Here is a 71,838-nt window from a genome sequence, read left to right on the forward strand (position 1 = left end):
CTGGTTTTCATCCAGCAACAGATCTTGACTTTACCAAGAAAATAAAACAAAAGAAAAGAATATTTTATCCCCGTATTGAACCTGTAGCAGTTGCTATAGAAATAACATTTCTCAAAATGCTAAATTTATAGTAACAGCTACCTTTGCTCTGGAGACATCATCTTTTATTTTTTCAATTTCTCTCACACCCTGTTAAAAGAAGCTCTGAGTCAGTGCTCCCATCACCAAAATAATAAAAGTTAATTTTGAAAACAGAACAAAAAAGGGATTGACCTATTTTCCCATGGTTTTTTGCACCTCCCACTGTTTAAGCATTTCCATGCCACATTAGTGATGATGTGTGCACTCTGATATTCAGTGAGAGATGCTATAGGACACACACTCTGCTGTACAGGGGCTGGATGCAGGCTGTAGGTGATAAACTGCTGACAATCCCTCTGAGTTGGCAGATACGAGAATCTGACTCTGTCTTGTCCAGCATCTTTGTAATTCACCTGGATCAGACTTTTTGCATATCATTTGATGCAGTCTCTTCCTTAATGTTTTCTGTTTGGTTTTTGTTGTTGTTGTTGGGGTTTTTTCTTCTTTTTTATTGTTTGGGTTTGTTTCTCTTTTCTGAAGTCCCAGTCCAGAACATACTTTATGACTTTCTAGGATATTAAAGGATTTAGGTGAAATAGCTTGGTTACCTTTAACTCATAGCTGAACAGCCAAAACGTCCCTGTGTCAGCTTAGGCTAGCAATTTGTTAGTAACACAGCCATTGTGGTGCAGCAATAAAGGAAAAACCTTTATGAAAAACACATGCACAATGTGTTTTGCTCTTTCCTCTTATCAGAGCTAGAGCATCACTTACCAGATGCTGCCTTGGATCAGCCCCGTCAGGGACCCTGCAGGTACAGAGGAGTTGGTGGCCTTGGGCAGGGTCAAGCTGCCATCTAGCAGGGCTTGGGGACCAGCAGGAGCTCCTGTCTGAGGCAGAAGGAGAGCCCTGGCAACTGGCAGCAGTGGCCTTTGGGTGCAGCAGCTGCCCCTGCCTCCTCTGAACTCAGAGCCGTGCTTCGCTTTCCTTCCCTGCAGCCTTGTTCTGGGCAAGCTGATTTTTTGTTGCTGTGGTCCTGCTAGTCCCAAGCACTCATACTCTCACTCATGTTCTCTCTCTCTCTGCTGTATGGAGGTGGGACCAAATGAATAGTTTGGTTTTTTCCCACCTTAGAAAGTAGAGAACTAGACTTGATGATGACACTGATGAAACTGGTAGTTACTATGGGAATTGGCACATGACTAAACTATGGCCCACTGCTTCCTTCTCTACTGGCATTTAATCAAGAGTGGAGACTTGTCACTAGATTTATCAGAATGATTTCAGTGGCGTCATTCTGTGTGAATGGAAACAGGACATGGAATATATTAACTTAATAACTCAAATTCATACTTTGTCATTTTCAGTGGTTCTGCAGTTAGATGTGTTAAACACCAAAAAAAACCCCAAAACCAAAAAACTACAGGCTAGGAAGGTGTCTCTGTCAGCCTATAACCTTGTGAGTCAGGTCTGGCCACACTGACGTTAATAAAGTGAAGCTTATCTGTAGCTACATCAGAACAGAATAATGATCTGCAGGGATGCAGATTGTGGCTGATAGTTAGAGTAGATGATCTTAATGCTATTTTCCAACCTTAATGATTCTAAGATTATGAAAAGAAACAGATTAAATGATGTCTGGAATTCCACCAGCTGGTTCACCACAGTTCACTGAAAATCCCTCAACTTAGGAAGCTGGGCTATATATTTGCTGGGCTTTTGGCAGACAGATTCTGTTTTAAGAGAACTATTGATAGACAAATTCACTCCTGCTGCTATTAAGCTGACAGCAGTATTCTTTGGCACTGACATTTCATACCCTGTGGATCCTAATTAAATTACCATCACAGCCCTTTTAATTATCCATATTCTTGTTATATTGATTTGAAGTGAGATAGGAACTATGGTGACTCACTGAGACCATATTCTAATGTCTGTAGGCATTGCCTGTGAGGAAAATGGAATTTGAATACATGCCATTCTACTTGCCATTAAATAGACATGTGAATGTCATAAACTCATTTGTGTAAGGAATGTCATTGCTTTGGGAAGAATTCCTGTGGATTTGCATTGGAACAGTTGGCCAGACCTGCTCTTGTGCCTTGCTGAGATGCCATGGGACTGTGGCTTTTCAGTGACGATGCTGCCCAGGCTGCCTGGCTGTCACCCTCAGCTCCTCGCTCACTGCCCCTTGCAGAGCTGCTGGCTCTCACTGCTCCCTGACACAGAGGTTAAATTTGACTCAGTTTTGTTGCTTACCTTCAGTTTTCATTATTCTTTAAATTAATTCTTAAATTCTTTAAATTAAAAGCTGAAATAGAATTAACTTTCCAACCTTTATGGTGTGTGAAAGATTTAAAAATGAACCACTGAGTTCTTTTTTCCATGAAGTTACAGTGAAGTTTGGTTCTGCTTTTATTTCAATGCTGCTGTGAAATTCCACATTCTATTGCAAAATGCATAGGTCAGCACTGGAAAAAATTCATGGTGAAGTAACTTGCACTGCTGCTTGCATAATTCTTCCTTCATAATATATAAGAAGGAACTACAGAAAAAAAAATCAGAAACACAAAGCCACATCAAAACAAAATCCAGTAAATGAAAACAAAAAAGAGAAGGGAATGTAATTTTCTAGAGAGGATTGCAACAGCCAGAATAGTGACTACCCAGAGGATCACAGGATAATTGGGGTTTGAAGGGACCTCAGGAAATCTCAAGTCCAACCTTCTGCTAAAGGGATGGTCAGCTACAAGGCCAGATGTTGCTCAAGCTTTGTTGAGTTGGGTTTTAAAAACCGCTGAGGATGGAGCACACAGAACATCTTGGTGCAACCTGATCCGCTGCTTGTCAGTTCTTCATAGCTCAGAACTTCTTCCGTAAGTCAGCCCTGACCCTTCTTGCTTCAAGTTATACACATGATTTCTTGTCCCTCCTTGTCCCAGTTTCAGCTCAGGTAGAGTTAATTTCCTTTCAGTAGCTGTTATGTTGCTGTGTTTTGAATTCAGAGTGAGAATGGTGTTGATAACACACTGATGTGTTTTGGTTTTGTTAAGGCATGTTTATCCTAAGTAAAGGACTTTTTTCTTGTCTCATGCTCTGCCAGTGAGGATGTTTGCAAAAGAAACGGGAGGGGACATATCTGGGACAGGTGACCTGAACTGGCCAATGTGATATTCCACACAATAGAATGTCATGCCCAGTATATAATCTGGGGGAAGTTACCCAGAAGGGTGGCTGATCTGGGTTTAGGAAGTGGGCATTGGTCAGTGGGTGGTGAGCAAGTGTGTTGTGCGTCACGTGGTTTTTTCCCTTATTATTATCATTATCATTATTATTATAATTTACCATTATTACTACATTTTAAATTTATTTTTGATTATAAACCTGTTCTTATTTCAACCTACAAGTTTTACTTTGATTCTCCTCTCCATTTCACCTGTCTGTGCAGGGACAGAAGGAGGTTGAGCAAGTGGCTGCATGGTGCTTAATTTCCAGCCAGGCTTAAACCACACCACTCCTGCTATGAGCTCTTGTGAACAGCTTGGCTCCATCTTCTCAATATTCTCTTTGCAGGATTGCAAAGCTGCCATTAGGTCCCCCAAAGTCTTCTCTTCTCGAGGCTGAACAAGCCCAGCTTCCACAGCCTGGCAAGTTCCCATTTCAGAAAGTGAAATTAACAGAAAGTACAGACACACACAGCAACTCATGAAAACAGTTAAAACGTTCTTTGCAATGGAGAAATTTTTAATTTACACACAGAGGGATATTCTCATAAGAAATCTTATTACTTGTGACCACTTTATGCACATCCTCCATACATAATGTCAGACCTAAAAAGGTGCTGAAAAGTGCTTGTCAAAATCTTTCCACAACACAAATTTGCTGGAGGGAGATTTTTTTTTTTTTTTTTTTTTTTTTTTTTTTTTTTTTTTTTTTTGATGGAAAGAAAAATTCTTTCCCCATGCAATTAAAAAACCACCATAACCAAATATTTTTCTTGGGAATTGAGCAAAAGTAAAAAAGGTTGTGAGAGGAGAAAAAAGAGACTTTCCATGTTTTAACTCTTTTCAGAGGGCCAGGTGTCTGGGTGGGACAGGGAACTAGGGAGCCAGGCAGCTGTTTCTGGGGCCTGCATATGAACAGGTCCCTGGATTAACAGCTGCACTTCTGATCTGTGCTAACATCAACTCTCAAAATGTGGGTACTTTTGCTTCTATTCTTACTGTTTTTTGGTGCATTCATGTTCAAACACCTGGTTTGTCAGTATTTCTGCCTGGCTTGTTGTTTAATTTTTTAAAACTGGCAGATTGAGAGCCCTGGAACCTCTAGAGGAGGCCTCCATGTGCAGTTAAGTAAATGGATGCAAACCTTGCTCTGTTGAGTCTGAAAATGGAACCACACTCCAGATTTCAGTCATATAAGCAACTCTAAAGGCTGGCCCTTTATGCTGTGGAGATGTGAAACCTCACCTTTCTATCCCTCTCTTCCACCCCTGCATGTATAATGAAAAGTTTCATCCAAGTTAAAACACTGGTGGCTGGAATTTTCTTCTCTATAGGCACTTGAAGTAATGAATCTTCAACTGTCTGAAACCCACTACTGGTACTGTAATGAAAATGCATGACATGCAGTTATACATTAGAACATACATTTTTCAAAGAAAACAAAAGCTTAAGGGCAGGTAAGTACCTGTACACAAAAAGTAAACAATTTTAAGAAGTGGCTGATCTCAGGTGTATGCTGAAGAAGAATTTGAGCCTTTAATGAAACACAGGAACCATCATAGCAGCATAAATTACACCACAAAATTATAGAGAAATTTACCACACTCCCTCTGTCTGCTCCTTTGCCAATCAGGACAAAGAGGACTTCAGCCTTCTTCCAGCTAAGTATATTGCAGCAGGCTGGCTAGCAAGCTGCAACAGGAGACAGTTCTGTGGGGGATCCTCAGTAATTCCGTCAGCATGTCACAGCCATCCTTCTTGACTATGTGTTTCGTTGTTGTCATTGATTTATATACCATACCTGATTGAAAGATATGTGTTGATGCTCCATTGATTACATTGACCCTATATGGCTCCAGCTACTGGTTTCACTTAGATTGGTATGTCTGACTTTTGGGGCATTTCCTAGGTACAGACTGGAGAAGAATTTTTCTTTCTTTTTCTTTTAGGTTATCCAATTTTCCTTTGCATGTGCTCATTCAGGAATTTTTGACAGTCTGTGTTACACTGGAAGTTCTGTAGGTGATCAGTGCAGTGCTTTTTGTAGCAGAACTACATAGAGCATGTTCTTTCACTTGGTCTTCCTCACGTTTTCGCAGGCACAAGCAATACCTGAGCAAATTCACTATCTCTGTTCGTGCAGTTTCACTCACAAAGCAGTACAGAATGGGATCCGCAATGCAATTCAAACTTGTTAAGGCCTGTGTGATTCTGTAAACCTTATACATCAACAACAAAAGGTGTGGGTCAGACATGGAAGGTTCTTTGATGCTGCGAATAAGCAATAAAACATGATAAGGAGTGAAGCAAACAATGAAACTAACTGTGATGTTCAAAATAAGTTTCCTCACTTTTTTCTTTTCTTCATCTACTGTGGCTTGGTTATACCTCACTACTTGGTAAATTCTGTGGTAGCAAAATATGATGATTATTAAAGGGACCAAATACCCTGAGCATATCCGGAATAAATTTATGTTTGCCTGCCACCTTTCCAGGGGGTAATTATCATAGCATAACGTATGATTAGTGAAATTGCAAGGATCATTGAATACTTCTTTTTTCACCAATATGACTGAATTAAAGATGCTTTCCAGAAGCCAAACAATTATGCTGACAATCAATGAAAATCTTCTTGTGCGCAAGTACTGGAACTTCAAGGGGTGAACTAATGCCAGGTACCTGTCAATAGAGATGCAAGCAAGGAATGCGGTGCTGGTGTAGAAATTCATATACATAAGGAAGGCAAAAATCTGACAAAGCAAGGCAGAGAGCCTCCAGTCATCTCCATGCCAGGCATAATCAATCCACAGAGGCAGGATCAAAGAGTACAAAAGGTCAGCCAGGGACAGGCTAAAGATGTAGACTGCTAACTCATTCTTTTTCCTCACCTGAATGCAAGATGCATAGAGGGATATGCAGTTGATGGGAATACTGATCATCATCACAATGCTGTACACAAAGGGAAACAAATATTTATCCAGGGTGTGATCATCATGGCACTCAGTGTTGTTGTTCATTGTCCCCCCCAGTAGTATCCTTGAGATAATTCCAGCCTGGGTGCAATAAAATCCCCTGTGTAGTCTGATGGGTTGTCATCTGTTAGTTCTTCAGGACGTGGTTGACAAGATTCCAGCCTTCTGTTACCAAAAAGGAAAAATGTCAGCTATAACATTTCTGTTTGTTTGTATGGGATTCTTGGTGTGTGTCTTTTTTTTTTTTAGAAGAAAGAAACTGTAGGACATCAGAGGATGTAAACACTCCTGGAGTTAGGAATGCATAGGAAGAGGAACCCAAAATCTAACGTGGTCAAGGCCAGTTAGATGGAAGCTTTACAGCAGAAGCAGGATGAATAGAATAGTTAAGACACTTCTTCTGGCGGGGGGGGGGGGGGTGTCCTGCAATCCTGGGTCTCTCTTGTGGGAAGTTAAAGGAGATCAGAAAGTGGACCACAAATAAAATAATAGATGTGCACTTTATATTATTCTGGTTAGCATGGTTTTGGGAATATGAATATGGTAGATTTCTTATCACAAATAACCTCCTCCCCTCTAAGGCAATGGAGAGACAAGGATAGAAATACAGGGATTCAGGTACTGCTGGATGTTGGGATCTCCTCAGAAGAGGAAAATCTGTGTCTGGTATGTTTCACTATTGCAAATCACTCTTGGCTTCTTTGCATCCTCACATATCCCTGCTTCTTCTCTCCTCCTTTGTATGTGATCCCACAAGAACTTGCCATCAACCGAGCTGTCCCAGCAACAATTACTGCATGTACCGGAAACCCTCATGTGAAACCTGGCAGTCTATTGGGTTCCTGCACGCACATGACAATCTGCTGGGTGTCCCTTTGAATGTATGAGGTGGAGACTCTGAGTACAATTTTTCATTTACACTTCTTCCCTCTAAAAATTGTGGCTGCGATGCATGAGCTTATAAAGTCATTAGCAATTAAACTTTTCTTAGTCACTTCCAGGACTGTGGTTATCAACAGCTTCAACATGAAAATATCAGTAAAATGGCAGCCCTGACTTAAGCAGTGAGACTGGAGGAGTTGCATGCGTGAGCCTTAGAAGCACATAGAAGAGCTGACCTTCCAGTAAGAAAGGGTGTACAACTGTAGTTGTGAGACAGATGGTACTCACTGACTGTATCACCGCTCTGACACTCAGCAGCTCCCTTCTCTAAAGACCCAATTGTTACATTCAGGAAATACGAGAATGGAAAATACTGGTTGCAGTCCAGTTATACTGCCAAATATACTAACTGCTTGAAAGACTTCTGAGATAACTTGTCTGTGCTTTGAGCCTGGACTGCCAGCAGAGCAGGTAAAGAGGCTGAAGAACGCGTAGGCTGCATGATAGCACCTCTATAACTGTCCCCACATGGGAAAGAACTTCAATGGAATACAACTCCTGTGCAGAAACTTTTCCATGTGGTAAGAAAAATTTAGCCTTTTATGGGTTTGATGTGTTTCTGGGTTTATCAGAAAACCCAAACAGGATTATTGTCTGTGTTGAGAGGTTATTATATGGATCTCTTGTCCATAAAAATGCCCCTTTCATGATTATTCATAAAAAAAGGGAACAATGACAAAACTAGCCAGAAAGCAAATATTCAATTTTACCTGCCACTGCTTTATTTGATCAAGTTTCCTACCTTATCAGCTAGAGCTAAACTCATTCACAAGCTTGAAAGTAATGGAAAATTCTTGAGGACTTGGTGGTTTGGTCCATTGAGGAACTTCACCAACATGATGACTAATTTTAAAAAAATGCAGCGTCTATATTTAACACAAACATAAGATGTCTGCATTTCAGCTTGGTTTCGTAAAACCACACAGTAAATAGGGCATGGTAAGCTTACCAGTATAGATAAGTATCACAAAATAAATATCTAGCTCTAGAAATTAGATCCCAGGGTTTTGTGACCCACTTCTCACCAAAAAGAAATCAAATGTGTGCAGACAGACCAGATGAATCAAAGATAAAATACCTACCTCTTCTCCTAATCACACTTCAGCATCTCTTTATGACAGGTCTCTTCCTGTCTACAAGCGAAATATGCCCTTTCAGAAGCATGTATTAAATGCAGCAAGTGTATGAGGCAGTGTTTGCTAGTCTCATGACGGAGAAACTGGAATTCCTTCTCCCTCCCCCATAAACGCTTTCTCTTTTGTTCGTTAATTTGTATTACAGACTCACCATCCTTATAAGCTCCCAGCTTCTCTCGTGTTACTCACAACAGCTTCTTTTGTATCCACTCACAGACCAACATGTCAATTTCCTCATGACGCCTGTTTTTCTTCAGCTTTCTTATTTTAGCTCATTGTTTCTAAGAGTTTTGCGGTGTTGATCTCACTGATCATAAAAACACTTGTCCTTATATTGCTGTTGTCTGAATAAACCACGTTCTTTGGGGCAAGACTTTGCCCTTCTGCCATCTGCCTTAAGGAACTAATATCTGAAGGTATAATTGGCTAATGGCAAGCTGGGACACTAAACATGAAATTCAAAGACGTGAGCTGAGACCACATGAAATTTGTCACCTCAGAACATTTGTTCTGCCCTTCATATTCACAGGTCACTGTACCCCATTTCTTCTTAACCAGTATGTTCATTAGTTCCTATGAACACAGCCCTGGAGGCTGTGTAGCACTCCCCAGGTAATCCATGTCCGAACTTTGATGACACATGGATGGTACTTACATGAGGACATGCTTTCAGTGATGGTAATAATGAGAAGTGTGTCTTTCTGGCACGTATTGATGACCTATACTAAAGTGTGTCAAAGAGCCAGCAAAGGAAGCTTACCACAATGCATGCTGCAGTTTCTTGCACAGAAATATAAAAGCAGAAAGCACTACTTTGCCCTGCTTACAACACATTTCACTCAGATTGTGCAGGGCCTTAATTCAGAGCAGGTAGTCCATATCACACCTTCTTGCTGAGTTTTCTGATAATTAGGACTTTGTAATGCAGGATGATTTTTCTTACCTGAGTGCATGATCTGAAGCACTCCCAGGTTTTCTCTCCAATACTGAGCACACTTGCTGGTTTTGCCTAGGAGGATGGTATTGCCTTACAGCTATCCTAAAAACAATATTTGATCATTTTCCCCAATGATTGTTATTTTTTTTTAACTATCAAGGAATTTCAGTTTAATGATACAGTCTAATGGTTTGACTTTCATGGTCCAAACCTACTGTGACTAATTCCATATACTTGTAATTTATTTTGTAGAATTGTTTTGGTATCAGATGTTTCAAATAAAAAAATTAAAATTATTAACATTAATTTTTTCTTTTAGACACATTATTCAATTATTATCATAGTTCCTGCCTCTGTCATTTTGCTACAGAAAACCCACTGTACAAGAATTCTGAAGAGTCAGTAAGACATAAAATTTAGACAAATGAACTAGCAAATGTTATGCTTCAAGTAGTTTATGCAAACAAACCTGTAAAAGAACCTTGTGGGAGTTTCTAGGGAAAAGTAGTCAATATATACTTTATTTGTATCAATGCATTTCTACAGCATCTTCTTCAGGTTCAAAGAGAGCTTCATGTGGTCTTTCCATCTATGACATTTTGAAATTCACGAAGTGTAAAGTTAAAACTTTCATAAGCATAAATAAAAAAGGATATTCCATACTCTTATCTGTAAACAACTTTGTAAGGTGAGAAAGGAACAATGCTGTGTGAGCTAGTGCAGTAGCTGCTGTACTGGTGGTACTGTATATCAATCGTAAGATGGAAAGACAGATGGTTTTCCTTTTTGTCTTCAAGGAATTTCAACAAAGTAGATTGCTTTGTGTTCTCAAAATAAGTTCCATTGCCAAGATGATTCCTTCGAGTACAAGGGACATTCCATAGCCAATTCTTTTTATCTAATGAGCAGATCTCAAAACTTAATTCTGAAAAACTTCACAGTTTAGGAGAGTTGAAATACACCTTTCAGAAACGTGGCCTTTTTTGCTTAAAATTAACAGCATTTTTCCTCATGCAACATTAAAGTTTACCCACAGGTCTCCATGAGCAGAGACTCAAACAGGTCTAAAAGAGCTCAGCCTTTTTAACTTGGAGATATAATTTATGGACTGCTTCATTGAGCATAAACATTGAGTTAATATGAGCAAATACAAAAAAAACTCCAACATGTTTTTTAGGATGTAGGCCATGCAGGCAAGTATTACTTTGCTATATCATTATGTGCATCATATTTTCCTCTATGCATACAGAAAGATGTACAAAATATTTTCATATACATGATACCTGGCATTCCAAGAAGCTACTTTTACCAGAGCTTATTTTTCTGCTAAGTTTTAAGCATTCTGCATATTCATATAAATAGCACTGGGTATCTTGTTAGTGTTGGAAAATACTGAAGAACACTAATAGAAGAGTTACTGGAACCTTTGGGGAGGCCTGAGGCACTTTTTGCAGTGACGGGACAGCTCAGAATGTTGAAAATTCACCCCCAAATACAGTTCTTCTCCATCTTTCCCCCTTTCATAATCAACAGTATTTTGATTGTGGCAATGCCATTAGAGCAAACAATGAATCAAGCTTTCTTTGCCAATCCTAGGTATGTCTTTCCTAATTCGATCTTTTGATGTCTTTTGCCTTAGTCTCACGTTTTGGTTGTGCTGGGACTGAAATAATCCTTCTCCCAAAGCAATCTTTTCCAGCCCCTTTTGTGTCCCTTCTTTCTATTGTCTGATGTCAGCATCCCATTAGGGACAGCTAGGTTGAAACCTGTCCCAGAATGTAGCTGTGTCCCTGGCTCCTTGGATCCTGAGCACTTACCTTGGCAGCCACGTGTCCCCGTGCAGCGGTTCCTGTTATGCCATTTGCAGTGTAACCCGTGTCTGCTTCTAAGAAAAGTGTCTGCTTCTACTTGATCAGATACAGAAACAGGAAGCTGCTCTTAGATAAACAGGCAGCAGTTCACACATCTCTTGGTTTTGCTTCCTTTTTTTTTTTCTTCTTTCCCCAATTCCTTGTTTATCTGAGCTTGTCCATGAGAAAAAAGATAATATAATTACAAAGATAATGAACAAAGGATGGAAGCAACCTCGGTAGGTATAGGAATACTTTTAGAGACTTTATAGAAGTTTAATTTAAAATATTGCCTAATTATATGAGCGTAGTATATTTACACCCCTTATCTAGGAGACATTACATTCTGCAGAGAAACCACCCAGAGAAATAAAATGCTGTTTTATTTGTGTTTAACTGTATAAGTTCAAAACATGTATGTTTTTTGTTGACTGAAGGACCTCACTTGCTTTTCCCTACAAGTTTATCACAGAATCAAAAAGAATCCACCTAAGAAGAGCACAAAAATGTATCACGACTTTAGTAGTTTGTAGAAAAACAATTAAGTATTTTCAGAATTTATGAGAAGTTTGTGAATAGTTCTAGTTAACAAAGGATAACAGTATGTTATGCACTGTGACAGGTTACATATTAATGTATTTTTATATAAACTGAATCTGAGGTTGGATGTTGTTTTCATAGGAGTGATTCTTTTAACAGACAATTCTTTCAATTAGACAGGTGAGCACAGTTCTCCTCTCCCCCCGTGATCAAAATAATTTATTGCGTGTATTTTCTTCTAAATTGTTTGAAACAATATAATTCTGCTTTAAGAAAGTGGGTACAATTTCACTTGAAACGCCCATTTGTTGGGTAACACCAAAACTGTCCATTTTGACGATTCAGATGCTGAGGAGAAATGAAACAAAAAAAATTCAAATGTTCTAAAATAGGGTCATACTGACTTTCTTGAGAATACCAGGCAGCTCTGTAATATTTAACCACTGGATGCACAGATTTGGTTCCTTTTTTTTCAGTCAGAGCATGACTTTTTCATCCACAGTTTTTTACTGATCTGACTGTTACATGAAGCCTAAATTATCAACTACTTGTGGCCATTCTCAAACTGTTATAAGAGCCCCTTCCAGTTTGGTAAATGGAAGACCACTTGCTTACACAAATCTCTAAAATAAATTTCAGTCACACTCTCATTTTTATTGAGACAAAATTCATTAGACAAAGACTTGTTTCATCACTTTCCACATGCCTATTCCTAACAAGAATACCAAATAAGAACAGTGTCACGTTTGCTGGTTCTGCTGCTATTTTGTTGAGCATTCCTACAATTTGCTGAAGAAAAAACGGTTATCATTATTAGAAACAGAGAAACATTATTGAAACATTTCTACAGTTCTTTGCTGTGACAATACAAGGACTGAAGATCAACGGCAGCAAGAGAGGAGACAATGCCTCTCATGCATTCTTGAAGAAAAGCTGTATGTAAAAATAAATTCTTAACTGTGCCCACATGCAACAATTTAATTTCTCATGTAAGCAGCACAATTTTCCACAGGTTTTTTGAGATCTGGACATACACAGTATCTCAGATCAGTCATCTTGGAACAGGTGTTCTTAGTGTTCGCTGTGATTAATCAACTATCCATAAAAAAATTAAAAAAAAAAGACCTCAAATAGAAAAGTATTAACAGTGGAAAACAATCTTATCTAGAAAAGAAGCAGAGTAAGTCCTTAGTAAGTTTATTGGCTAAATTCGGGCATACAAAGGGGTCATGAATAAAAGTGTAAAGAAAAAAAGGTTCAACACAAGGTCAAGATTCTTATTGCAGAATAAAAGTTCACAGAGTCACAGTAAAATATCCTTTTCCTTCCACCAAAACAGATTGTGAGAATGTTTTTCTGTACCAACTGAAAAGGGTGGGCACTCAGCACATCACAGGATTGCAAATATGGGTTTTGAAAACTGACAATTTTAGGATCTTATCAGTGAATAAGAGACTGAATTTCACAGCTGAAGCCTTTTACATGGAATAAATTGATGCATTAATCAATGAAACTATAAAAATGAATAAATTAATAATTCATGATTGTTTTGCAAACCTTCCAGGTGTGCAAAACCGTACAGTCTGCTGGAATGAATGTGAAATAGGACCAGGAGCATAATTCTACCTCTGGCACTGACTCACTGTAGCCCTGAGGAAGTCACTCTGTCCTTCTGCATGTCATAATGGTATCATATAGCTCATTTGGGTGTGAGCAGGTTCATTAGTTAATGCTTGATATTGCTGTAAAGTGCAAAATGTTTTGTGAGTGCTTGGTATTGCTATTTAAAAAGAAATAAACAGGAAACGTCAGTCAGGTAATGTCATCACTGAGACATTAGATCAATGACAAGAGTGCCGAGGCTCGAATAACAGCATTCTTCATGTTTAGAAACGTGCAAAACCTGAGCTTTTTCACAGCTCTTACTCGACGCAGGACATCAGCCACTGCATCGCCTCATGCTTCATTCCACCTTTAGGCACATGAAGCATCTCCTCTATGAAATACTGAGGTCAATAAAAAAGACAGTTCCCCATTATGAATTTTTATAGGATAATCAAGCTGATCGCCGATCTCCAGGTTACTTTTCCTCCGAGCCGAATGCTTGCATGAGGCGGAGTCTGAGGGAATACCCCGGCAAACCTCACAGAAATTTTTGGCGTGCGGCTCAGCTGCTCACATTTTGATGCGGCTGCCCTACAGCGTACCCCTGAAGGCGTGAACAGGCTCGTTCCGCCAATCATAACTTAAACCCCACGTTCAGCATCCCTCTCTGGTGACCTGCTGACGCAGCTGCGGATCTAACTGGCGACCACTGGGATTCCCCGGGAAGGGAGCGGGGCTGCCAGCAACCTCTGCGGGGCAGGGCCTCTGCGGGCCTGGCGCGGGGCCCGGGGCCGCTCCCAGCCTCTGCCCCTGCGGCGATCAAAGGTCCTTCTCACGGGGCGCTGGAATGTGCTCCTTCAAAGCGCCGCTTTGTGCCGACTCGTCAGGGGATTTGGAGGCAGCCTGAGAGCGGCGCAAACCCAGGACACTGGCTGCGAGGTGCAGGGAGGGCCTGGGAATGACGCACTAGGAAACGCCGTTCCTCGCCCGGGACAAGTATCAGAGGCCCCAAAAAGGAGAGGCAGAGGCCCCGAAAAAGAGAGTCGGCTTGACTCAGCCCCTACGCGCGGCTGCTCACGCTACACTGAACGCCATTCCTGCCGCGCTCCCACACAAACCCCTCCTCGCCTCACAGCCATGCAGCTTTCCCACACCCAGGCTGGCCCCGCCATAGCTTCGGTCGCTGCGCAGTGCCCAACTCCGGCATGGCGGCACACGCCGCAGCGGCCTGCCTTGCCCTTTCTCAAAATGGCAACTGCTGCCTTCAGCCGGGCGGGGCTGCCCGTAAAGGCTGAGAGCCTTCCGGACCCCTCCTTTCCCTTGAGCAAGATGGCGGCGCCGGGCGCACCGCCCCGCCCCGGGGCGGGCAGGCGGCGCGCTCACGTGCCGCGCGTTGCCGGGCAGTGCGGAGGCGCGGCAGGGTCAGGGCGGCCGCAGGACGCGGCGGGAGCGGAGCTGGACCGGGATGGGCTGCGCGGCTCTGCTCTGGGGCACGATCCTGCTTGGCTGTAGCTGCGGCCCGGGGCCCCCCAGGGTCGGTGCCGCTCCGCTCTTGGCGGCCACCTACGTGCTGGACGATGCCGACGGGCTGGGCAGGGAGTTCGACGGGATCGGGGCTGTCAGCGGCGGCGGGGTGAGCGGCTCCTCCAGCGCTGCGATGCTGGTATCCTCCTCGGCGCGGCAAGGGACGCCTGGGCTGGGCGTCCCGTCAGTGGGAGCCTGTGGTAGCTTCGGCGGAGCCTGGGCCGGGGGTGTCGCGGAGCGGAGCCCTGAGGACTGACGGGGAGTGGGGACACCCACACGATGTGAGCGGGGCTCGGCGGGCGAGGCCTGGAGGCGCTGAGGGGAGCGGTGCGGCCAGTGGTTCGGCTGCGGGGGTGATGGAGCCGGGCTCCGCTTTGCGCCAGCCCTCCGGCCGCCTGTGCAGTGGCTTTTCGGGGTGCCATGTCCTGGGTGCCGGTGGAGGAGAGCTAAGCCAGGGTGGGTTTTTATGTAGAGGGTCTTAATAGTCCCTGCGTTTTGAAATGCTGGACGAGCCACAGCCGCTCGTTGTCTTTCCTGTGGTCCAGGCAGCAGAGCCGTGAGATTCCCGGAGCTTTTAACCACTCTTCGACCTGCTGAGATGCTTGCTTTGGCCTCCTTCCTCTGTGCCCGCGAGCTCCCCTTGCTTTTGGTGTATGGTGAGCCAAAGCAGGGAGAGTTGAGTGAGAAATAGTGCTGGGTCGGAGCTGCCTTTTGCTTGTCCTAAGGCCGTGTGATCTCTTTCTCTGTTCTCTGGACTCTGTTTGCAGTAAATTCCAGGTAACTGGAGTACAAGGCAGTTGCAACCTGTGAAACCAGAAATGCACAGCTGAAGGCTTAGAAACGAGTTTATGCAGAGGCTTAGCTGAGTTCCAGGTGCTATAATTATTTTTGTGAAAATTATTAGCTCTGTGAAAGGCCTAGCCTGAAAAGCTGGGATGTAGTTAAATCTTTGAAAGTTGTGTTTTCATATTGTCATGTTTTCTGTCCATTTTAGGCCACATCTAGACTCCTGGTGAACTACCAAGAACCTTATCGCTCCCAGATTTTAGATTACCTGTTCAAGGTAAGGTTGGTTTCACTGCTACAATAATGTTTAATTTCATGCAGAATTTCTTAGTGTGTAATGTTGGAACTCCTGTAGTATATTCAGTGCTACTTGAAAGTAGACAAAAATCTCATCTTCTAAAGCATCGACTTTAATGTTGATTGTTATCAGAACCTTAAATTTTAGGTGTTGTTTTTGACAACCAGGATTTTGTTCAGGGCTGTCCCTTCATATTGTTAAGAAAATTCCTTTCATGTTGTCACAATATATTTTGAAAATATGTTTTTGAAAATGTATTTAACCATGTATTTGATCATTCATGTGGGCTAAATGAGAAGTTGTTTCTGTGGCTAAAGTGGAGGGTTTAGCTGTTCATAGTGATTGAAGTAAGGGGGTCTAACATAGCATAAAAATGTGCAGACTGCACGTTTGTAACAGCATATCTATTCCAAGCTAGTTTCAAGTACAACTGCAGTGACTCTAGAAGGTGTAGGAATGTCATTGGTTTGTAAGCTGTGTTAGTTAGCAAGTGTAACCCGTGGAGTTACCCAACTTAATATATGGTAAGATTATTGCACTGGACATTAATAGCTTGTTTTGCTTTTGGCACTGTAAATTACTCTGCTGGAAGAGGATGTCATGTCACTTTCAAGTAATGTAATCCAGATGGCTGGAGGGGAATAATTTACCATGCAGTTTAAAGAATTAATTTTCAAGGTAGAGTAAGGCATAATGTGTGCCTGGGGAATCAAACCTGATGGTTTTTTTGAGACTACAGCTGTGTGTTACTAATATGAGTGTTCTGAATAGGCATGTGGTAAAAGAAAATCTAGCTGAGAGATCATGATTTTCAAAGAGTTTTTGATGTGTTCTTTTACCAAAACCTCTTAAACTGTCATATCTGGGAGTGGTATACCTTGCCTCATTCTCCTTATCTTTTAGTGTCAGTCAACTTTCATGATGGGAATGGGAGAACAAATGTGTTAGAAGTTTAAAAAATGTCAAAAAGAGAAATGGTAAATTGGACATATTTACTTCGCTGTTAAAAGCAAACAAAAATCCCAAACTTGTAAGCCAAAAGACATGTCATCTATGCAGCATTTTTTAAAAATCAAATTGTGTTCTTATGTCTTAAAACATTTTTTTAGATACCAATATTATGCTAGGGTAATTCCATGGGGGAGGGCAGCTTATTAGTGGTTATTAAAATAATGATTAATTGTAACTTCTGGCTTGAGTAACTCTTAAGCCACTAATGGCTGGAAGAAGTAGAATCACCTGTATGAACTTGAGTTTTATATTTGGCTCCACCAGTCATATGCCAGGGGAGGGGGATAGTGGACTAGACAATTGTTTTCCAGTGTGGTGGGTTCTTGCCTATCTGCCTGTAGTTAACAGATTATTTATGACCTCTTTCACATGAACAGGGTAACCCTTTACAACAAATAATAAATTATTTACAAAAATACCAGCTTAAATAATTTGATTTTAAAAGAAAACAAATTTGACTTCTAATAACATTAAAATACTGCTGTGTTCCTCATATATTCTGTGTTCTACTTTAATAGTGCTTTAGTATTTTTTGAGCATAACCTATTTAAAATCTGCACTGTTGTGGAGAAGGGTTGTCAATGGTGCAAGAGTCAATGAAACTGTTTAAAGATCAGTGTGCTATTTATCCTGCTGGATTTTCTTGAAAATGTATATAATCTCTCATTACATCTGTATGGGTGTTTAAAAAAGTAAGAATATTACATTTTCAGCATGCTCAGAATTGTCCACTTACCTCATTCTTCTTATTAACAGCAGGACTCTGTCTGTTTTTTGTCTCTTTTTTTTCCCCTAGCCAAATTTTGGTGCTTCTTTACATATTCTCAAGGTAGAGATTGGAGGTGATGCACAGTCAACAGGTATGGATTTTGCATGAACAGCATTTAATTTCTTGTTTCAGTGATGCTGTAAGTAACATGTGCTGCACAGGGAGCTGAGGCATGGAGACAGTTGTACCGAAATTGCAAAAAAGCATAATGGCTGCTAACTTGTACAAGAGAGATTTACACCAACATTCTGGAAGCAGCTCTCATATCATATGGTTAATAGGTTGCATTCTAGAGCAAATGAGTTCTTTTTTTTCCTCCTGTCGAAGGTTTCTGAATTGCAGAGCATTTCCCCCAACACCAGTTTTGCAATACTAGGTAGTTTATTTCTTAAAAGCACGAAATGCGAGAACATCTGATCAGAAGCAGTTACATTTCTTTGGTTTAATTAGCTGCAACATTTCACTGGAGTGCCATTGGCTGGCAGTGGGCAGTATTTTTTTTCTTCCTGGGAAGAGTTGCAAATGAAAATGTCTTGATGTAACTTGCCTAGCCTACCTACTACTACATTTACATACAGGAGCAACTATTTAGTAACTGTTTGTGACCAAAAGCTGAGAAGCAGAGACTACAGGTGGTATGGTAGTGTTTTTTTTTTTTTTTTTTTTTTTTTTTTGTATTATTCTCAGATCTGGCTACATCAGGAATAGACTTAAAACCAGTCACAGTTAATAAATAAAGAGCATAGAATCTGGTGTTTTGGCCTTATACATGTATATATGTGTATATGTTTGTATGTATATATGTTTGTGTATATATGCTTGTATGTATATGTATATTTGTATATATGCATTTTTATCTCGTGATGCCTGTGTTTTTTGTCATTAGATATTGTTTTTCATTCTTGGGTTTACTTCACAAAAGTTAACATGCTGAAAAGTATTACACTGGGTTTAAGAGCTTGGTAATGAATTGCTGGTTGGGGGGGAATGGAGTCATCTTTAGGCATGCACAGACCTCCTCCTCAGACACTCTTACTGCTGGCTAAGGGGAATGTCACATACTTGTGTGATGGCTTTCCAGGTTTTGAAAGGAGAGCAATAAGGTGCATGTATCTCAATGCACTAGACTGCAGCTCTTCTTCTGGCCTCAGTGGTGTGATCAGGAATTAATCTGAAATGTAATGTGAAGCCTAAATACGGAATCCTATTGTTCTATGTCCCTGACAAACTTACATATAGGCGTGTGTTAGTAAGGTAGAAAAATCAATCCTATTTTCTGTGATGAAATATGCTGTTTCAGCAGGCTTCATATAAAACAAAGTCTCATTAGAAGAGGTCTCCGCATATAATTTAACGTAAGTTGCGTAATTGTTGAAGTCATGTACGCAAGTTATTACTTGACTTTTGTGTGTAATGACTTCCTATGCAACACTGATTCTTTTGCACCTTTTTAGTTTGTTTACCTTTGCCTGAGGATATTCAATACATAGCATTCAATTCCAAAACCTTTTCTTGCAGTCACAGAACACCATGAAAGTTATAAAGTAGATATTTTACTGTAAAAAAAACAAACCAACCCAACCTCTTTCCTGTAATTGAAAAAAATCGTGGTGGTTCCTTTCTTTTCTCTCCCTGGACTTGCCTTGCACAAAAGAAACAAACTATAACCTTCTTTTGTTTGTTTTGTGGTTTAGAGATAACGTGCTTGTATAATTATTTTTTTTCCTCTTAATCTTAATGCTGTAACTTTCCTAGTGGTTGTTAAGATCAAGAGATGAGACAATAGTGAATATAGATTTAGTGTTATCATTATTAGGGATAAAAAATGCCTAATAGTTAACCACATCTGATGTTAAAAGCAGGCAAAGACCCTTCAAAATAAAAATATGAAAGTCATGCTAAATTAATATGCTAAGAACGAAGGGTGGCAAATCTGGCATTTACCTCTCACTATTGCTTTTGCTTTGAAATACATACCAAAGAACTTGTGAACCATGTTGGAGATATGTGCTTGCATACTATGGCAATGAACAATACAGCAAACCTTATGGTGTGTAACAGCTTATGACACACAAGATAATTGTGAGCTACCTGTCTCTTTCCTTCCTAGATGGTACTGAACCCTCCCATATGCACTATGAAAATGATGAGAACTACTTCCGGGGCTATGAATGGTGGCTGATGAAAGAAGCTAAAAAGAGGAACCCCAAAATTAAACTGATTGGTAAAGTGCTTTAAAGCTTTTAGATTTAAATGCCTTTTTATTTCCCTGAGTTTTTATTTCCTATCTGACCCTTAATTAACATTTTAAAGGGGAGCTGTTTTGATGTTGCAGTAGACAAAGTAGAATCTCCAATATTTGTTAAGCTTGTCTTGATGCTTACCATTTTTTACCTTGTTACAGTAGCACAACACCCTGATCTTGTGCTACTGTAACAAGAAGCACAGGATAAAAAATCTCTAATAATTTGCTTATATTAAGTAACTGTAGTGCTTTTAGTGTATCGCAACAATGAACGAATGATTTATCGTGAGAGATGAATTTCTGAATAATTGAGTAAAAAAATCAGGAGGGATAAAGTTACTGCAAATATAAATATGTAAATCTTATACACAGTTCTTTTGATTATATGTTCTTATTAAAAACCAGTCACCCACCCCTTCTCCACTATAGTGGTTCATGTCTTCTGATTTGTCCTACATTTGTAGTTGAGTTGTAAGAGGAGTTTCCTGTCTTCCTGTTTGGATTGTGAGTTGTGTGTGTGCTGTGGCAAAAAGAATGTGGAACCCTAGGTTGTATTTTTGTATTTTGGAAATACAAAATGTATTTCACATGAAACAAGGTAAGAAATCTGTTGGTTAAAAGGTGTCTAATTCCCCCATCTTCCAGGGGGCTTTACCATATCCAGCCACAAAGCAAGGCTTGGTGCAGGATTTGCCAGTCAGATTCTGTTAAGCCTATTATTTATGACTAATTACGATTATTAATAATATCTCTCTTCCCTCAGATCAAGCTCTCAACAAAGGAAGGAGGGTTTACTTTTAAATTAGCCTATGGTATCTTATACAAGATGGCTGGAAACATAGCAGCATCTGGTTAGATTAATTTTTCTCATTTACTGCAAGATTGAGTGAACAGCTGAGACTTGGAAATGCTTTTTCATGATCCTAGTCTTCCTTCTTCTGTTATAATCAGATCATCGTGTCTTCTGAAATTCATATTCAGGCGATAAACAATTTCTTATGTTCTGTATTTATATTGTATATATGACCCTTTGTCTTCAGCTTTGTAAATTTTTATCCTAAAATCTTTGGATTTTTAAACCTATTAGAGCTAATACCATAAAATTGACAGATTGTATGTAGTCAGTTTTTCTCTAGTAATGAATGCTTCCTAGCTCATAAAAAAAAAAAGCAGATATTAATTGCTTGATCATAATTTGTATTAGAGCATACTCTGCAGTTAGATAAATTATGTTTCATTGTCTTCACCGGAACCAAGCAAGTTTGAAGTGCATAGCTGCTCCTTCATTTTAGGTAGAGCAAATTACAGCTTGCTAAATTGCAGAATTTTCAGAAAGGCTGAAAATCACTTCAGCAGTCCAGAACTTACTGAATAATGTAGGCCAGCCACTTAACTTATTCATTTGTTTTTCTTCTCTCTTTCCAGGATTACCTTGGGCATTTCCAGGATGGATAGGGAAGGGTGAAAACTGGCCCTATGACTATCCAGATATCACTGCTTACTATATTGTTTCTTGGATATTAGGAGCAAAACAGTATCATGATTTGGACATTGATTATATTGGGGTCAGTAAAGCAAAATCTCCTGTATATTTTAAGTATATTTTATCTATCTTCACTCCTAAGATCTTGGTCTTGCCTCTCTTTGTTGGTGACTGGAGGAAGAAGAGGAGGGTGTCAAGACAAATTTATATTTTTTTGTAATTGCAGTTTTGGCTGGTGCTGTTGCCAGGGGAAAGGCAGTAGTTGTGTTACTTTACAGTCTTCCTGAAATGATGGCTGTTAAAGCAGAACCAGTGTCAAATGGTTTCTACCTTCCCAATTCTAGGAAAAAGCTACCAAAAAATTTGAGAGTTCTAAAATATTTTCCTTTTCTGCCTTGTTTGTTCTGCTTGCGTTTCAGCAGTTACCAGATAACAAAAAGCATCAGTTAACACAGTTTGTGAGAGTCAGCTAACATGACTAAGCATAAAATATGGTTATTATTTTGCAGAGGAGTAATCCTCTACAACTTCTTCCATTTTTTCCTGCATTATTTATAGTAGATAAAGGTGCATGTTTTACAGTACAACTACTGTATTGTGCTATTGTGCAATATATGAAAGTAGTGAATGAATGTCTGTGATAAAATGTCATAATTTGGAGATGAGAGAGAGAAGCAGACAGTCTGAAAAAAAACCTTCAAGTTAATTATTTGATCAAGAAAGTGTGTCTAGGATTCCTCTAAAACCAATTCTATACTTACTGGACACTTATTTTGGACTCTTGAGTGTTTTGATACGAGAAGTTTAACTGCAGAAAAGCTGAAAATCACTTCAGCAGTCCAGAACAAAGCTTCTAAAACTGTGGTTCCCATCCCTCAGAAGTCTGACCTTTCTTCTGTAATGTGGGAAGGTGTATCTCACCTGTATCTCCTCTGGAATGCATCCTGCTTGATGTTGCTGGCTTACTTCATTTGGGTCAGTCTTGCACTGTGGGTAACATAGTGATACTTCAGCAATTCAGTTGTGGGGACAGGGAGAACAATTGCTGTTACATTTTTCTCTGCCCTATGCCCTTGGAGTAGAAGGTAAATTCTGCACTTCATGTGTTTGAGTAATGTTCACTTCTGTGTTGTTACTTCATAGTGATTGGCCTTCTAAATACTCTCCTAAGAAAAGGGAATTTCTGCTTCTCCAGGCAGTGTGGTGATATTGCATATTGTGTGATTTCTTTGTGGGTATAATGTGAAATACAGGAAATCAGTGAGAGGTTTGTGAAGGCTCAGAAACTGTCAAAACAATGTTAATGGTGTTATAATAGTACATGGCTAGCCTTTACCACTCCTTTTGCTGTAAGTACGTGTTCTGTATCACTATTTGCTTTATGATAGATGAGCTTTTCAGTAAGTAATGTTTAGATTGGCTCATTTCTGAAGTGACATGTTAACATTTATAGAAAAATGTAGAAATATCAAAATCAATTGTACTTACCCCATCTGCAGGAAAGTGTCTGCTTGTACATCATTGGGTAATCTATACCTTTAGAGGTGAGTCACAGTGTTCATACTGTGGTTAGAAAAAAAAGAAAGAAACAAGGTTTCTTGCCTATGTGTTTTATGGGCCAGGGGGTTTGGTAGAAAGGAAGACCAGTGTTCCTGCTTTTGAATTTTGAGCTCCTTCCATGAAAGATGGAGTTTTACAAATTAGCACATTTTATATCTGTTTACTTAAAATCTGCTGGACCTCTTTTGTGTTCAAGCTTGGATGTAGTCTTGTGTAAAATAGAAAGAATGGTAAGCTTCATTGATTTCTTCAACATGTGAGTTATTCTCTCTCTCTTACGTCTGTGTATTGCAACAGGGGCTCATTCATTAGGCCACACCTTAAAGCCACAATGTGTTTTTCAATAATTCCTAGCAAACTGTAGAGCCATTGGTAATGTAACACTGCTGCCATTGTAGAGCTCAAGCAGCTCTAGCATTCTTGTCAGTGAGAAGGCAATCAGGGGACCTTAGAGAAAGATAAAAAAGCGGCTACTATGAACTTTCATACAGAATTTTCCCCAGAAAAGCCGATAACAAAACCAACCTGCACTTTCCTCTAGCACACGGAAACCATGGAGTTGATTAATGGATTCTATAATCTTACATATATATAAATAAAATCTTTAATTCTGCATTGACATATCCTGATTTTTCTAAATGGATTTTACTTTTCCTTTATAGATATGGAATGAAAGGGCATTTAGTAGCAAATACATTAAGGTATGTATTCTTTTCTTATTTCTGTGAAGTGAGATGCTTGTCTTACCATATGCAAATATTAGCTTTTCTGAATTTCTGCATAGGAAAGGGACTTTAATTTTGCAACTATATTGCTTACTCTGTTGCTTGTAGTTGTATGCATGGAGAGATAACATGGTCAGATATCTAGATTGTTTATTTTGTGTGTCTGAAACTGTTATTTTGAACTTTAAGCATGTCAGTGTATGCTAAATGTTAGGATTTGTAAATTTTAATGGAAGCTTCAGTTGATGCTGCTATCATAGAAACTTGTATCATCTTTATACCAGCTTGGATATAGCTAGAAGTCCAAGATCTAGAATTGCTTAAATAGCTAGGTTCTGTGATTATAGTACCCTTAAATATTGATATAAAACCACAGTAAAAGCTCTGTTTTTAACTTTGCAAAATTCAGTACCTTTTGTTCTAAAAAGCTGGAGGAATACAGTATTTCACATAACCAACCTTGAGAGAGCTCTGATACTTCTCGCTGCTGAATGCTCCTGCAGCCCCACCCTGCCCTGCTTTGAAAACTCTGTTCAGTTTGTTACATAGTCTTGAAGTGGAATCTTAAGCACAAGCTCCTGCTTTGTTCTTTTCCTTGTTGTTGCTTTGAGGCTAAAACACAATAGCATTACCTTTTCTTAAAAGCAAGTAAGACTTAGAGAATCATAGAATGGCTTATGTTGGAAGGGACTTTAAAGATCATCCAGTTCCATTCCCCCTGCCATGGGCAGGGACACCTTCCTCTAGACCACGTTGCTCAAAACCTCATCCAGCCTGGCCCTGAACACTTCCAGGGATGGGGCATTCCCATCCATTTCCCCTTGTCCTATCACTGCATGCTATTGTAAAAAGTCCCTCTCCATCTTTTCTTGTAGTCTCCTTTTAGGTACTGGAAGGCAGCAGCTAGGTCCCCCAGAACCTCTTCTCCAGGCTGAACAATCCCTAATCTATGTCATGTTGCCTGGAGACTTTCTCATCTCTTTGTCTTGGCTTCCTCATATGGGGAGAAAGAATATGGAGAATAAACTATTGAGTCTAGGTGCAACATTCTACTTTATAGCTTTTCGAATGCTGTTGAATTGAGACTGAGCTTTTGGCTTCTAGAGCTGAACATTCAGTTTAAAATTTTACCTTAAAATCACCCAAATACTTACTGAAGAATTTTGGCCTTCCTTCTACTGTATGTTAACTGATGAGAGGTTTTTTACTGAACACCTGTTTTACCATTCATTCTCTTACAGTGTCGCTTGGCACCTCTTCTCTTAATCAGCACGACAGTTCTATTTGCAGTCGGCCATTTCACAAGAGGTCAATTTACTGAAGTGTGCTGCTGCACACCAAACATTTTCTGTAACTCCTATTAAATACATCACAGATAAGCTCTTAGTTATCTGGCTAAATTTTTACTTGTAAGACATTATTCTAGATACTTCATCCACTAAGGCACTAGTTATGTTTCTTATTAAGTAGAAAAAAGAAAAAAGACATGGGGATTCTAATGCTTATAAATTCTTGTTCAAGAAGACCCTGTTCTTTCAGTTATATGTAGAGTAGGTGTGGGAGAACTGTTCTGCATATGTTATTGTGGAGTACATTTTGGGTGCATGCAGTTCTGTGTCTTGGTACTTCTCTTTCAGCATGGAAATTCTGCAACCGTTCGTTTTGTTATTCTGATCTGTCTCTGTGGTTAGGCAATTTTTCTGAATGTCTAGGTAGCTAGAAAGCTTTAAATTGCAAGGACTTTCTAGTATTATGAATTTTTCTTCTGGTATACTTTGTGTTTTAGAGGTTTAAAACAGCTGAACTGAACTTCCATTTCTGCTTTTCTTCTTCTTAATAAGTTTTATGTCTTAAATAGTTTTAGATTTAGGCTTTGATTGTCATCAACCCTTAGACTTTGATTTCTGTCCTTATTTGACTACATGAAAAATAGAAATGTTCCATATTCTTCTTCACATTGCTAGAGGGCTATTACAAGAAATTATTTAAGGATTCATGCCTACTGATCTTAGAATCAAGTAGCAAAATCTCTCTCATGCATGCACACAGCACACAGTGCGTAATTTCTTTATAGCTGAGATTGAAAAAAGCATTTTAGACTGTGGAGTGATGTGGGTATTTTTCAGAAGCAGCTGTATGTGCAAGCTGCAGAAAATACGTTTTTAAATTTTTTTTTTAATTTCTGATTTGTGTTTTCAGATAATACCAGCCCTCTCTAAGTATGGTTCATTCTTAACTCTTAAGGCTGGGTATATTTTGCATGGGTGTATTTATACCTAAGAAATTCCACAGACAAATGTGAGCTGTTTATCATCTTTAACAGTGAAATAGTAAGGAGAAGCTGGAAAGACAGGAGTTCTTTTCTGCTGGTGTGTTTGAATTAAAAGTTGGTTGCCCTCAGTTTTGTTGTAAATATGTAATTCTAGTTTTATTCATTACTTTCCATGAAAGTTAGTGAAACATGAGAACCAAGAAGTGTTTAAACTTAAATATTAAACACTTAAAACATAAAGGTTTTTTTGTTCAGTAAAATGGGCAGTGAAAAGAATGTTTAGGTGCTCTTCACTTCAACAGGACAGGTGTTTGGCAAAGATTTGTTTTCTTAGAGAGCTGCGTGGATAGAAGGTCTTTTCTGTTTTAAAACTTCAATCCCTGTTTTTTCAATACAGTTTTTTTTTGGATCAGGTTAACTTTCACTTCTGATCACTTGGGGAGGTATGTCCACTTCCACATTTCAGCCAGCTGCATTTTTAGATCAGCTTAACATGACTGACTTTATGATAAATCCATTAGTTTTGTTTAATGAATTACATGCATGCAATGGCGTCAGTATGTTGACAGTGTCCAAGTGGAGTATATGTATGCACATGTGGTGTCAAAAGTTATTCAAGTGATGAGAAGCCCATTTTTGTGTAATGACTGTCTCAGTGTCAATGATAATCCTTCAGTTTTAAAAATACTTACCATTAACTTTGTCTTAGTTGCCACTATAGCTTTTGTTTGAGAAGTGAGAACTTCCCTTATCCATCCTGGTCTGAAAATAGGCTTCCACTGACTCTTTTTACAGTTCTTGTTTTCAGTCTTAAATTTTCATGTTGCCTCATTGATGAAGGCTGTACTTTAAGTGGTGTTATCTGTTACTAAGGTGCTTCGACATTCTTTGGACAGACTGGGTCTATGGAACATTGGCATCATCGCCGCGGATGGAGATTGGAACGTCTCAAAAGAGATGATAGTTGATCCCTATCTTAATGATGCTATTGAGGTAGTTGGGTAAGTGTGGGAGAAGGGAGGCATTTTAAACATTGCTATTGCTTCCTTTCTGTAAGTCTTCATCTCCATTTTCAAGAGTCATATATTCTTTTTTATACTTCCTAGCTGTTTCCATTTTTTTCATCATTGTGTACAGTGGTGATGGATTATGCTTTCTTGTCTTTCTCTCTTCTTTCAGTTTAGTACGTGTAAGCTGACCTTATCACTCTTCCATCATTTCTTTCAAGTGTCCAGTTTAGAGCTGTGTTTTAGGCTTCTTAGCACTAGCAAATGACAGGAAACTTCTAACTAATCTGCATGTGCATCTTCCAAGTCAGAAAAACCTTAGGACTGATTTCTTGGTCTGCAACTGGTTTCAATTTCAGGTGAACTTGAACTTTCACAGTGGAACTTACCATCCTGGGACTTTCTGTGGCTGCAGCTGAGATTTTTCTGGTCATATCCTAGAGCTAGAAGTTTCTATTTCTTGCTTATATCTGATAACAGATAGTATTAGAAATGCATGCACTGACAGTAACATAGAAGTAGAAACAAACACCCAAAGTTTGTAAACTAATACAGCCTTTCTCAATTTCGGCAGCTGGGAATGCCTTCTGTTGGAGTTTAAGCAAATGTCAGCTCAGTTGTTTGCCTTCACTCTTGTTCCATAATACACTTTCTTACTAGCTCGCTTCTGGCAACTGGCTTGGTACTTATTCTGCTGTTCTTGCTTTCTTTGTTATCTCTGTTTTCTCTAAATTACACATAGTTTTTTAAAGAATTACATGTTCCCAGTGGAAATTACCTATTCAGATATGAATTGCTCACGTGTGTTACATTTCGTAACTTGTTTATCTGTTGTTAACCTTACTGTGATAAGAACATTCTTGTGGTCACTCATGTACCATTTATCCTGTAATGTAAGAGAGTATGATATGCTCATCATAGTTTAAATTAATGGATGGTTCAAGGGTTATAGCACAAGTCAGTTAAGCAGGGATTTTTCAAAGAAACTGATTTCATATGTGTTGAGCTTGTAAACACCAATCGCCTGAAGGTGGCTGCCTGAGAAATACCTATTGTAGTGTCAGCATTGAGTAACCCATTTGGTTTGAAAAAAACTTAAACTTTCTTAGGTTAGGCAAGAACTTGCAGCTCAGCAAGTTACGGAGCCTGAGGAAATGTTTTAGTAATGGTTTCCATGACAATACAGCTTGAAGAATGAATGCACTGACTGTGTATGGCTCTTGTTTCTTTAGGAGTTTAACAGAATCAAGGGTAGGAGTAGTTGTTTTTGTTTGTGCCTTTAGAACACAGACATGTTTTATTTGTTCTTTAAAATGAAGGTTCTTTTTGTCAGAGATTTTTCTTGAATGTCGTACAGATTTTCCCCAACTCTCCCACCACCACTGATCACAAAAAATGAAGAGTTATGTCTTCCTGTGCAGTGTTTTTGTTATCTCAAGAAATTAGGGCTAGTACACAATGAGAACACCATGTTTCTCAACCAATGCTGACTTAAGGGTGCTAACTACTAAAGAGAATTCTTGCTGACCTAGTGAAAGATAATAGTATTTACGTGTCTGTCCTTCAGGTTCAGAAAGTTGCTGAAAGTATACTTATCTTTATGTCTCTTAGATAAATGTGTCTAGTTGTTTGCAAAATCTACTAGTCTGTTTTCCTAAATAGTCTTTAATTCTTTCCTCAGAAATCCTTTTTGGCATATTCTTTTGTAATGTCTTTTCAGGTATAACCCTCTCTCTGACTTTTTTTAGTTCTTTTAGTGTGGAATGGAAATGTGGGATTAAATTTATATTGTTTTATTTAGAAATTTTCAAAATAGTTGAAATTATTGCTTTGGCATCCATACACAAAAAATAACTGCCCTTTCCCTTTCTTTGTGTTTCAATTAATTTTCTGTTTTCCTTTTTTTTCTTTTTGGCATCAGGTAATTTTTACCTTGATACCATTGCTCCCCATGGAACTTTATCCCTGCCTAAAATGCCATTTGTAATCTGAAGGATATCTGTGGTAGATTAAAGGTAAATGGGATGTGGGAAGAATCAGAAAGGTGGAAGTGAGAAAACTCATGGGTTAAGTTAGACAGCTTAACAGAGAAAGTAAAAGCTGTATCTGCAAGCAAAGCGCAATGTAAATTTCCAGAGTTTTACTAAAGACATAAACAATATTGGTCCTAATATCAGCCTATGGGGGCATTGCTAGCAATCTGCTCCCTGACAGCAGTTCTCTATCCACCTCGGTGGAAGACTTTGCTGAAGTCAAGGTATATGACATCTACTGATTTCACTCTGCCTGTACAGATAATCACCATGTAGAAAGCAGTCATGTTTGTAAGCATGATTTGCCCTTGTTAAATTCATGCTGCTGTTCCCAGTTATCCTCCTATCCTTCTAGTGCTTTGACATGGCTTCCAGGAAGACTTGCTCTGTAACCTTCCTGGGGACTGTGGCTAGATTGATGGCTCTGTAGTTTTACAGATCCTCCTTCTTGAAGACGAACATTAAAACTTCTCTAGTCAGCAGGAACCTCCCCTAATTGCTAAATACGTTAACCTTTATGTATGAGTCTGCAAGCCAAATGCTTTTTCTAATGCAAGATGTAATGGGAAAGTAAAATACAGAAGTATACTGTTAGTAATGTTAGTAGTACCAACGTGTTCAGCTGAAGTCCTTAAAACTTGAGGGGAGAAGATCTTTATGTTTCAGGCTGATGTCTGACTGTACATAACCTAGCTCAGATTCCAGTCTGTGGAAGAAAAATCGTGCAGTACTGTTTTTTGCAGATAGTGTGGCCTGTTAGAGAAGATTATATCTGCTAGAAATATACAGAATGATTTGAAGATAGTTAGGTGTTTGATGTTACACGAATTTACAAGTACAGCAATTACTGTTACAGGACCTCTGGACTTCAAGAAACTGCATTGTTAGACTTGATGTTATGTGGCATTCTAGATTTGTTTCATTGACTTTAAAGCCCTCAAAAATCTCTAGGGAAGTGTACATTAGTTGCAATTTTAAAGATTGAAATAAACACAGTTGGGTAATAAAGTGTATATGTGTCTGGTGTTTTTCTTGTTTGTTTTGTTACTTGTGTTTAGGAAGAGCTCATCTAATTTGTGGTTCCTTCACTGTTAAACTGTAATAGTTGATTAGCAGAGAGAGTAGGGGGAATCAACTCCTCTTTTTAATGAAATGTTTACTGTGCTTTTGCAAGGTTTATAAATTATAGTTCAATTGTCCTTGCCCTGTATGTGGTCCTTTTATGTGGTAGTTTAACCGTCAGCGCTGTAACATCTATGTGGCTGATCTGCAAATAGAGTATTTTGCATGAAATGTGATATGCTATGTCTTTATTGATACTTTGTGTTTGCAAGAAGAGCAAAACATTTTTAATTTTTCCTTTTATAATGTATTTTGGGATTCAGTATGGTAGAGAAAGAAGGTGTCATTTGAAGTCACTTTGTGCTTGACAGTCTTGTTTTGTTTGTTGTAACAGTTGTCCAAGTCACAAAAACATGAATTGAAGCATAGTAGTTTTTGCAGCTAGTGCTGAAGAAGATGCTGCCTTTCTCAATATAAAATTTTGACAATTTGAAAAACTTTTTTTTTTATTTGTCCTTTCTCTCTGTTCTTTGCTCTCCTTTTTTTTCCAAGCTGTTGAGGTACACATTGGATAAGCATGATCTGGAGCAGGTGAGGATCATAGCCAGCGATAGACTGTGGGAGCCCATTTCCTTTGTCATGCTGATTGACTCTGAGCTCCACGGAGTGGTCGATGTGATTGGGTAGGGGGTTCTCTGTTCTTCTTTCTTGGTGGTTTGGTTATAGTTTGTCTTCATCTTATTTGTAACTAACACAGCCAAAGCTTTACCTTTCTGTACTCTTACCTGCAAGGGAAGGATTGATACTATAAAACTTTCTTACTAACCCACATCAAATCACACAGCTCTTGTCCCAGTAACAGCCTCAACTTTTAATTGAATCAGGAGTCGTAGATCATGTTGAAGATTCCTGTTGGGCGAGGTTGCACTTCTGATGGATTGAAGGTTTTTTGGACAGCACTGTTTATTCTGAGAGTTGTTTTGGTTACTCCAATTGGTTTGCAAAAGGTGCTTTAGCTTTACAACTTTGTACACAGCCTTGTGTTACTAACTTTGTTGCTTTGTTACTGGTTTGTTACTGAAATGTTTGTGATCCAGAAATGAATTTGGGCTGTGATTCTTCTTTGAGTTACAGTGGCTTGATTCTTAATTCCCATTTTGTTTTGATGGCAAAGTTGTATTTGGAAAACATGCAACCGGCTGAGTTGTTTTACTGGTTCTGGGTTTAGTCATTGTAATAGTAGACTAAATTTGGGATTGATTACTGACTTGATGGCTGAATGGAAATGTGTGTATGAAATGTTCATTAACTTTTCTTTTTACAGTAGCTTAAACTTTACTTACTAGGTGCCATTAACTTCCCTGACCCAATCACATGCTTCAAATGTGGCCGTTCCTTGCTTCAACTTGAGTCTTTTCCATTCATGTTTATATATCTGAACCATAGGAGGTGTAGAAATGAAGGCTTTTTTTCTCCAAATACAGATAGGCAGTCAGTGTCATCTGCCCTTCCAATCAGTCCCTCCCCCCATTCTGAACATGAACAGTATCCTGGCAGTTTTTCTTAGGTGGAGTTTTGGATCATGTCTGGATGAAGCTCAGCAGTTTTTACACTGTCTAAGTAAGCTGTATTTGCTTAACTCTTTACAAGTGTAAGTTTACATCCCTGCTCTGATTCAGTCTTAACAGGGAGATTAAATACTCTTGTGTATTTTAGCTTTTATTTGGCAGGGATATTGATACTTAAGAAACACCTTTTCCAGAGTGTGGAAAGACAAATTATTCCTTTTCTGCTTTGTTTTTGCAAGCTATGCACTTTATGCCGTTACAAAACCCTTTTGCTTGGTACTAAGGCAATACTTATGTTCCCAAGCCAAAGGGGAAATACACAGTAATCTGTATGGCAGAGAAGAATGTAGCTAAAATCCCCACTATCTGATACATTACCATTAGTGAAGCTACGTATGAAGGACTACAACACTGGGAAATGGCTCATTGTCCAGTAGAGGGAAAATAATGAAAAAACCCCAACAGTCAGCCTAGAAAAACTGGTGTTTCTTGTATTCCTGCCACAGATGTATCAATTTGTCAAGTTGCAGACTAACAGTAAAGGAAATATTTATGCTTACCTTTCCAGTGCTGATAGTTTCATTTTAGTGTACATGTTTAGTGTGTTCAGTGAATGTGCTAAGTGAGGAAAATCACAACCCTGTTTTCTGCAAGTGATTTTATTTCAGTCAGACAAACCTTGCATGGTGGATTAGTGCTGTGATTGAATATAATCAGTCTCCATTGGGAGAAGGGATCTCTCCTCATACTAAGGAAGATCTTGAAAAGAAAATGAGCTATCGCTATATGTTTCAACTATTAGCAGTTTATACTTCTGTACCTTCTGTAGTCCAGCTAGTATGCTTTTTTGAAACCTGAGTTTATTAAAAAAAGATGTACAAAATCAGTGAAGTTTATGCTTAGTTCTAAGACATTCATGCAGCTAAGTTCTCAGCATAATGCCTAGTGCTGTATCTTATTGTTGGTTTTACATTATTTATGGTTTTGTTTAAAATAGTATGAGTTAGTATGTATTTTCTCTATTCAGCACATTACAGTAATGAACATCTTCAAACTCAATTTCAGCTTGCTTTAGCAAGCTGTGGAAGTTGCATGGTATTTTTAAATCCCAGTTTATCTATATGCTGTCATGTAGCAGAACAAATAATCTACTGATACAAATACAATAAGCTCTGTAATGTTACAGCTCCCCCTTGTTCAATTTTCTTCTATTCCACTTGTAGTATTCCAAAGAAATTTTATTTTTCATTATCAGTTTGAAGGAGGTGAATCATTGCTGCTGTATGTACTTCCAAACTTTGATTTTCTCTTTGTACTAAGTCCTTTTTCTTTTTAAAATACTGTGTAGGGCTCACTATCCTGGGACAAAAACAGTGCAAAATGCCATATTAACTGGGAAGAAACTGTGGTCTTCAGAAGATTACAGTACTTTCAATAATGATGTTGGTGCAGGCTGCTGGGCTCGGATCCTGAACCAAAACTACGTGAACGGAAACATGACCGCGTAAGTGTTGGGCACTGTTGCTCGCTTTCACAACTTGGGGTGTAAGAATTATTTAAAGTACTGTGTAACACGTCCATCTGCTATGGTGAGAAAACAGGTAGACTGAAAGTCACCCCAATGTAGTCTGAATTCAAACATAGTAGGATATGAAGTCTGCTGTTCTTACCTCTTTCTGGGGTAGAAGTACCACAAGTTTCAATGTATTCTTGTTCCCCAGCACCCAGTGGTTTATGCAGTTAATTTCAGATGCCTTTGAGACTGATGATAATTATTAAAAAGAGAATGCTCTTAAGAAGAGCTAACAATAAAAAATATTGTAGGAAAATAACAATAAAACTAGTTTATTGTGTTTTTCTTAAGGTCTTTATCAGATTGTTTATCTTCAATTACAGATGTAATTATCTAGTTTTTCCATACAACTTCCTCCTCAGAATCCATTCTTAAACATGCTGTAGTCTTTTGATACATTTACTGTTCTCTGCACATTTTCTTTCCAAACTGAAAACTGTAATAAAAATGTTCTCTTTAATGGGATAATACATAACTCAGTTTTAGAAAAGAATAGAAAATATAATTTGATGTTTCTGGTGCAACAACTGCTAATCTGAAAGAAAGAGAGAAGTTTGATTAAAGAAAATGTAGGCATCAAGATGTAAGCAAAATTGTTAAAAGCTTTTAGATTCTATTTAACTTCATTTTGGAAAATAAAGAGAAATATTCTTGTCTGTTGCTTCAAGTGGAGTGCGGGAAAAATCACTGATACTTGTAAAGGGAAGTTTCTTGAATCACCTGGTTTCTAAAAATCTTTTGTTTTCTCTGCAAGCTGAAATTTTCAACCAGATGAATATTTCCTGCATGAATTCCTCATCATTCTGCTTGCTTCTTAATCCTCATATGTTTTAGTATCTTAATTTGGGGTCTTCCTTTTCCCATTGTTTTTCTATTTTTACAAGCCCTTTCGAATTATATATGCCCCATTTTTTTTTCACAGCCTAACAGCCAGGCATATGTGTCGTATTTATAAATTATTGTAGAATAGTTCCAAGTCCAGATGTCCAGCACTGAAGTTATCTTGGCTTTTATGCTGAAAACAGAATCTTTCTGACTAAAGGCAGCTTATCTTTCTGCTAAGCTTGTTTCCTTTGAAGTTGAGTTTCCTACCTTTTTTTCTAAGTTTGAAATCAGCAGAACGAGTTTGATGTGAACAAGCTGAATTTACAATTCAAGAGTTGTTTATTTTATGATCACGTTTTTGTAGAATTCCGGGATCTCTTCTGTATGTATTTATAGTGTGATAAGTCTGTGGCAGTGACTTTAGAATGAGGCCTTTGTACTCACCTGTATTCAACACCAAAACAGATTGACAGCTTTTGCCTTCTGCGTAACTGCTCTGTTAAGCTGTATTTCCATATTTAAGGCCCAGAGGTCTTAAGTTTAAAGCCCTTGCAAAACATTTTCAGTGAAGCGCAAATCAAAGGGCGTGAAGTGATTATCCTTCTCAGTATCCTGACAACGTCTTGAAAGAGCAACAGCTCCTGGAGGATGACTGGTTAAAGTTGTTTGCTGTTTGTTACTTATATAGATAAAGATAAGATCTTTTTTTTTGGTGGTACTTAACTGCTTCCCTAAAAAACTCCATCCAAAACAACTGCCACCATGCACAGCAATAACCAAGCAATCAAAAAAACCTCAACTAAACAACATCCGGCAACAAGCTGTAGACTTTGCTGACAAAATTTTTTCCCTTCAGAATGGGAAAAAGCCCCAAACAGATGGAGTCTTTACCCTCAATACATATTTCCTTTAATGTACAACTTTTTATGGTGCTATAACCAGAGAATTTATCACCAGTTTTGAAAGAAGTACTCCACAGTGGAAGCTGATTTGCTTAATTTTTCTCTCCTGTAGGGTTTTTTTTTCCTTTTAGCTGGAAAGATATTCCTTCCACAACCACCCCTCAAATTGTTTTCATTATATGCTGGAGAAAAAGGAGGAGTGGATTCTTGTACTGTTAAATCTAATACCATCCATATGAATAGAGCAAACACCTGTTTTTCTTCCAGAACAATTGCATGGAACCTGGTGGCTAGTTATTATGAGCAGTTGCCCTTTGGTCGATGTGGATTAATGACAGCACAGGAGCCATGGAGCGGCCACTATAAAGTTGAATCTCCTATCTGGATTACAGGTGAAAATTTTGCAGCTAAAAGTTTGGTGATCTGACATCAAGCATCACTGTATTTTCTGAGGCCTTTATTTATTTAGTGTTTTTATGTGTATTATTTTTTTGCACCAAATTAAGGTAGATTTGTGGACAGTTTTGTGAATACATTAAGAAAGAAGAATACAATCTCATTTCAATAGAAAGCAGAAAAATATAATAAAATATAATATTTGTACTTGATCTTTAGCTGTATCAGAAATGAATGAGGTACTGCCTTTATAGCTGTTACTATTAAAATATTTTGATCTGAAGTGCCTATAAAGGTTAATGTGCTTTCCTGTTTCCTTTCCTTTTTCTATTTTTAATCCTTGAGTATCAATCAATTCCATTTGGTAGTTCTCAATTTAAGATAAATGGAACAAAGAACTTCTTGTCCTGCTGGACATTCTTGGCTTGTGTAAATCAGCATTTCCTTGAACTTGGGGAAAGGAAAGCATGTTCATGTTGTGATTGTGGACATGGATTCACTGGCTAGTCTGTAGTCCTTCTGTAATATTTTACTGTCTTTGCCACAGTTCTGTAGAGCAACTATGCAGTGCCATGAAGGAGGAACAAGACAAATGCTTTAATTTCTGTTCTTCTGCTAGTTACCTATATATGGAAAAGCATTAAAGGAAAAATGGCCATAGTGTCGCATGAAGAACAGCTGAGCAGTTGTTCCTGTGTCCATGTTGCTCAGGATTTTCATGATCTGCGTCATATTCTTCTTTGATAGTTTCACTTACTTGCTGAAAACCCTACTTAGTTATTCCTCATGGAGTTGCCCATCTGTGCTTTCTCTGGCTCAAATGTGTACTTTATTTAAAGAAAAAGAAAGAGATTTGGGAAAATCTAAACTGTGATGAATATTCAGATTGAATGGGCATGATTACCTTGTATAGTTTGTACTTCATGTCTAAATAATCGCTATCATTTTAACTGTTTTGTCTGCCACAGAGTTGGTATTTTTAATTTTGCTGTAGTATAATTCTTTAATCTTTTGTCTGACATAGGTAAAATTTGTTTTGGAAGTTCTATTACTTTCTTCCCCAAATCAGGTTTCTGTTTTGTCAGCATGTATGAGAGAGAGACTTAATTAAGCCTACAAATGGTACCATTTTTTATTAAGTCTTAATGATTATATTCTGATTTTTGTCTCAGCACACACCACACAATTTACTCAGCCAGGGTGGTCATACTTGCAAGTGGATGGACACTTAGAAGGAGGTGGCAGTTTTGTAGCTCTGACAGATGGCCTAGGGAACCTTACCATCATCATTGAAACTATGGTATGTGCATCAGCAATTCCAGTGGACTAGAAAAGTTAAAGGAAATGTTTTGTTATGAAGAACCTGTCTTGATTTACATAGTTCAGTATCTGTGAATGTTCTTTGATACTTGTAGCTTTATTAGTGACTTCACTAGAGGCTGTTTTTTCTATCTGAACTTTAAATACCTGGTTGAGACTTACTGGAGGCCAATATATATGCCATCTTTATCTTTTTATTACACGTTTAATTGGATGACACACTGGGAGGAAGTTACATCATGTGCTTTCTTAAAATCTGTATTCAAAATAAAATTATTAAACGAGTGTAATTGCAGCTATTAAGATAACAGTGAAATAAACTATTGCTTTTTAAATTTCAGTTCTATGCTGTATGTTTTTAATGAATGTTTCCATTCCAGTAATGTGTGTTTCTTGTGTTACATTTATTTTTTTCCTTCAGAGTCATAATCACTCTAAATGTATCAGGCCTCCATTGCCAAATTTCAGTGTCCTACCTCAGAGAGCAACTTTCTACCTCAGAGGGTCATTTGTAAGTAGATCTTGAATACATTTGATCAGCCTTGTAAAATGAATTGCCATTCATATTCAAATACATGCAAGTCAGTATCACAGGTTAACAAGAAATTAACAGTCTCCAGTATAGGAGGCTGTTACACCCTGGCAAAGCATTCTACTTCTGTTTTACCATGAGATGCAATGTCATAACTGCAAGTGTAGAATTGCTACCTCCCAGTCTAATCATCTCTATATTGGAGAAGAAATGTCACAGAAGGGAAATGCAGCTAAATTTTTCTTTAGAATTTATCCCAAGGCTGGGTACTCTGACATGCTGACACAGTTTGTCGCGCCAGCATGGCCATGGCCTTTCTAGTTATCAGTTAATTTCCAGGGGAATAGCTCTAGTTGATTTTATACTGTAGGTTTTGTTGTTGCATCCTGTGAAGAGATATTCTGAGAATCTCCCAGTTGTTGATTTGTTTATTCTCTTTTTTAATCTCGCTAAAGTAAATTTTCCTCTGAAATGTGAACAATACTTTCACAGTGTAAACTGGAGGGAGTCATTGTTAGTTGATTTGGATGATTCCTTCTCAGAAGTTGACAGTCACTTATTTGGAATTGGATTTTGATTTTTTTGGCAGCATTAGTTTTCTTTAGGAGGAGAGAATTTGTACAATAGTTTTGGCAATAAAATGGTTCACTTAGGAAAAGTAGTCGAGTGTCAATTTGGATACACAGCTCCCTTTTGGGGAAGTATTAGGTGGCTTATCCAAACCAAGCTCTAGGTCACTTGCTTTGTTGTTGGTAACTGAAAAGAAATTATAGGGGTTAGGTGTGATTAAAATCTGATAACTAATATAGTTGATATGCTGTAGAATTCTGGAGACATGTAAACAAAATACTTTGCTCAAAAATTATTATTAAAGAACTAGCAACTAGACTGAAGGTCTCACAAAAGTGAAACCAGCAGGATATTATTTCAGTCTAGTTACTTCTAGGAAGAGAGCTTGTATCCAAGCTTGTATCTATCACCAATGTTGGTGATAGAGAAGCTAAAGATTGTGTTTGCAGTGCTTTCTGTCTTTATAAGCAACGTTAGTGCATGTTAGGACAATGTCTTATTGATGTATAATCTATAGAAACGTAAGGCATATGTAATGGCTAGCTGAATAGAATTGTGGCCTCTAATGTGATCAACAGCTTTAAAATAACAAAAATTATACATCCATAGAGTACTGGTATTTCTCAAGTTGAATATTCCAGGTTGTTTATTTTGCTGTTGTTGTGTTTTAAATTGTACGGTGTTTTCTGTTGTAGTATATGGTGGAAACCCTTCAAGTGAGGCATTCTAGACTTGATTTTGAATCTGGAAAGTCCAGTCTTTTCCAGCAACTCCTTCCTGTAAAGGTAAGTTGATCAGTTCTAATTACAGTCCCTCTGCAGTTTCAGGTGTGTCTTTCCCTTTTGCTGAAACTCCTTGACCTTCATGCTTAAGCTGCATATTTAGGGCATGTTTTATTAAGGCTGTTTGACTGCAGTTTCACTGGCTATATATAAGCTTAACTGGAGGTAATAAAGAATGTGGGGAAAAGGAGTTTTCAAAGCAGCCCAGAGATACTTAAATGCTGAGGCAAGAAGATGGGATTTTTGCCTTAAATCAGGACTTCAGAGGATCTTCTTTACCTCTGGAATTTGGGTATTTTGTCATTTAGTTGTTAATTTTTGCAGCTTGAGCTTTCTTCAATTCCAGGTATGGAGGGGAAGATTTTCTTTAGATCTAAATGTGGATGAAGTCTACACTTTAACCACACTCAAGACAGGACGGAAATGCGATTACCCAGAGCCGCCTCCTCCTCAGCCCTTTCCTTCAAGTTACAAAGATGATTTCAATATACGTAAGCCAGAATTCTCTTATCCAAAAACTTAATTCATATGCAGATACAATTTGTGATGTAGGAAGGCAGTAAGTTATGTTATTTGAATTGTCTGCATGAGGTAGCTTGAAGATCTGTTTTGTTTTTGTTTATTTATATGTGTTTTTCTGACAACTTACACCTGTATGAGTGTACACCTTACGCCTGCAATGAGATGTATTTAATTTTATGTCTTAACTGGTAGTCACTAGCACCAATTCTTGATTCAGTTGGTATAGCTCATAACTATAGTGAATTAGTTTTTGGAAGGCAGATTGTGAAGAAAATAATTTACTTTGCTCATGTGTTTGCAAAACCGCTGTCTGCTTAAAAACTTCAATTTTGGGGATTGCTTTGATATAGCAACTCAAAAATGTGGAGAAAAATTTTCAGGGGAAATTTCTGAAAACAAGTACACAGAAGAAAAACAATGTTTTAGAGTTGATGTGTATTTTATTTTCTGAACAGGTAATCCACCTTTCAGTGAAGCCCCAAATTTTGCAGATCAGACAGGTGTATTTGAGTACTTTGTAAATGCTTCTGACCCAGGAGATCATGTGTTCACACTCCGCCAGGTGGTGGTTCAGCGGCCCATCACTTGGGTTTCTGATGCAGACCAGACCATCAGTGTCATAGGAAATTTTAAGTGGTATGTAAATACTATTTTGTAGTGGCATTTGGGGAAATGTCCTCCTCACCAGTGTGAGTTATGATCAGTTAATCTGTCTCAAGCCTCATTTCTCTTAGAGGGCTTTTGCTTTTGCCTTCAGATTCACTGTAGACATGTAGGAATGATGATTCAGAGACTTCTGAAAGTCATTGAGCCCTGCTTAGGGCCAAAGATCAACTGTATCTGTCTAAATGACTCTTAAAGGATGGGGAGTCCACCACATTTCTTGGTTGTTTAGCCCACCGCTGCACTATCTTAGAATGTCTTTTTTTGTTTATGTCCTGTTGGGCATATTTGTTCAAGCTACTTTTTTAGAATCATGGATCTGAGTTGGCATACTAGAAAGACCAACATGTGCCCTCAGTTTCAATATTTCTTAAATTGGACCAAAAAAAGGATTAATTTTAAACTACGTAATTTTGAGTTGTCTGTCTTATTTGTTAGCAATTTGGATCAGTTTCATAACTCTCAGACTATTTAATTGATAATTTGATTGTATTTGTTGCAGTCTGCCATCTTCTGAGCAGTTCCTAGAATTGTGTGGATTTGATGCCAATGCTGCTTAAACCACTTTTATTGCTGGGTGAAAGTAACTGAGGTTTACTGCTTTGACAAAAGTATGGTTACAATTGCAATTCTTTCTAGGAGCTATAAATTTGCTAGGAGCTACAATGATGGTAATTCAGAATTAAGCGGCATATTTTAGAATAATGTTTGATTAAAATTAATAAGCATTTGGGAAAGAGCCTGTTAACTAATTATGCTTTTAATAGTAATCATAAACTTCGTGCTTAAAACTTTCTCTTCTGCTTAGAAGTCTAGCCTAAACTCTTTTGATGCATTCTTTAAAATAGCCATTCTGTCAGGTTTTTTTCACTTTGATTAGATCATTGATCTCACAAATGGTTTTTCAGAACATGCTTCACACTTCTATTTTCAGGCGTGGAGGTGTGATTGAATCAGTTTGGTCCAAAGCCTGAAAGAATATGACCCTCTTGTACTTGGAGGTTGTTCTTCAGTTATCTGATGTTTTTTTTTGCAGCCCTCTGTTAAGAAAAATCTCATATTCCCCCTATAATCAACTTTCCCTCATTGAGTAAATCATATTCAGTGATTCCTATAACAGCTACGCAGGATGTATTCTTAAATTACTGTACTGAGATTCCTAAAACCTTTCTATTACTTTATTTTGGTTCAATTTCTTTCTGAGTCTTCATCTTGTTTTCAGAACCAAGGTTGCTTCCTGAATATTCAGTTTATTATTCAAGTTTTACTGGTCTGTAACTTTTCATAATGCAAGTTCTCAATTTCAGGCCCTCAAGTTTGTTTGCTTCATCCTCAGTTTAAGACTCAACTTGTCCCTAGCAGATATTTTCAACAATGAGAGCCTGCTATTGAAATTCTGAATCAATCTTGCATTAAATTTCTCTGTGGGATGATACTTTACTTCAGTCATCAATGGCAATTTATCATGATTCAAATTCAGGATTGTTTAGTTGGTTGTAGTTTGGATTTTAAACTTGTACATGTGAAAGCTTTTTGTTCTCTTATCCTGAATTTGTTAGTGTTTTTCTCTGATGTTTTTATTGAATCTAGGTATATTCTGAAGGTATTACTGTGTAATTAATTCTGTATTGCTTTGAGTCTCTTTATAATGGCTTAAGGAATATGTGGGGGGTCTCTTTTTTAATACATGGGGAGGCAAGAAAGTAATCTTGTTTGTGTAATGACTATATATTCAAGAATCTGGTACGTCTAATAGCATTACATTAGAATGAAAACTCAGGTAATTCTTACCATTACGTTAGAAATTAGCAGAAAAGTTGCTAGAATAGATATTCTCTGAATCAGTTATCAGCTGAGCAGCTGTCAGTCTTTTCACATTCTGTAAATAATTATGGATAATTTTTACTTCTTAAGTATGTGAACTTTTGGATGTATCTGTATTACAAGTGCTTTCAGACATGGAATGTAGATTTTTAGTTTGAATATCCACTAATAGAAGTAAAGAATGCTTTTATTTTTTTATGGTTAAGAGCCTTGTAGTGCAAGTTCGGCAACGAGGAAGTTGTGTTAATTTTCTAGGTGCTATTTGATGGTTCTGGTATTACTTTGCTTTATTTGCCTTTACAGCTCTCATTGCGTGCATAACACAGTGCTTTACTGTTGAGCTGGGGTGTCATCTCAGGAAAATCAAATAATTTCTACATACTGCCTGCTCAAAAAAATGGATTCCTTTCTTGTTGAAACACTAAACTTCTCTTACAGGGTAAACCTGACAGTCACTTGTGACATCTACATAGAAAAACCACGTGATGGGGGCGTGTTTATTGCAGGAAGAGTTGACAATGGTGGGATATATGTGCGACGTACCAAAGGAGTTTTCTTCTGGGTTTTTGCAGATGGCACCTACAGAGTCACTGGTGACCTAGGTAAGCAGCTCTTTGCAAAAGTGGGTGCTGACATATGGACATGTCATTTTGATAACTTTGATAAAAATGGGTAATATTTAGATTTTATAGTTCATCATCACTACGAATTTAACCTGTTGTGTTCTAATGATGGCCACTTTTCATATGTGGAGAAAGCATTTGAAGGCTACTGGCTGGCCCATTTCTCAGGCTCAGCTTTCTGGAGTTTTTGTTTTTCCACTGACAAAACCTGTTTTACGTTATTTTGCTTATCATAAATACTCTGATACAATATTAATTACAGAAAGATTTGATCTGTGTTCTAAACTACACATTTAAAAAATCCTGATTGACATGAAGTGGGCTTTTCTTAGAGAGCGGTTCAAGTCACTGTACTTACATATGGCTTAAGTGATGATGATAAGTGGCCTCCTGTTTCCTCAAATTGTGCATTCTCCTGTTAATGTAGCTCAATGGAGTGAGCACGTGTTCTACTTGTGATGCTAACATTCATGTGTGTTCATCTGTAGAGCACTTGACAGGCACATGGAAGAGTGTATGATAACACTTCATCAATAGCTAAAAGTTATTTTCAATTTGCTTTGAAATAGTGGCATATTTAGTTGTTTAAATGCATTTCCTATCACTTCATGAGTATAAATTAAAATTTTCAATAGTTTCTGATGAGTCAAATGTAGCTTCTAGACCTACAGTATATCTGATAAGATATATTTTTTGTGTTTGGATGTCTGTATTCCTTTCCACTTTTACCATGGACGGGTAGCATAAGGAAGGTTTTACATAGCTTCCCTTAACAGACCAGTGCTCCCTTGCAGAGGAAGTTAGACATTGCAAGACAGACCTTGCAATGTCTAACTCAATATAAACTTAAGTTTCAGCTGTATGGAAATGCATACTTGTGTTTAGGATCGACTCCATTTTTCATTTGTAATAAGAACTAGCAACATTACCTGATTAGTTTCTCAGGCTGCCAGAAATGATTTTTCCTAGATGAAATGAGTGGATTTTGATTAACCACCCAATTATTTCAGGCTGAGACTCTTGTTACACAATATGATAATTTTTTCTGTACAGCTATTTTCAGTCATCTTTATATTTTTCTAGAAGGGAGCCTGAATGTTAAATTATCTTGCAGCAAAAACTGTCTACTGAATAATTGAAGACTTGTAGCACTTAATTTTTTTCAGATCTTCATCTTCCCTCCAGGTGTCATTCACACCCCATTTTTTCTTAGCTTAAATTTTGAGTAGAACTAAGCAACGTGATAGTGTGACAACTCAAACCCTGTGATTTAAAGTAGTTACACACAATACAGAAACAAGAAGATCTATAGAGCAAGCAGAGCGATAGCTGCTGTCACTCTTTGTGAACCCATACTCTCCATAGAGTGAATCCTCATCTCATGCCAAATTGCCAAGAGCATTGGAGATGCTCTTGATTGAGAAAACAGTTCTGGGAAAACAGGAGAGTGCACTGATAATGCAGCGTCCAGGTTTGCATATTAAGCGTTCCATGCTGCAACTGAAATTGATGAAATGTCAATCCTAAACACTTCTGAAAAATAGATATTCTTATCTTTTTGCTGGCTTGGTATTTATCAGTTTCAGCAAAGGGCTGAAGTAACATTTCACTAACTTAAGTATGTTTTGCAGCTGGAGAAGAAATATTAATGAAAGGACTTTCCGGTGTCCGGGATAATGCATGGCACACACTTACTCTCAACATTCAGGTAAGGACATGGACAAATAGCTAGAAAACCAGTTATGAAACTTTCAGTCCTAAATGGCTTGGGCAAAACTGTGCTATGCTATTGGTGGTGTACTTGCATTAGTTTACCCTATTTAAAACATAAATAATGTCTGTTATTTTAAACCAATATTAAAATACCATACCGAGTTCTGCTGCCTGTAGTTTTAGAGAGATCTTGAGAAACTGTAGAAGGTACAGAAAATGATTGGAAAGCTGAATTGAAAGCTGGAGGTAGAAGGGTCAGAGAGGCAAGTCTCTTGTTTAATCTGACAGAAAGATGATGATGTGACTTCCTATTCTTAAAACAGTCAGTAAACTACTAAAGTAGCCTGTGTTAAAAATCTGTGTCACACCAGTTCCCTTTGCAGGCTAAAGCCTTGTATGTGGAGCTAGTGAAGGACTGGGGAACTCAGATAAGCTGAGTTCCTTCTCTACTGTGGTGGAAGAGCGCGGGCATTGTGTTGCTGTATAAAGGGGCTGCAGTTAGTGAGAAGCCTGTCCACATTTTTTTCCTTCCCTCCAACTCCACCCTTTTTGACCATAGTGACTTGGTGAGGAAGGTAGTCCCAAACTGTACTTTAAATATCCCTGTGCACTTTAACGGGTGTGATATTGGTGCAAGTATCTAAAAAGCTTTAAGTTCCTCTTCTGAATGCCTAATCCCTTTGTCTAACATAACCTTTGCAACTGCAATTGGCCTGAAAGGTAGGGACGCTTGAATGCTAGTTTACCTTTCAGGTTCTACACTGAGTTAGCAAAGCTGTGAGTTGGGGAAGAGGAGCCTTTTATATATTCACTGTAAAGGCATTAGATCTGTTTCACAGAGCTGATAGACACCAGAGGATTCTATGCACTATTTAGATGCATCTCTGCATGAAAAATGTGTGAAATGTGGTTGAAAGTTGACTTGACATCTTTCTGCTTTGTCTTGTCTCCCATGTGAGCAGGCTCAGTGTCTACATAGACCGTGGATTTTACAAAGCTAACATTTTTCTTTTTCTGACAGGGCAATTCTGCCTCAGGACTGTTAAATGGTTATCCACTCTGGGAGAATGTCACCATTTCGAAACCGAAGAACGGCTGGGCTGCTCTCGGAACTCGCTCGTTTGAGTTTGCACAGTTTGACAATTTTCATGTTGAAGCTTCCTGAGGTGGCTTTGGCATTTGGAGAACCTGGTTCTCGTGTTACTTTGAATAAGAGCCAAGTCAAACTTGGAGGAGAGCTGAGTGCTAAACTGTGATTGATCTGTTGGCAAAGAGTCTGTATTTGGCCCTTATTATTTGTTAAAAGTTTATTTGAGTAGGTATCAACATGACAGTACCTTTATCCCCTGCTATGGGATTTTTGCCCTTCAGTTTTTGGGGGTAAATTTTAGTTCAAGGTAATGATGAAAACAAATTCATTGATTTAAATATTGTTAATAACAACATCTTAACTTACCAGCTCACTTCTGAGATAAATTTAGAAGTTAACAGCAGACAGATGCATCTTAAGCTGCATTTTTTTAACACTTCACTATTATGTCCATTGCTTTCACTGTGAAAGAAAGAATTAAATGCCAGTAAGCCTTACGAGCCAGTGGGCCCCATACTTTTGTAGGTCTATCATTCTCAAATTTCATTTGGATAAAGTACCTAGATTTCCTAGAGTAAAAAAAGATGTTTTGTCTGTGTTTTGCTGCAGTCTGTGACTAGACATTACAGTACCCCAAGTGCATTTGATTACTTCCAACTTTCACTGCCAGCCCTAAAATATATCCCATTTTCAGTGGAATGGAAATGTGCCTTATGACTTAGCAGGGAGTGCAGGATGTGGCTTACTTTTAATCTACCTCCTCTTTTCAATGAAGGGGTTGAAATGGATGAAAAGATACCATAACTTACAGTTTGTTGATGATAATATTGTGGGGTTTTTTTGCGTAGTGCAAAAAGTAATACATTGCATCATGGATATTTTCATGTCAGGTCACATGTGGAAACTGACCTTTTGTTCCTAGAAACTTGGGCAAACACCTCTCTCTTTTGATGGATTTAGAGCTTTGAATAGAAAATAATTAAAGCATAACAATGATATTTATTTTATTATATTACTGTGGCACAGAGGAGATATGCATAGTATCACTTCCTGATACAAAAGAAATTAAAAAAAAAAAAATCAGTCTTTGCCCATAAGAGTTTGCAATGTGATCATAAGGTAAGTGACAGTAGGTGGACACAGAAGGAATTGTTTAGTGTGCTGAGCAGTGCTAATGACACTACAGTGTATGTTTTTAAACTTTTCCTAGCTATCGTGAAGTTCAGAGGTTAATTCAGAACTTTGGGAATGGAGGGATTCTGTTTTGCTGTTGCTTCATTTTTTTTCCCCCAAGTTACTGTGTTATAAAAAACCAAATAATTGAGAATACGAGGTACAGAATGGGTTTTTCCTCACAGACGTTTGCAGTTCAATTGGCTCCAGAACTTTTCTTGTTTGTTGTTGGTCAGTTTGAATGAAGGTGATGTCTATTCCTCTAATGAAATGTGCTGCCTGTGTCCATCTACTTTTCACATTCACATGCTGTTTAATTGACAAGCAGGTCGTTCCTCATACTTGATAAGGCTCTAGCAGCTATATGAGGCCATTTGTAGCAGGCAACATCTGGAGAAAAAGATTTGCAGTGTACTTTGATTTACAGAGATTATTCTTCTGATCCCCTTTATTTTGAAGTCTGATTCCAGTAATTGTTAACTTCAGTCTTTGAAGTTGTCATCAAATATAAAGTTGGTGTAATACAAATCATTCCTGGAAAATTTTTATAAAGCTGATCTTCCACTTTCCTTTTTGGAAAAGAGTGTTTAAAATTCCATCTCTAGTAAGTAAAAATGTTGTGTCTTTTAGCTATTATATTGATACTACTTATTCATACTTGGAAATTTCATACATGCCAGTAACCTTGAAAAATGGTTTAAACCACTAAACTTTAAAACTCTAGTAGAAGGCTTCCAAATGTTAAGTAAATGTTTACTTAAGTGGGTGGAAAATGAAAGGCATTTTTTCCACATAATTTTCAGGTATGGATGCAGATCTGTTCATTACTTGCTTGATTTCCTCAGGAATGTCCCTGGTCACTCCCCATGCGAAGGAATCTGATTTTGGGTCCTCATATTCAAGTAATATGAGTATGATAATCTCAGAATAAATTTATTTTAGCTGTGATAAATTTTTGTAGTTGGATGCTTCTTGCAGGCTTCCTGGTAGCTTCTGTGGCTGCAAGCAGTGTTTGTGTAAGAGAGAGATCAGCAGTGATGGAGTTATTCCAAAGGAGCTGTCCATTTTTTTAAACTTTTAATGCACTAGTGTAATAAACTGTACTGTTATATTGTGTACTAAACACAATGTATTTTATCACTGGAAATGTTGATTTTTTTTTTTTTTCTAATCTTAATTTACAATGTTTGAGGATTAAAGTGTTATGAACAGAGTAAGTGATTTAATGATGACATAATGTTATTCATCTTTATATGTCTGTAATTCTTCACCCTTCAGTAGACTGTAGTATGTTTGGCAATAACCAGCTGTCGGGTTTTTCACTGAGGGGTGGATTTATGTTGTTGATTATAAATGCTAATCATTCCAAATGGACAAATAAAACACTTAAAAACGCTTTATTTGTGCAGAATGCTTCTGTAAATGGGCCTTGGTTTTCTCCAATAAGAAAGCTGACAATTCTTCCATTGTGATTTCTGATAAATATGCTTGGCATTAACTTAATTGGATTGGAAGAGTATAGCCAACCAGTCCTTATTAAAAATATCTCAAAATCCATATGCAGTAGGACTTGTGCTATTGATAAAATGATTTTCTTATAGCACTCAATACACATTTCGCTTTTTTCTGGTTTTTTGTTGTTTGGATTTTTTTTTTTTAATTTAGTGAAGGGAATGAAATTGTATTTGAGGACCAGTGATGCAAAACTGCTGAGTACTAAGGTCTTGTGAGATTTAGCTGAAGGTAAGTTTCTAGATGTGGAGGCAGACAGTTTTGTAAGGATGTACTTTTAAAGGCTTTTTTATTTTGAATATCCTTTTGAATCTAGCTTCAAACACTCTAGTTTTTTTTTTCTTTAAGCTAAACTTTAGGATTTGATTTTACAAGGAAGGGAGAAATTCCATAGAGCTAGTTCTATTTCCCAGTCCATCATGCCAGTAGATACAACTTACCCTGGAATTACTGCCTTCCAGTAACCAGCTATGTGCTACCACCTGCACAAAACACTGCATCAAAATCAATTCTGTCCCTTCTCTGCCCACCCCACCTTTGAGGTTAGACACGAGCAGTTCTTGGGGATTTCAAACTCCTGCAAAACACAGGGACTCCTTTGCTTTAAAATGGCAGGAAACTCTTTAGGCTTCCCATGATGGTTCCTTTTGCAGCTGCTTGCTTGTATCTCTGTATCAAAAATAAATTTCTACTTTCAGATTTGATTTGGAGTGGTAGTGGTTTGCTTTTTCCTTATAGAATCAGTTTTACTGCATTGTAGCAGCAGGTCTGTTGTTTTCACTTAATAAATTTTCATTGTTTTACTTGGAGTTTCTATCCAGAGTCCATTTTCTGGAGGGGTGTGGGTATTATGAAACCAACCATCATAATTACAGCTGTCTTTGATGATTTTGGCAGTATGGCCAAAGAGGGATAATGCTTGGGGACTTTATTATCCTCTCTTTGATGTTTTGGTCTTTTTGATTTTTTTTTTTTGTTTGTGGGGGAGGTTTTTGTTTGTATTTTGGGTTTGTTTTTAAACCCTTCGTAAGTACTACATTCATACGTGTCTAGCACATGCTGGGAGTGGCAGACAGGCAGGTTGTAAAAACCCTCTAATTTTGAACACTCCCTAGTCTGGTAGTGGAATCATCAAGTAGCTTTTTTAGAATTCTGAGAGTAGTGTGCATGGAAAAGTCAGCATGAGCAGGTTCCTCTTGCTGTGTTCCTTCCATTTATGCCCAAGTGTCGCTGAAACAGTAAGGGTTGTGTTTCTAGAACTTGTGTTCTAAAAAAACCCCAAAACACCCACTAGTAATAGAGCAGAGGAAAATGTGTGCTGCAGCAGTGTTGCCAAGCTTTTACTGTGTGCCAAGATACTTCTCTGCGGTTTTCATAGTGGCTAAGACAAACAACTGTGAAACGGTGTTTTTCCTCTCATGGAATTATGTTTGGATAAGGTTAGAAACAGACAGAGAATCCAACACCAGTTTTGTCAGGGGCTCCCAGCAACTTTGCAATGAGTGCATTAAACCTGACTCCTACTTTTGTATACCCCAGGCTAAACCTAGACATACTTTCATCTGCTTTCCAGAGGTATCCTGAAAGTATTTGCTGGTGTGTTGACTTAAATTTTTTTTAGTGCCTTTTCTGTTGGTATCAAGTGTACCTGACTGAGTTTAAACTTCACTTAGGGCAGGAAAACAGTAATTTTTGGTTTTACCGTGCTCACAGATGCATTTCAAAGACAGTACTGTCGTAGTGTGTGGCTCAGTACAGAATTAACTTGAGGCTATGTAAGAGGAAACTGAACCTAGTGTGTAGTATTAGTATAATGTTATGCAGCCATTGTCTGGGGATCCTTCATGGTCTAAGACAGAGAAGGTAACACCAAAATGGCTATTAAAAAACCAAAAAAACAACACCAACAAAAAACCTCCAAACTGCACACATATTACCAAATAGTACTGGGAAAAGCAAAGAACAGTCTGGGTTTAGCTTGGCTTCCTTTGTTCAGTTTCTCCTGGAAAATACAGCTGTCCTCTTTAATGTGCTCCATAAACAGTGATTCAGTTACAATGCCTACAGAGAGTACAAGACTTCGTTGTTGCTAAAAAGCAAATGTTTAGCTAATTACAGACACTGGTATTTCCCAAGAACATGAGAATCAGAAAAGGTAAGAAACCACGAGAACAGGTTATGCAGCTGAAAGGTATGTCTGTGATGTGTGAATCAGTCCTGCTCCTGGTTGCAGAAGATTCCTTCCCTGTGGGCATAGCAGCAGAGCTGTATGAAAAGGGCAAATATTTCTCTGCTACTGCCACCCCCCTTCCAAGGTTTTGGGAAGCTTCATGTACACTGGCCAATCTGAGATCATGCAGGAGTGACTCTTAGTAGCCTCTTAGCTTTATTATATAGTGTTAACAGAGTCATTTGAAGGAGCAGCTGGCAATGGCTAACAGCAAATCCTGTTAAGGATGTCCATATTCCCTTCTGATGTGATTGCTCTTGTAGTGGTAGCAATAAATGGTAGTGTTCACTGGCAGGAGATCAGGCAGGCTCTGTGCTGAACAGAGGTGCACACAAATGTCTTGGTGCAGAGATCTATAAAGCTTCACTGGGATGCACAATGTCTCTGGCAAAAGATGCCTATTTCCTGTTTGGTCTAAGATGGCTGTTTAATGGTTCAACTTAGTTTTTTTATTGCTGCTCAGCTGCTACTTTATCCTAAATAAATTGTTCTGCCAGCATTTTATGAAACATGCTCATTGCAGCAGGGCAAGCCTATACCAAAAGGAGGAGCCTGAGGATACCCTATTGATCATTCAGCCCATCTCCTTGCTAGATAGATTGTACATTTTTAGGGCCTGCCTTAGTTGAGTGCTGAGACAAAAGTGGGGGAGAGCTTCCACTTCTTATTTGTAGGTGGCTATTTTGCAATGGATTTTGAAACAAACAACATCATTGCTTCTATTTATGATCTGTGTAAGGAGTGTAGGGAGATCATTCAACTTTTCTTCCCAATTCATGATAAAAGCAAGGTTGATACTGCAGAATGTATCTTATATTTATTGAGCTCTGGTAATTAGTTGTGGAATGCAATGAGTCCTTCATGAAACACCTGTGATTCTACCTTGAGAGACAAAAGACTTTGATTAGATGAATGCTTTCATACAGATACATCAACTGTGAACACCCACTTCCCAAGACAGTGGGAGTTTCTCTTACGGTCTTACTCCATGTGGGAGACTCATTTCAAATACAATAGAGAGGACGATATAAATATTTTTTTCTAAATATTAGTTGTAGTAGATCTCCACAACAAAAATTCCAGCCTCCCCAAATACATTTGGTACATACCTTGGTTTCACTCTCCTTTCCTGTTTGCACTTTTAAAATGGTGCATACTTAGAGACATCTGTCACCCTTCTCAATCAAATACTTAGCCACACAAAAATGCAATAATCTTCATCTTTTGAAGAGATGAATCTTTTTAGCTCTGTATTGTGGCTAATTGTATTTTTCTTGTGCTGAATCTGAATATTGTCATTTCAATTGATTTTTATAATAAATAAAATTAATCTATACCAGGCTCTGGAAGGAGGCATCAGAGAGGTGGTGTAGTCATCTAAAATTTCTTGGGGTGTTTTAGCCCCCAGGCCACAACTCAGCTGTATTTTTCCTTTCCCCCAAAACATTCTCCAGTGCCATATAGGGTGGCTACTTGGGTAACATCCTCAGTATGTAGCATTAATGGTAGTATTAAGGATTGAAGGTGGGTGTTTTTCTTGTGAACATTCTTTGTAGAACTCAACCTCCTAGATGTCAGGCAAATTTTTTGATCACTTTTATTATACAATCAGGAACTGGAATATAATAGTCTGGAGGATTTTCTTTCTTTTCCTTTGAACCATATTTCTTTGGTTTATTTTTAATTTTTCCTCAAGAAGCCTGATGCAGGAAGGATTCTTGGTTGCTTTTATTACATCAAAACCTGATTACAGTAATTCTGTGTTTAGCAACCTCCCTGATGAGCACATACTGCATCCTCAGATGCCTTTGAAGACTTTTGCTGGGGGTACTTATCCATATTAAGTCATTTCAGAAGGCAGTTTCTCTGAAAAAGTAGCTAGTTTCCTCTACAGTAATATGCTGATTCTAAGTGTGGTGGTGTTTTCTGCCCTGTGATCTTTTAGCCTTGCATTGTCTAACTGAAATGTCTTTTTCTCCCTGTTTCTACCACTTCAAAAGATAGTGGGCCACATCCTGCTTTAATCTGCAAGGATCTCAGCACCATGCAAATGAGAGAAATGTGTGTTGCATGCTGCATTTTTCTGATGCTCTAGAGATTCCCTGTTTAGGTTTCTCTCTGTTGGGACAGTGCTCTGAAATCAGAATAGAATGAATTTGCATATGAACCTGTACTGAGTTTTCAAAATGTACTCTTCTGGTTTTAAGTGATTATGGGACACTGTGTAGAGTTCTGGATTTTTTATTAACTTTTAAATCCACTACACTTACCAGAGCTTTAAATGAGTGGTGGATGGAGGTCAGGAGTGCATCCTAACGTTCCTGGGTTCACTTCATGCCTCAGTTTCCTCATGACGAAACACACAACACAGGGATATCATGGCTCTGAACACTCTTGCTTAGTAGACCTGAAACAGAGCTGCTGCTTCAACTTCCTTCCTACAAGGACTAAAAGCAATAGTGGGGACAACACTGATTAAAAGCTCAGTGTCACCTTCTGTTGAAATGGTGAGAAAATAACTGTCCTGAGAACAAGCCACTGCGGGTGTGCCTCAGCTCTGTGTTAGAGGTGGTGGAAGGGATGACTTTCTTTTCATTTGAATCTGCCACTGAACATGCTGCCTTTTTTATTCTTCGTGTCTGCATAGAACGGTGATAATGCTCTACCTCTAATGATAGTCACACTATGACTCACAAAGTTTTGGAAAGGACTCCATTGATTTGTGTATATTGGAATCCTGTGGTTTCGCAGTCCAATAGTCTCACAGTAGAGAAAAACAAGACAAAAGTAGTGGTCAGTGAGCTGAAACATCACTAACAGCTACCTACTACCCACAAGGAAATCTTCTGGAAATCTGTGCTTCACAGAGTTGCCTTTCTAGTGGAGCCAGTAGAATGGAGATGAGTAGGATAGGTTGGAAATGGCTTTATTTGGTATAGAAACACATAGTGGAATGATGTAAAGCTTACCTAGTGTCTTCTCAGAGTTGGATTTGTCCCTGTGTATTTAACATGACTTTACAAAGTAGGAGGAGTGTTAATGCATCTGTAAAAGCCTGAGTCTATAATATGCTCTCATGTCCAGGCTCTCTCTTTTTTTTTCACTGAAAAAAATGATGTAATTTGTACCTAGCAAAAGAGCAGAATGGTATGGGAGGAAAACAAGCCCAAGTCCACTTTTCTATCTGCAGTCACTTTTCCTCAGTGTTGTTTTCCTGGAGCTAATGAACACTGCTCACATTATTGCGTGACTATAGCTACTTCTTTTCCTCTGTAGACCCAATTCCCTGTGAAAAGTCTCTCAGTCCTAACCAAAACCAGAAAAACAGCAATGCTGTTCCAGTTCACTGAGTGTGACTGACATGGTACTTGAAATCACCACTCAGTCCAGACAGTCAGGAGGGGTAGCTCATACTTCAGGCTGCAAAAAACCCCCACCTCATTACAGCAAGTCTGATCTGTTCTCAGAAAAAAAAAGAAAATCTATAGTGGTATCACAAAGATTGGTTTCCGAATGAAAAATTGAGGTTTGACATGAATACCTTAGGACTTTTTATCTTTTGTGACAAGTTCGTAAAGCAAAAGAGGCCCTTGCAGTCTGTGCCGGAGGCACTAGATGGCAGTGGAAGCATGGCTAAGAAAATAGCTGTCTTGCTGGCTTTGGGGACAGCTTCTCTGTGCCATGAAAAACAAGAAATGAAGGCAGCTTTACTTGAGAGGAAAGATAAGATGAGACTACGGGCGGCCTTCTGTGCGCAAAACTCAAGGCTTCCCTTGCAAGGAATACTAATTCCTCCTTTAATAATTTTGCACGTCCTTAAAGCAGATTAACCTATAAACCCCCAAATTCTTTGTAAAACATCTATTACCTACAGTGGTTTGTCTGGAACAAAGCCATTAAACGAAGAAAAAACCAATTTCCAATTGCTGCCAGTGGCACAGCTTTTGTGTGAGTCTTGGTAATTTTTAACTCGTGTGTTCAAGCTAAGAAAGGATCTGCAGTGATTATTTTTAAAGTACAATGAATTTGCTCTTCAGTGCTACAGCCTATATCGTAAAAGCTTTTGACATGCCACAGCCCCACTATCAGAAGGTCTCCCTGCGAGCTGTGTGCAGCTGTGTGTGCTCTGAGACTCTGTCTGGGAGAGCTGTGCCCGTGCACAGGTGGGATCACAGGGAGAAAACCCGGACTCGAGCAAATGAGAATGCTGCGCAGGAGCTTTTTACAGTGTACAGCTGCAAGATGGTTATTTCCCAGCAGTTTGAGGTTTTCTGAGGTGTGGGGCTCATGTGTTCTCCTTAAGTTTTAAAATATGAAATTGATAGTTTGGGCAGCTGCAAGGGACGGAGACACTGTGAGAAAGCAGCAGCATATTTGCACTGACAGAGGAATTGTCATCCAGCTTACACTTGAGCAAGGCAGTTCTTTGCTCAAAAGGGTCTGGAGACAAGGAAGGGCAGCAGCCCTGTAAACGTGTGAAGGGGGAACACAAACAACACATCTGAAATGAACTGGCTGACTTTGAGGTGATTGAGAAACTTATGAAAAGAAAGAGGTCAACTGTGTGAAAGCGGAAAGGGAGGATGGGTTTGGCCATTATCAAGTGTCTCAGAACAGCATAATCAGAAATATGGGAGAGGTAAATGAGCAGTGATTACCGGGAAAGCAATTCACTCCCTCATGCCAGGTTTTCAAAAGCTTTATGTGCTGTAGGTTAAGAGCCAGCTTTTTGCTTTCACTCTGGATTAAGCCCCAGGCTTCCTGAGGTGATGTCTTTCCCTGTCCCTGACAGACCCCCACGATCAGGCAGCTCAACTCTGCACATCAGTACAGGCTATCTCAGCTCAGCCTCTACGCCTTACTCAAGGAAATCATTGGTTATGGGCTCCCTGGTTTTCTTTCTGTACCTTTTGCATTATCCTAAAAGGGCCTGCCTGGATGCATGTAGGGACTGGGAAGCAGGTCTTTGTGTAAATTAAAACAAAGATACAAGATCCTAACATGAAAAAGTATCACTACGTCTTGTCTTCTGGAAAGCAAAGCAAGAAATGTTTCTGATTTTGACAGAGATTATTGCAATACCTAGAGGGTGTGTGAAACTAAAGTGGGGGCTGCTCTTTAGTCCTGCTTTTATGTAAGGCATCCATGAGGTTTGCTTCTTTAAAGGGTGGATGTATCATTTGTGTGGTGGGGAGAATGCACAAGGAGAGGAACTTAGTGCTTATTTGTCTTATGTGGCTCTTAAGACCAGTATTTCACGTGAATTTCTGTGGGAGAAGAAGATGTTTTCTGTGGGGGTGTCATGCCCTTTGTCTAATGAGAGGTGATGTCTTTTTTGAAAAACTATAGAAATTTTATTATTGGTTTATAATCTTAATACTGTCTGTGTATTTTTTTTGTCTGTTTTCTTTATGAAATTCCTCCGATTGCTGGTTATTTTTACAGGCCTTTAGGTGCTCTGTGCTTCTGGGTCATGGATCTTCCTTGTTTGCTCTGACAGAAAGTGATCTTCAGGAACATCTCAGGGTTTTGTTTTGCCTTTCCTTGCTATAACTTCAGTCTGTTGTGCAACAGTGAGAAAGAAATGTGGTTACTGAATTTTGACAGTTTTCTCTTTCATCCACAGTGCTTTGAAGGCAAATTGCTTACCAAAAACGTGCTTGGATAAGTAAAGAATATACAGGAAATGAGAAGAGAGATCCCAAGATATCATGTGGCCTGTAGAGGACAGTGGTTATTTGCAAGTATCTTTGGAGCAGGTGAGTAATATGGCCCCGTTTCAGCCAGCAGTATAACACCAGGATGACTGTGCTTTGTATAACCAGTGCAGGCATGCAGCTTGGTAGCCTGTTAGCAATGTTTTGAGTAATTTTGAAAACCTCCTTCTGCATTATTTAGTGAGTGAATTTTTTAAGACAGAGCCTTTAGCTCCTGAGAGAGGAGGAAGAGCCTGGAGAGATGCTGTTGTAAATCTGTTCCTGCCAGTTGCCAGTGAGAGCTCCTGCTGCTGGTTTCCCCATCAGTAATGACAAACCAGCTGTTTGGGCTCAGTGCTGCGGTGCTGGTGGGTGCTTGGGCTGCCCTGTGCTGTAATACAGAGCACAGAGCAGTGAAGTTGAGGGGGAGGAGTTCTAGTAAGAGAACAGAACTATAATCTGATGCCTCAGAGATCTGTACGCAATGCTTGGCAGAGCAGAGGCTGTAATGTGAAAAATACCACACCAAGGATAGGGCTCGTGTCAGCCCCTGGGCCAAGGCAGTGAGGCAGGGTTCCTGGGAATAGCTGGCTGTAGGATGTTTGAAGTGAGGGAATGGAGCTAACTCCCAGAGAGAGAGAATACAGGGATGACCTTCATCAGGAGCTGAGGGTAGTGAGCCCTTCTGCAGATCAGTTCCATGATTTCTGCTTAGGCTTCATGTATGTGATCTGTCCTTACAACTCACTTGGTGAAGAATTCAGATTGAGAAGCCACACTAGATTCATTATGTTCACAAAAAAATGTGCAAAAGTGAGATGAAAGGTCTAATAATTTTCCTGGATTTTCTTATGCTTGAGGAGCACAAGAACTTAAAAAGAGGAAACTTTTTCAGTGCGATTCTTTCTTGAATACACTAGGTGCATCTGGCACATCTCCCTGTCTTAGGTTCAACCAAAAGCACCAAAACAAGTGACTTCAAGCTTGACTTCCTATGTGTATTTCATGGTATACATGGGCAGCCCCTCATAATGCTAATTTTAGAAGGATATATTACCATTCCAGAGCAGAGCAGGATTTTTCAGATAGAGGAAAGAAGAGCTCACACCAGAGCAACACACAGCCTGGCAGTTGAGTCGGTGGGTCTGGATCTGGACCCTTCTTCTCTGTGCTTTAGTCCTGACAATTAAACTGACAGTCTGTTTTTCCTTAATGTAGTGGTTGATTGCTATTTTGGGGGGATACATGAGGCTTTATTCACGACTCAGCCTCATCTTATGCTGGTTTACAATTGTTGTCAGATGAGTTACGGTATTTGAGATGAGTTGTTGTAAAAACATATGTATGTTCTTAGCTGGCAACAAATTTTAGTATCTTAATGATGCTTAAGACAGCTCCAGCACAGAGAAGACACCCTATTAAAAACAGTAAATCAAGCTCTGCAAGCATGATAGCTGAATTAGAGTTTGAGCTATTCCAACGTCTTTGCATTCTGCTCTGTTGCAGATATGTACATACACAGACATATAAACTATTTGCAGTTATAGTTTTGCAATTCAGTGTGTTGCTTACAGCAACAATACATTTTAAGCAAACAGCACAATACTGGATCAGCTATCACCAATAAAGCTAGTCTTGCTTCATAAAATCCTCCTCAGTGCATCCTTTCATTCATTCTAAACTATCTTCTTAAGCCAAAATTGAGAGAAGCATCTTGTAGAAAGACTAAATACCTGAATAATGGCAAAATATGTTTCTCTTTTACCACTGTCTGACATGGCTGGGGCAGGGAGGAATGTGGGGTAGTAAAGGGTAAAACTCTTTCCTGGTCCTGCACTGAATGATTGTAGCAGTATCCATATCTTAATAGACTGGACAAGGGAGAAATCTAAGGCACTCTGACATGAGAAGGAATCTTGAACTGCGCTCAACCTTAAATTCTTCCTTTACAGAATATGAATATTAAACACCAACCCTAGCTTACTCTGACAGATGAGATTTAACTTATGGGCTCTCTGCTCTCTGTGTCAGAGATATAAACCTGTGTTATCTCTGGCTTCAGAACAAGCTCAGTAGCTACTTCTCCACTTTCAGCTTCTCATATTTTCTTTGCATCTCAGACTATAGGTAAATGAAGTCCTTCCATCTTTTGCCTTTCACCTACACAAGGCAACACTGCTTAAAATTCTGGTCTTTCATATTCCATGAGCCCAGGGAAGCCAATAAATGTCAAAGAAATGTTGGATTATTTATGTATTTATTACGTCTATGCTACATTTCTGGGAAGGTCTTGTGGCATTTGGTCATCACATTCTTAGAAGACATATCATAGGGTAACAGCACTGTACAGATATCAAAAGAGTTTAGATGTTTGCCACACTATGATGAATCTGTGTTGTTCTTGAGACACTACTGTTTTGGAAAAGCACTTCCCTCTTCATCATATCTGTTGCCAAATTACTTACTCATCTCTCCTTTATTTATTTTTTGGTGTGTTTTTTTGAAAGATTCATAAGCAAATTTTAGTGCAAGAAGGAAGCAGGCTGGTCTTAGAATTTGTGCATTGCACACAATAATTTTTCTCTGGATCAGTTCCAAGTCATGAGTGCTCTCTCATAGCAAAGGCAAAAAGAAGAATCTTATCAGGATGGTGCTTAAACCTTTTGGTAGGATTCAGGTAAAGATTTATGGCTCTAGCATTGGTGATAGCCTCTTTCTGGCTGCACGGTTGGTAGCCTGTGATGACTTGCAGTCCCCACTTACACAATTTGACCAGGCATACTCTGGCACTCAGATTTGGCTAGTTACAGATAGGGTCAGCACTGCCTGCCCCACTGAGTTTAAATCAGATGGTGCAGACAGCAGCTTTCTCTTAAATGTGGATGTCCCACCCATGGATGTGATAAGCACTCTGTTGTCATATCCTGCTGTAGTCTCTCTGAAAATCACATAGCATCAACAGCCTTTGAACTAGAAGTTATTTGTAAAGACTAGAGAATCCAACCAAGGTGGCAGAGGATCCTAGGGGCTCCTCTCTCCCCTTCCCACTCCACTCCACCCCATCATTTCTGTGTGTCCCTCGTTTTGACTGTGGGATATATTATAGAATTTGGCTTACAGCTCATCTTTTGATTTAGATGGCAATAGCAAACAAACTGTCTCCATTAGTGATGTTAGTAGTGGACAATCAGAACCTGTAGCTTCTGTGGTCTGCACTAAGCTTTCAGAGCAGCGTGACAAGGTAAGGGACTACACAGAAACAGAAATGTGTGATTTGTGTAAAATAAAAACCCACTGTCCAAAGCTTTGCAATGAACAGAACAGAAAGATGTGAGTCATACATAGCATGCTTGTGCTGGGCTTGAGAAGATCGGCCATGGACACTGTTGACTAATTACTTTCCTTTAATGAAAAGCTAATATGTGATTGTTATTATCCCAGCAGTGGATTCTAAGTCTTATCTGCATTCAGTAAACACCCAATATGCAGCCTATCATCCATAAAAGGACAAAATGCTATGCCTTATGCCTGGATTCAAACCAGTAGTTCATGGGAATTTGAGTACTTCAAATACATTGTGCTCAGACTACTGAGCCATGTCTTCTGAAATCTGTCATTTACTGCAGTGTGATAGTTAAAGCTGGTAAACTGGTAATGCTTATTTAATGAATTCTAATAGCTTGTTTTTATGAGTAATCTGTCAGGAGGCCCCATTCTCTTTGTGCATTTGTCCATCGATCTGTTTATGTGAACAGCTTTTGCTCTGTTATTTACAAATTACTCTCAGATTGTGTTGTTCTCCATTTAGAAAGTGCTGACTGTCGAGTGGACAAGATGATGTTTTTGATCAGATAATCGATGTCCAGATCATTTATGACTAACAGGAAGTAAATCAAAGCCCTTTCAAAATGGTCCCATGGAAATTACTAGCCATTGGCATGTGTGGTGGCATGTTTTTTCTCCCAAATCCCCCATGTACACAAATACATCATTCATGGCTACTTTTAAAAATAATAGGAAAAGCTGACATCGTGCTAAAAGTAGAACAAATATCAGCTAATGCTTTATTGCTGTTTGGTATTTTTTTTAAGCCTTACGGGTGTGTGTTGGTTATTTTTAGGCCAGGCAGGGACATGAGAACAGATTCCCCAGGTGATTCTGCAATAAGACAAAGTGTAAGTTACATCTGGGGCAGCAAGGAAGAGAAAAGTAAAGGAGAATAAAGGTTACCTCCAAGATATTAAATACAGGCAGATCCACATCTTGATGGCATACTCACTTAGATGGAAACACATTCACCTAAGTGTGCATAAAATATTATTACTTTTTTAATGGGTCAATTTAGGAGTAAGCCCAAGAAATCCAAGGTCAATTATTTGTATTTTTCATTACTGTAGATAATAAATAATATGGCTGCCAATGTCATTGGGGTACCATTTTACTGAGTATGAAGGTGGAGTGCTATAGAACCTGCAAGGAGGTGATAATTTTTGGCAACACAAGTCTGCAGTCAACTGGGAAAGGACTTTATTACTGACAGAATTTTTACTATGCTGGCTGTAAGTTTATTAAGCAGTATACTGCATAATTTCTGTCAGCATATTGTGTCATTTTCTGAGCTATATAATAATATTGCTTTGAACTTTTAAGGGCCTTCCATTTCTGTAGCTTCCTAAAAAGTTATACCCATATTAATTGCCATGGCACCTCAGAGAGGCAAAGAAATATTTTCCTCCTCCTGGGAGAATCAATACTACTTTCAGCAGTGAAAGTGAAGTGAAATGAAAGGCTCAAAATCAAGCTAAAGGTTTGGCAGGACTGGGCTTGCAAAGGAAGCAGCATCTTGTGTCTTAGATGTTGGAATGACAGGTCTCAAAGCAGCTGCTCTTGGCCCCAGACTTTCTGCACAACACTTAAGTAAATTCCTTTTGCTTCACTTCTGCAGATGTGACTGTATTTCCCGCTCCTAGTCTTGGCCTTTGTAGGAATGGGTTCTTAGGGGCAGTATGCTTTCTGGAGTGTGCTTTGCTCAGTGAAATGGCTGCGTTCTTCAGACACTAATCACCAAAAACACCCTCCCAAAATAACAATGTATATTTACAGGAGGGCCATTTTTCCTCAGACGGTGATAGAACGGCTTTCCTTGTATAGTGCAGCACAACCACAGTTCCTCCTGTGACAGCTGGCTGAGTCATCTGAGGATGAAAGCAGGTGCCTTTGACTATCTCAGAACATGCCTAGAGCACAATCTTTTGGGCACCCTCAGGTCGCCAGTGTTCATAAGCTGGCCAGAACTTGGACAGGAAGCCTCTGAGGGAAGCCCAGGATGCTGCAGGCCACTGAGTGGGAGATTTCTCTCAATGGCCTATGTGCCTGCCAAAGGTACACAGTGATGTTAGCATGCAAGGTACCCTCAGTAACTATCTGTCAGGTTTGGCATTAGAGAAGTCCTCATTAATTGTAGGACTTGATTAGCACTGCCAGACTTCACAACACTAAGGCTCTTAGCCCTGTAACCTATAATAATGTTCACTGTGCTCTGTTCACCTGCTCTGATTCTTGATGGTGGGTACAGAATCTTCTTTGTCGTTATCTCTGTGCTGTGGCTGGGTACCAGCAGTGGTGAGCAGGGCCTCTTTCATATGGAGTACTGAGATTACAAGTTTGATAGGCACTAAATTCTTTGTGATGCTTCATTCCAAACTACAAAAACAACCTACCTACTTCAGAGTGAAACAATCTCACTTGCTCTCCTTGGCAGAGCAGGTGATTCAGCACAGAGGGAGAAAAATAATGTCCACCTGCTCTATCCTTCTTATCCTCTTGCTCTAGAACCTTTGAGTCTATAATTTAGTCAGGAATGTAAGGGTGACCTACAGAATCAGGTTTCTCCTTTTTTTCATATCTTTATCTGAGGGCAGAAACGAAAGGTTTTTATCGAGAAAAAAAAAAGTAATGTTTTCCCTAAATTTTTTTTCCATCCCTGTCCATGATGGGAATGTTAAGATTAGGTTTTCTGGTTTGGCTGGAGATTTCCTTCAAGAAAAGGGCTAAGGAAGGGATGAGCAGGGCTCTAGTGGTTCTAGAACAGTCATAACTGAAGAGGTAACGTCTGGTTCTCTAATGAAGAATTCTTCATTTTCAGGATTTCTACATCAAGACACTTTTCCTGTTTTCTGAGTGTTTTTGACCTCTCTTTTACAGGAAACGAGCAGCAGTTGCTGTTCTGGTCTGTATTATCAGAGTGATAGGGAAATCTTGAGAGCTTTGAAAAACTTGGGTAAATTTGATTCAGGAGCTATTTGTGGGATTAATTAAATGTACAGGTTGAGCATCCACAACTTGTGGATTTGAGGAAGAGATTTGGGATAAGCAGCACCTCAGTCCTCGTCAAGCTGTAGTAACTATATTTCATCAGACTGATGCCTTGCACTTTTGTCTTCTTTAGCTTGTCTATTCTACCTATCTATTTTTATTCTAAATAGGACTATTGCAAAACCTGTATGATTTTTTTTTTTATTTTTGATAGATCCTGAAAAAGCAGTACATGTGTTTAATATCACCACAGAAGAGAGGGGGAAAAGTCAGTGGGACTTGGTGTTTACCCATCAAAACAAAGAACAGAAGTAAATCCCAGAGAGATTTATTCCATTTAATAGTCCTGCTTTTTACAGAAGGCAGAATTCAGCAGCCTGCAAAGCAGGAAATACTCTTGGCAGATCACAAGTGGAAAAAGTGAGGGAAGGAGATTAAACTTGAGGATGAAACACCTACATTGGTGAGAAATAGGTTAAATAATGCTCTGCTTTTCAATTATGTTAGAGCTGTAGGTACTGAAGCCTACTCATTAGCTGAGGCTATAAAATTCCACATTTATTGTGTCATTTTTCTTTCAAATATTTGCCCGATGGGCTTGTGAAATGTTTAGCTCTCACTGCCTGAAATTCCCACTGTCTCTCTCAAAGAAATCTTCTCTTCCTGGCTTTATACTCAGAAATGTCAAATCCACACCTGTTAGCTCTCCCTCTATTAAAACAGTGCTCAGTACTAACCTTTTTTTACATACTCCTTGTGAAGAGAAACATCATGTCCTACTCACCCTCCTGCTGACCATCAAATCTGAGCTGACTCTGTGGGTTCATTGCCAGACAGACCTCCGGGTCAGTCTGTCCTGGTGTCTTACTCCTTACTGAACTCTCCAACCCCCTGAAGCTATTATTGACTCAGTCTTTCTCCACAAAATGAGCATGTGACAGCTCAGTTTTATTTCAGGGCCTGAGCTGTTGTGGTATTAATCAAACAGTAACTATTTGCCTTATATTTAGTACTTGTCTAAGTCAATCACCATCAGCCTTCCACCAGCCTTTCTTACCCCAAAGCATCCTCAAACTGTCACATTTTGCTTTGCTAGTCACAAGGTATCAGAACTTCTTGTCCTGGTACTTGGGGGCCTCAAACAAAGTAAATCTCCTTACTGGGCTTTGTCTCTCTCCCTTTTACAGGTGGGTATCCTTTCTTTGATGTCAAAGGGTTGTTCTGGGGGATTCATACTTAATTCAGCTATTGAGATGTAAGGATTTAACTGTAGTTGCATTTTGCAAGCGATCCCTTGGATTTTCTAAGAGTTTCCACACAAATGACAGTGTGTTTCCACAACAATCTGCATGACATGCTAACTGCAACACAGGATATGTCTACTGTGTCTTCAATATATTCCCAGTTCTATTAAGAACTGGTAATCAGTTTCAAAGTAAAGATATATTTCCTTTATGCTGATGTTTTCGCTTGTTGTGGGGTATAGACTAGCAGAAAATTATCCTTTAGCCTTTAACTGGTGACTTCTGTTTGCTGAATAATAACTGACTGAATTCAGACAACCCAATGAAGTAAGAAGAAAAGAGCTGTGAGCATTGCATTGCCTCCTTTGTGTGTTACTTGATGGTTTTCCTGATCTGATAATTATCTAATGCAGTAATAGAGAAAAGGTCAGAGTTACTGTGCGGCTGCTTCTGAACGTAATTTTTCAGCTCATTTTTGGCACGTCATGTATATAATCTCCCAGTGAGGAATATTTGCATTTCATTGCCATGATTTAGGAGGCGTTTTTTTTTTGCCTGTGCTTCAAATTGCTTTCAGTACTCTCTGCAAAATGTGCTTTGCAGCAATGCAATGTACTTTCTGAATTCATTTTAGAAATTTGATTTTGTTCTTCCCCTTCCCTTCTGGTGTCATTCTGGTGTAGGGGCAGTACGAAGGAAGTCGGAGAGTAGGAAAGGAGTATGTAGAAGATTTGTAATGTAAAGGAATAAAGAATATAGTCCACTTTATAATATCATCCAAAAAATTTACTTCTCTGCAGAGATTAATGTTCAGAAGTTTTTTAACCTATGTGCTTGTACATGCTCACAGTGAATTACTATTATTATTAAATCTAAAGAGAGGAGGGAAGCACTAGGGAGGAAACACTGTGTTTCCCTGACTTCTCCAGATCCTTGCAAATACAAAGAAACTTGTAGGACAGACAGCACATGGCAGGACAGGTGCTCAGAGATGTTTGTTTTGATAGTGCTTGCAGTGTTTTTGTCTCAGAAGCAGTGTTAATATGCAGGGCAAACCATACATCTGGTTTCACTCATCTTGCCTGAGAGCCAATGAATGCCTTGTGGAGGAAGGTTTAGAATAGTGGAGATGGTGTAAGCTTTTATAAGTTAGAAACAGGATTTAAATGTATCTTCAGGGGCATCTGTATGCCAGGCATGTGCCACTTTGGATTCAGGCAAAGGACTCATTTCCAGAGTGGTGAGCCCACACATAGGTCTGTGAAGACATCAAGTGCTTTAGGGGGTTGTATCTTGCAGACAGATCTTATATCATGTGTCTAAAGTGTGGGCACCATTGGTTCCATAATTCAGGAGTTTGGAGCCTTAAGCCTGACAGTATTTAAGAAGCATTTGGACAACACCTTTAATAATTTACTTTTACTTTTCATCAGCTCTGAATTGGTTAGAGAGTTGGACTAGATGATTATTGTAGGTAGGTTCCAAATGAAATATTCTATTCTATTCTATTCTATTCTATTATCTCTTTATGGCTCTAAGTAAAATACCTCAAAGTTTTTTTCTTGTTTAGAGAGTTCTCATGCAGCTCTCTCTCCTTCAGATGAATTATTTTATGGAAGAGTTCAAGAAAAGAGTCCAGAGAGGTTTTTTATGTATTGTTATATCTATTGACAGTAGAAACAGTTCCACTCTTAAAATCTGTAGTCTAAGTAGCAAATTTAGTCTTTTTTGAGAGCTGTCCTCTTTCTTCAGTTTGGAATGTTTGGTCATCCCATCTTCTGCTTATTGTTAGTGTAAATTCTATGTTTGCAAATAAATATGTGAATGTAATTGAAAAGCAACGAGAATAATCAAAAGCCTAGAGATACATGGGTTGTGAGAAAAAAAAAAGTGTGGCTGTTTGATCTTCTAATATGTATAAAAGACTGCTGCAAGAGGAAGGCAATAATTCATTTTCCATGCCCAGGGCACAAGTGATTATGGCTTTAAACTGCAATTCTGAATCTCTCTGAGCATTCTCCATTGGCTTGTATTTCTTTCAAGTGACCGATTACTCACGTACTTGCTGTTCTCATAAAATGTACTCCAGCCACAGCTATGCAGTGTGATTCCACCTATGAACTCTCTGTGACTCTCAGACAGGCTGCTGTGGGGCATCTCTCTGATCTAAGTGCAGGTGGGGCAGAAATCTGGTGTAGGTTGAGCAAGGAGCCCAACAGCAGAGCAGAGGAAGGACTTCGGATCTGGTACTCAGTTATGAGACTGATACAGGAGAGGGACAAATGTGAGCCTGCAAATGAAATCACCATTCAGGATTCTCTCACCTCTGAGAGCCTGACTTCAGCATCTTTCTCTCTCCCTCTTCATGACCTCACTGATAACCATCATATGGCCTAACCCCAATCATGACGTGCGTACACCCGTTCAGTGGTCCGCAATGGGTCAGAAAGCAGCCTGGCTCTCTGCTCTGATAGTTAGCAATATAAATGTTATCACTGACTGAGGGAAACTTTATACTGTTTTTTAATCTGTTGGACATCCTGCTTGGAAAGAGGAGTAATTTTTCAGCTGCAGGAAAACCATGAAAAGGAAATCTTTTGTTGCTGTTTGACTGATTTTCACACTGACAAGTGGAAACAATCAATGGAAGTTACCAGCCCAGGAACATCTATCTTCCCTTTTTCCCATGTGAAAATACCCAGTCTAGAATGAAATCAACTTTATTGGGAAACTGAACTAGAATTCAGATATTTGCACTGATATGGCGGTCTACTTCATCCTGTTTACAGGATTTGTAATCAGAGCTGTCTGGATAATATTGATATCAGTTTAAGTCTTTGAGAACCTTCTTGGTGTGACAGACTACCTGTTGATTCATGTAGTCACATCTGCCATACCTGCAATCCTAATTTTGAATCTTTTTCTTCCACTCAAAAAGGTGGAATTAATTTTGGTTGTGTATTTAGTGGTCCTGCTTGGGGCTACTTCAAATTAATCTGGTAATCTTTAGCAACAAAAGCTATGATGGAAAGGGAACTAAATATATGTGATGGCTTCTTTTAGTAATGTCTTCCCCCAAAACACAGTATCTTCCATAACAATCATTCCATCTGCTATATGGAAAATACTCTCTTAGGATGCATTTCCCTCATAAGAATGATACAGATGTAGGTAGCACTTCCTTGGCTGAGGGTTTGGCTCACATTACATTTCCTCTCCATTCCAGTCCCTATATCTATCCACATATGGATCACATTCCTGCATATCTGGCACTGGTGTATGTCTGATGCTTTCTCCTTTCTCAGTCAAAGGATTGGGGGTAGAGGGGTGTCTGTTCTAATTCTTTTTGCTTTATTCTTGATCTAAAAAGGAGGCTGTATTTGTTTAGAATCCAGCAGGAACCAAAGGCTCTTTTTGAGATGGAGAAGAATATCCAGAAAGACTTTAAAGTATAAGGAACTAGGCAGGAATCTCAACTCCTTTGTCACACAGTGGGTAGTCAAATTTTTGAACTCACTGTTAGCACTCAGAAACTTTGTTTGATCTTGCTATACTGTTATATAGATTATGCAGCTCACCAAACTGTGATTCCTGCTGGTTTTATGCTGAAAGTAACCAAAAGCTTGATGCAGCCCAATTGCCCATAGCCTTTAGGCAACTTGTCATAGTGCAGTTATCAGTGAGGTAGAAGAGAGCATTGCTAAAGGGTCCTGAAAAATAGTCCAGTGGAATTGCAGGCTGGGATTGACTACAGGCCAGTGCTCTGCAGCTTGTGATTCAACTGGAGCCTCTCACTGAGAGATCAGGCTCCAGGCTCAGCTGGAGTAGATCCGAGTTCTGCATACAGGGACTAGAGAAAGCAGATGGGCATTCATCATATCCATAGAAACTTACAAACCCAGGTTTCCAGGATTTGCATATAGCTGATGGGGAATTTGAAACTTAAATGCAGAAGGATCATGTGGAAAAAAACCCCTTACTTACATACAATAATATCTTTTCAACCCTATGGCTTCTAGCACAACTTCTTCCCTGCTCTATCCTGCCTCTTTTTTTTTTTGGAGGGAAATGGCTCATTTTTCTGTTTGGTGGTAAATAGACCTGATGACTGAAGCCAGGATGTTTTTAGACAAAATAACAACACTGTAAAAGGAATGATCCACAAAAACAACTTTGTTTACTGCCATCCAGAGTCCTGCAGCACCTAAAGATATTAATTTCGGGAACTCCTTTGCAACCAAACAGACCTGCTGCAAACCTAATCCAAAATCTGCACCAGTTTTGCTGGCTTTTTTCAAGATTTACAACAGTTTGGTTATCTTTTTCTGATTCATCTTTTCCTGTTTTGCATTTGGAATTAGTCTGTGCTGGTGCAGAAATTATTGACATGCTGCAAATGGATCCTGATATTTTCATACTGAGCAAAGGCAGTGAGAGGGGAAAGTCTCATGTAACTCTTTCCTGAAGATGTGGAAAATGCCTCAAGGCCCAGAGACAGACATGAGTAGCCATACATACTCAACTAGGCACCACCTTGATGGGAAAGAAAGCCCTGCAAAGAATTACCATGATCCTTTTGCCACAGTAAGAAGGACTGAAAGGTTTTCATCAGAGACTTAGTGGTGCTTTTCGGGGACAGCTCTAGATATTGAAGAAATGTGTTTCTGCTTGTTGTAGAACTTTAGGAGGTTTGGTGTTTGTGAAGCCATGAGAAACAGCACCTGGACTCTGTACACTGCTCTTCCCTCCCCGTATCCTCCATTTAAACTGGAAAGCAACTGACAATCAAACCTAGACTTACAAAATCTTGACAATTCCCCCATAGATACTGAAATAAAGAGAACCTCTGCCTTGCATCCCTGCCTAAAGTAGCCTTAGAGGTTCACTGTCCATTTTAGTATTTGGTTTGCTCCTTTTCTATCAGTAAAATTGTCCTTGGCTATTTTGTGTTTGGATGCACCAAGTCCAAATGAGAATGTACTCTTGGCAATACTGATAAGTAACTAACTTAATTGCATTTCATATATTTACTTCAGACCAGCTTCAGTGAAATAAATGCACAAAAAAACCCTTCTGACATGAACAGGAGTAAAGACACCTTTGTGATCAGAAGACACCTGCACACAGAGAGCTGGTGCTCCTTTGCACTTACTAGAGCCATGCAAGCTGTACCAAAGAGCCATAATCATGTAAGACTTTTGGGGTGGTAGAAGCACCCTGTTGAGTTTCACCTCTTCTCCATCTAATTTCCCTGGTCTTCTGCAACCTGTATTATTTTTGTAAGTAGGAGGAAACAATTTGCTTGCTAACATTATGCTGGTTTAAATAGACTTTCAAGTATAGATTTTCCATAAACCTAGAAAGCAGCCCAGCCTATCTGTTGGCTTCTAATTCTGAAATTTATTAGCTCTCCACATCCATTTCAGATACAAGCACAGTCTTAATTGCTCCATTTTTATTCTCACAGAAGATGCAGTAAATCTTAATGGTTGTGCTTCAAACATTAAGAAGCAATGTAGTAGTTGTAGAAGAAAAGCATTCAAAATACATTAAATTAGTAAGTGCTTAATAACATTTCATTTTCAAGCTGTTTATCAGAATTTGAGTTTGAAAGAGTAAATGCTGCAAGAATTCTTTAAAAAGAAATCCAACTGGAACACTTTTCCCCCCCAAACTTAAAATTTCCTTATAACATTTTTCTAACTCCTCCTCCCCTTCTGAGATTTTCAGAACTGTGAAAACAATATATTTTTTGCTTTAATTATAATGCTAGCTGAGAATGTGTTATTTTGGCTACATTACCAGCTCACATACAGTTTGTTTATAGCTCTCTGCAAAGCCATTTTAATAAGGTCAGATTTGCAATTTAAATTACATTAATATTTCTTGCAAACTCCAGTTCTGTTTGTTTATGCAAGGGGTAAACATACTGGAAATTTATTGTTTTAAAAATACATTCCTTTGTTTCATTTTCAAATTGGTACCTCAGATAGTAAACAATCTTGACTTTATATATTTTCTTTTGTGAAAGGAAGAAAACTTTTTTCTTGTTTTGCAGGAGGAGAAGAAAAGAATGTGAGAAAGTGAGAAAGAATTAAATCAGTTATTCAGAATGGAAATTTCATCTGAAGAAACAATCCACAATGAAAAATTTATTTTACAAGTGAAGACCCTTTTCCACTTGCATTTTTTTTTTCTAGGGGACTGCTGCTTTAAAGATTTGTTAAATCATATGTGAAAACAGATACCTTCATATGAATATCTTGTGACTCTTCACCGGTAATTTTTATTCCCATTCTGGAACTGAATCTTAGAATTGGACAGTTGGTCATTACACTATGATACTATTTTTTTTTCTTTCAATTTGATGACCTTTTTCTTTCATCAGAAAATTTTCTGTCACCCTTATTTATGTCAACTACAGGTATTCTCAAAGCCTAGCCTTTTAGCAGCTAATGCTACACGCCTCACAGAAGACACTACTGTGAAGCTTGAACATGAAACACATTCAGTTTTGCAATTAAACAAATTTGGAAATTAAGAATTTTTTTTCCTGGACATTGATTTGAATATTTAACATCTATCATGTGGTAACCTGCCAACAGGAATGTGAACCTTATCAGATGAATTTCTGATGAAAGGTTCCTGAAACTGTGTGAAAGAATTGTATTCATTTTTCACTACCTTTGTTGAGCAGTTAATGTTTGATATTGTCTTATTTATATAAAAGCTATGTAACTGTCTCATAGACCGTACACACAGCTTGATTCCTACCACTTTGAGCTAGTGGAGCAACTCTAGTTTCTCACTCGTAGCAAGTTATTTTATTTTCTGAGTGCTAGAAAAAAATGTGAAACACATTCTTGGCTGGATGAGTAGTTTGCAAGCAGAGTCCTAGATCTTCTGTTACAGTGTGTTGATGCCTCTCACCTGACTAACCCACCCAAGAGCCAGTTCCTTAAGCCAAGAGCCAACGTTGCTGCAGAATAACTTTTTTATAGATCTGAAATGTATTGTGGATAGATTTGAAGTGACAGTGTCAGTACCCTGGCAATGGCAGGCAGGCAGGTGTGACAAATGTAGCTGTGCTTAGAGGAGTCCTGCCATTCCTGCAGTTTGTTGGATCCAGGCTCACTGTATTTTTCCCAGCTCTTTGCATCCCTGCACAGACCCATAATGTCCTTCCTCCTTTTCTGCTTCCTGCCTGAAGGAATGTAGGGGTGACAGTCAGGTCTGTGGGCTCAGAAGCTTTTTGATCTTCAGAGAAAGCCAGTGGAGAGGCCATGCAGCATGTGTGAGCTTGTGCCTGTGGACATGGGTTTGCTGAGGAGGGAGGTTGCTGACCAACCTAGCTATGAAAGATGTGTTGCTTGGATATTTCAGAAATTCTAGCTTTATGCTGGTGGGTTTTTTGTTTGTTTTGTTTGTGTTTTTTTTGTGCCAGCCTGCTAGCCATTTTTAAAACAAAGATAAACATAGCCTTCTTGTGAGGCTAAATGCATAAGGGTGGGAAAAACACAGCAATTTTTCGGGCAGGAGTAGGAAAGAGAGGGCAAACCTTGGGAAGCTCAAAGGAAGAAATCAGAAGATGCTAAAGGAGGTGACACAGAGGTTATGGTCAGGATTTATTTCCCTTAAAAGTTATTCTGTTTTGTTGTTTTTAAGACGATAATTTCATCCTGCTTTGAAGAAATACAGCTCTTGAGATCATTTTTCTCTAGCAGCAACAGCAGGAAGAAATAAAGGCATGGATACAGATTTTCAAGGCAGTGATAGCCTTTGCCCTGCTTTGTTCTCATTTGCCTGGGAATGGTTCGACAGAAACATGGATGTTGGTGAGGGCAGAGATTTATCTTGGCTATTAAAAATGAAAAATTTTGGTTCATGAAAAGACTGAGGAAGAAGCTTTCATCAGAATCTCTTTTCTTAAAATGAACTCAGTGAAAAATTGAAGTTCATAAAAATATATGTGTTTTGACCAACTTCTTTTCTCAAGAAAATTTCTGATGTGAAGTTTGGGTCAGACCACCATAGAACACTGAATGACCAATTCTTGACAATGTGGCCAGTAGCTTGATCCCCAGGACACTGACCTAAACCCTGAAGTTCGCACATATCCATGGAGCTGACCTATCCTATGAACAGTTGGATGTTCTGGGGAAGTACACCATTTTCTATCAAAAAAAGTAAAAACAAGAAAATGTAAAATACAAACCCTCTCCCCTCCTAAAAGAATTAAAAACCCACGTCTTCTCTTGATGTACAAGGAAAACTCCTTTTAAAACCCTGGTTGTTTGACCTAGAAGAAATATTGTTTTCTGACCAATCTTAAATGTTAGCTGCCTCCAAAGAGTTTCCTTCTACTGTCGTAAGAGAGAAAAATTAGACGCATAGGAAAGATTAATTTTCTGGCAGACTGTCCATGTTTCTGACACAAGTTTCTTGTTTCTTCCCTGGGGCTTCTCCTCTTGAAGAAATATCCCTTTTCTGGTTTTCCCATGCTACACCTGGTACATCAGAGCTTGCCACGTGTTGTTGCATCTTCTTAGGGTAGCATGGCAATTTTGTTCCTGGTTGAGTCTATTAATTCATTTAATAATTATGCATGCTATTTTTCTTCTCTGCTCCCTGTCTGTCTGTGCATTGCCTAAGGCTACAGCACTTAAGTTTTCACCTGGTGGATTCTGTTTGTTGTTGGTATCA

General features: G+C 38.8%; 2 protein-coding genes across 6 annotated transcripts; one reads left to right on the plus strand and one right to left on the minus strand.

Annotated features, from left to right (window-relative positions):
- Nucleotides 1–2,707: 2,707 nt before the first annotated feature.
- GPR65 (G protein-coupled receptor 65) lies at nt 2,708–11,212 on the minus strand. 2 transcript variants are annotated; one of them, XM_032111413.1, is made up of 3 exons: nt 11,110–11,210; nt 9,299–9,394; nt 2,708–6,442 (listed from the first exon to the last, which is right to left on the minus strand). In XM_032111413.1, exon 3 carries the CDS (start codon nt 6,320–6,322, stop codon nt 5,285–5,287), a length of 1,038 nt encoding a protein of 345 aa, XP_031967304.1. In that variant the 5' UTR covers nt 6,323–6,442; nt 9,299–9,394; nt 11,110–11,210; the 3' UTR covers nt 2,708–5,284. The 2 variants fall into 2 exon arrangements, with proteins under 2 accessions (XP_031967304.1, XP_031967305.1); XM_032111414.1 differs by lacking the exon at nt 9,299–9,394 and having other exon boundaries at nt 11,110–11,212.
- Nucleotides 11,213–14,668: 3,456 nt separating this feature from the next.
- On the plus strand, nt 14,669–47,536 carry GALC (galactosylceramidase). 4 transcript variants are annotated; one of them, XM_032111409.1, is made up of 17 exons: nt 14,669–14,950; nt 15,806–15,874; nt 17,703–17,766; nt 19,786–19,899; nt 21,346–21,485; nt 23,626–23,664; nt 26,834–26,961; nt 32,979–33,134; nt 35,198–35,322; nt 36,499–36,626; nt 37,068–37,157; nt 38,444–38,533; nt 38,877–39,021; nt 39,508–39,688; nt 41,978–42,141; nt 43,794–43,870; nt 44,897–47,536. In XM_032111409.1, the coding sequence occupies exons 1-17, from the start codon at nt 14,753–14,755 to the stop codon at nt 45,038–45,040; spliced, it is 2,052 nt and encodes a 683-aa protein (XP_031967300.1). In that variant the 5' UTR covers nt 14,669–14,752; the 3' UTR covers nt 45,041–47,536. The 4 variants fall into 4 exon arrangements, with proteins under 4 accessions (XP_031967300.1, XP_031967299.1, XP_031967303.1 ...); XM_032111408.1 differs by lacking the exon at nt 26,834–26,961 and adding an exon at nt 30,615–30,745; XM_032111412.1 differs by having other exon boundaries at nt 14,669–14,920.
- Nucleotides 47,537–71,838: the final 24,302 nt, after the last annotated feature.

This window comes from Corvus moneduloides, chromosome 6, assembly GCF_009650955.1.
Source record: "Corvus moneduloides isolate bCorMon1 chromosome 6, bCorMon1.pri, whole genome shotgun sequence".
Classification (NCBI taxonomy): domain Eukaryota; kingdom Metazoa; phylum Chordata; class Aves; order Passeriformes; family Corvidae; genus Corvus; species Corvus moneduloides.

Excerpts from the sequence above, each read along its gene's own strand:
- GPR65 (XM_032111414.1), bottom strand. The coding sequence starts at position 6,322 with ATGAACAACAACACTGAGTGCCATGATGATCACACCCTGGATAAATAT.
- GALC (XM_032111408.1), top strand. The coding sequence starts at position 14,753 with ATGGGCTGCGCGGCTCTGCTCTGGGGCACGATCCTGCTTGGCTGTAGC. Across the intron at positions 23,665-30,614 it reads TTAGTAGCAAATACATTAAG|CTGTTGAGGTACACATTGGA; the intron begins GTATGTATTCTT and ends TTTTTTTCCAAG. Across the intron at positions 35,323-36,498 it reads ATCTCCTATCTGGATTACAG|CACACACCACACAATTTACT; the intron begins GTGAAAATTTTG and ends TTTTTGTCTCAG.